The 70,642-nt window shown below is 44.6% G+C and overlaps 4 protein-coding genes, 1 long non-coding RNA gene and 1 pseudogene across 11 annotated transcripts; 3 read left to right on the top strand and 3 right to left on the bottom strand.

Annotated features, from left to right (window-relative positions):
• The first annotated feature begins 20,129 nt into the window (after positions 1-20,129).
• On the top strand, positions 20,130-23,379 carry LOC124654757 (hypersensitive-induced response protein 4-like). The gene is made up of 5 exons (XM_047193745.1): positions 20,130-20,418; positions 21,503-21,623; positions 21,701-21,792; positions 22,385-22,481; positions 22,738-23,379. Exons 1-5 carry the CDS (start codon positions 20,224-20,226, stop codon positions 23,097-23,099), a joined length of 867 nt encoding a protein of 288 aa, XP_047049701.1. The 5' UTR covers positions 20,130-20,223; the 3' UTR covers positions 23,100-23,379.
• Positions 23,380-25,278: 1,899 nt separating this feature from the next.
• On the top strand, positions 25,279-34,439 carry LOC124653073 (probable protein transport Sec1b). The gene is made up of 21 exons (XM_047192124.1): positions 25,279-25,381; positions 25,486-25,544; positions 26,140-26,221; positions 26,417-26,495; positions 26,990-27,040; positions 27,147-27,243; positions 27,320-27,352; positions 27,756-27,884; positions 29,842-30,030; positions 30,145-30,228; positions 30,304-30,399; positions 30,474-30,541; positions 31,227-31,323; positions 31,842-31,967; positions 32,064-32,159; positions 32,929-33,048; positions 33,118-33,198; positions 33,540-33,733; positions 33,859-33,952; positions 34,039-34,128; positions 34,282-34,439. The coding sequence occupies exons 1-21, from the start codon at positions 25,309-25,311 to the stop codon at positions 34,306-34,308; spliced, it is 1,965 nt and encodes a 654-aa protein (XP_047048080.1). The 5' UTR covers positions 25,279-25,308; the 3' UTR covers positions 34,309-34,439.
• Positions 34,440-36,396: 1,957 nt separating this feature from the next.
• LOC124653177 (probable inorganic phosphate transporter 1-8) lies at positions 36,397-39,321 on the top strand. 2 transcript variants are annotated; one of them, XM_047192245.1, is made up of 2 exons: positions 36,397-36,405; positions 37,647-39,321. In XM_047192245.1, the coding sequence occupies exons 1-2, from the start codon at positions 36,397-36,399 to the stop codon at positions 39,237-39,239; spliced, it is 1,602 nt and encodes a 533-aa protein (XP_047048201.1). In that variant the 3' UTR covers positions 39,240-39,321. The 2 variants fall into 2 exon arrangements, with proteins under 2 accessions (XP_047048201.1, XP_047048200.1); XM_047192244.1 differs by lacking the exon at positions 36,397-36,405 and having other exon boundaries at positions 37,629-39,321.
• A 14,428-nt stretch (positions 39,322-53,749) lies between these two features.
• LOC124654920 lies at positions 53,750-55,091 on the bottom strand. The gene is made up of 2 exons (XR_006988512.1): positions 54,988-55,091; positions 53,750-54,039 (listed from the first exon to the last, which is right to left on the bottom strand). It is a non-coding gene; the product is annotated as an uncharacterized LOC124654920 (long non-coding RNA).
• A 654-nt stretch (positions 55,092-55,745) lies between these two features.
• LOC124654918 (probable apyrase 2) lies at positions 55,746-60,674 on the bottom strand. 6 transcript variants are annotated; one of them, XM_047193895.1, is made up of 8 exons: positions 60,241-60,674; positions 60,070-60,126; positions 59,826-59,918; positions 59,230-59,435; positions 58,272-58,385; positions 57,305-57,874; positions 56,024-56,239; positions 55,746-55,874 (listed from the first exon to the last, which is right to left on the bottom strand). In XM_047193895.1, the coding sequence occupies exons 1-6, from the start codon at positions 60,259-60,261 to the stop codon at positions 57,790-57,792; spliced, it is 576 nt and encodes a 191-aa protein (XP_047049851.1). In that variant the 5' UTR covers positions 60,262-60,674; the 3' UTR covers positions 55,746-55,874; positions 56,024-56,239; positions 57,305-57,789. The 6 variants fall into 6 exon arrangements, with proteins under 6 accessions (XP_047049851.1, XP_047049848.1, XP_047049849.1 ...); XM_047193892.1 differs by lacking the exon at positions 60,241-60,674 and having other exon boundaries at positions 56,024-56,258; positions 57,305-57,371; positions 57,757-57,874; positions 60,070-60,201; XM_047193893.1 differs by lacking the exon at positions 60,241-60,674 and having other exon boundaries at positions 57,305-57,371; positions 57,757-57,874; positions 60,070-60,201.
• Positions 60,675-69,578: 8,904 nt separating this feature from the next.
• Positions 69,579-70,642, bottom strand: part of LOC124652595 — a 4,276-nt pseudogene continuing 3,212 nt past the window's right edge.

Below are 70,642 nucleotides of genomic sequence, written 5' to 3'. Positions count from 1 at the left end.
AGATTTTGCAGAGGGGAGAACGGCGTGGGCAGAAGTGCTCGAGGAAGAAGAAGGAGATCTTATATAGGGGTGCGGCGAAACGTTGGACCGTTGGATGGAAAAGAGGTGTGGTAGATCATAACCACGAGGATACAAGGGTAAAAAAGTATTTTAACACTAGAGAAGTTACGGAACGTGCGCCAGAAAAAGTGGAGAACATGTGTCCCCCACTTGCACGACGTGTCAATCAGATGAGGAATTTGGACCCACAGGACAGTGAGCGGAGAGGTTTTCGTATGCTTCCAATATAGAAATCGTGGCTACCATCAGCAATGATGTCATGGTGGTAAAACAAAAATTCGACTAAGAAGCCGGGCCAGAATATCGACAACATAAGATATATTTCGAGAGCCTTTGATCAAATACAAGTTTTTGACCAAACGCTCGGGGGCTACTTTGGAAAAATAGAAAACTTCGAGTATGACAAGATAGAAATGGCGAGAGCCTATGACCAAATGCAAGCATTTGGTCATAGCCTCGGGGGCTACTCCCATCGGGAGCGCTGGTCGCGCACCCGATAGATATGAAAATATCGAGAAGGATTACAAATATAGCAGCAGAGGATATAAATCTGTGGAGCCTACACCCAAGCACAAGTTCTTGGCTGTAGCCTCGGGGGCTACTCCCATCGGGAACGCTGTTCGCGTGCCCGATGAATTTTGATTAAAATAAAGAAACAGAAGTGAGCATATTCCGAGTTACACAGATAACTCTACATATACTCCCATCGGGAAGACAAAATAAGTCATCAAATATGACTCGATAAAATGTGCTATTCCAACAGCCGAAAAGCACTCGACAATATATTCTCAGAGCGCTAAAAGTCGCGAATAAATCTTTGAATGCCGCAAAACTTTGCGAAGGTAAGACCCCAGATCCGTTCGAGCGGCGTGGCACCGTCTCGCGACGGCGGACTGCTACTTTTTTCCGTATCAACGGATACGAAGAAAAATCCTAACGGACGCGTTAGGTACCCGATAAAATATGACTGGGACTCGACGGAATGGTAAGACCTTAAGCGGCACTCGTCGAAGTTTACACCAGTATCCCGAGATCATGTCCAGGGACGTGATCTTGAAGTAGGTTTTTGCGGATTGCCACTAGAGCGGTTAACTAGTACCCGATCCGTCGGATGAACTAGCCCCAACTACCGTTATCCCTGTACAAAATAATATTTGCATATCGAAAGATTATGTAATGAGTAAAGTTGGAGATTTTCCCCGATTCTTCGATTCAAGAAAAATCTCGGGGCTACTGACATAGGCATCCCCAATGGGCCTCGCCAAAGATGGTACCCGGGGTTTACTAAAGGCCCGAGGACTCGAAGAATAAGAAGACTTGGAAGCCCATTTAGTGTTAAGGAAAGATAGTTTGTATTAGGAAAGATAGAGATTTGTAATCTTACGGGTTGGGTACGAAACTCTCCCGAACTCGTAACTTGTGTATTACGAAACCCTCGGCTCCACCCTCTATATAAGGGGAGTCGAGGGACGAAGAAAGGATCGAATCTATCGTTAGCGCAACTCTAGTTTTACAATCGTCGAGTACTTTTCGGCTGAAACCTTCGAGATCTACTTGCCCTCTACTTCTAGCAAAACCCTAGTCTACAATCTGTAGGCATTGACAAATTAATCCTTTGTCACACGGAGACCCTGCATGTCAGGCCGCTACCATCTGTACTGACTATTTTAAATAATAAACAAGAGAAAGGACTAAATTGTAAAATTAACTAAGTGATAGGCCCCCGCCTTCTTCTCCCCATCAACAATACTGAAGCAGGCAACTTCGCCGGCGAGCTCCGGTGGCCAGTGCCCTCCGCTGCCAAGGCCTCCGTATCACCGGATCTCCTTCCCCTCATCACGCTCAGCTGCTCCCCCCCTCTTTCTGCACCGTCGCGGGCGGCCGAGCGAGGGTCATGCTCGTCGTGATTGAAGCCGCTTCCGGCGTGGCGGCGCGAGGCAGCGCACATTGTTCTCGCCCCTCGCCGGTGCGCGGCCCTGCAGATGGCGAAGTAGGTTTGGTCCCGTCCCCCTCCTCGCAATCCGGGCTGCGTCGTGGATGGACGCGCCGTAGCGGACGAGCACCTGCGTGGCGCCGCGGCCTCTGTCTCCCCAATTCCAACCGCCGCACTCAATCTCTGCTATATGCGCGTGCGCGCCCGTCCTGGTGTGGTAGGGGATTCGGGCTTGGGCGCAGGAATCCGAGCTCGCCCGATGGAGGCCGGAGTAGATGCGTGGGTGGAGGAGCTCACCGCGGTTGGGGACGCGGGATGGCCGGGAGATTGAGCTTGTCCGCCGGAGGCTAGAGCAGAGGCGGCCGGCGAGCAAGAGGAAGTCGAGGCCTGCTTCCCGCGGGCCAGACCCCACCACGCACGGCGCGGTGAGTATTGGGTGAATCACTGTTGTCACCCAATCCCCACAAAACCCCATCCCCAATCCACTAGGTAGGGGTAGAGTATTGGGGATTGAAAAAATTACACTAAAAATTTGGAAAAAAGTGGGAAAAAGTGGGGATAAGTGGGGATTAAACTCTCTCATACTCTAGCACCAAACATGCATTGGGGATAAGTGAAGATTTAAAATTTAGAGCGGATTATCCCCGCTAATCCTCACTAAAACTCTAATACCAAACAAGGCCTGCCTGAGGAGGAGGAAGATGAGGTTGTGGATGGTCACGGCTGGAATTCGTGGTGATACACGTGCAGGCAAGCCAGCGTCAGTGGCACACTCCGTCGTCCCCGAATTTGTGGCTGGAGGCGATGAACGCCGGAGCCCGGAGGTTAGCTTGCGACTTTTCCTTTTTGCCGTAGGGAGTTGAGGGAGCAATCAGTGAAGAAAAACAAGATTTGGTCATTTTCTCAAAATGAAACAGAGATGGTGGCTGACATACGGGTTGACCATTAGTCACATCGGCAAATACGTATCAATACCACAACTTAGTGACCTAGATGGGCTTCCGTGCGTATTCGATGACTGTAAATCCCGTATCGCTATGTACATCCAGCGCGTTTCCCACTTCCTAAGATACAAAGAACATGCTGAGGGCAGCGAGTAACAGACTCAAGTTCGGTGACTTTTGATGTATTTTACTCATAAGTAAACTAAGTGAGCTAGTCCATCTCTTTTGAAAATTGGATTTTGAAAAATAAGTAGAAGTCAAATTCATGTTTGTCAGGATCTTACCCAAATGTTAGACGCACAATCACTTCCCCAACCCCCCAACCAAGCGAGCTATGCTCACTCCTTCCCCTAATTCATGTGTCGATAAATTATCTCGGTTGATCAATTGAAGGTATAGTTACACTTGGTAAGCAAGAGAGAGAGGGGCAGGACTAGAGCAATCATTCAATCCATGACGTGGCAGTGATTAAATGAATGCATTGCTGCATGGGCAAGTTGATCTGATCACGATCTTTTTTGATGCTTCCTTTATCACTTTGTACTTGTTTATTGTCCACTTGCTCGATTGCTTGTGCACCATTCGATACAATTGGCTGAGCGGTGAACAATGAGCATGCCATTGTCGGCCGCCCAACGGTCGGAGGGGCGCAACCGCACGTCGTGGAAGCCGATGCTGTGCATGAGGCGACGGGGCGGCATTGTCAGGCGCACCTCAACGGTGATGGATTTGGGAGAGGGGGGGGGGGATGACGCGGCGCAAACTAGCAGGTCGATCCTGATCTACTCGTGGCGGTGGCTGGGGGTGGAGAGTCACGGCGGAATCGTCGGCGCGGGAGGAGAACAGACAGGGCGGGGGGAGAGGGGCAAAGTGGTGGTTGGGGGACGACGCGGCGCAAACCAGTAGGTCGATCCTGATCTACTCGTGGCGGTGGCTGGGGGTGCAGAGTCACGGCGGAATCATCGGCGCGGGAGGAGAACAGACAGGGCGGGGGGAGAGGGGCAAAGTGGTGGTTGGGCGGCCGCAGGTGGCCGTTTGCATCGCGTGCTACAAATTCACATTTTTTTTGTATCTACATCATTTGCTAGAACTTTTTTTTGCTCCAATATAATGTAAACAACGATTATTTTACATCTTCATCATCTCTTGGAGATGCTCTTAACATTGTAGTTTAACTTATCTAAAAAAAATGACAAACATCGGGTCCATATGATGTGATTAACTAAATAATATAATGTACTACATAATTACAAAATTAGAAATTGAATGGTCTAGATAACTTAGAAATTGAATGGTCTAGATAACTTATTGATTTTAACCTTTTTAATATTTAATTCAAAAGGAAATGAGTTTTCGGTGATTGTAGGCACACCTTGGATGGTACCAACAGTCAGACTTGGTTGAAACTGGGATTGGGGTGAACTTCTCTAGCTCCCACTTGAATCTGCATTGAGTAACGCACCGGCTCAATCGTGTAAACATAACTAATCTTGTGAGAGAAAACTAAATTTTATCTATCTTGTCCGTAGAAACTCACGAGTTACCTTTTTAATGAAGGAAGCAATAAAGTTGATGCAACTGCATAGAGTTTATGCCCGGCCTTTGCATAATATAAATGTAATTATTATTTTTGCACCGGATAACATAAATGTACACAAGCCAACAAGTTTCAACATTGAAAATAGAAGTATAACAAGGAATTTTGACGAAGTGATGGCACTAAGATGTTGAAGGACATATCATACGAGCAACTTTAACCAAGCATGTAAACGCGTGAAAACCGTATAATAACCGTTAGTTTTCGGTTTCCGCAAAATAGGTTGCTCTTGTGTAACCTGTAAACACGTGAATATTTTTACCGTCCCCGAGAAACTGCACACCCCCCCCCCAACGGTACATTCTCCATCGTATTGCTCTAGTAGTTCGCGTGCGAGGGACATTTCAGCTTTCCCCCTTCCCGTGTCTGTGCCGGCGCCTTCGATCTCCCGCCCAACTCGCTCTCTGGCGCCGCCGCTCACTGGATACGTCCCCATGGACCTCACCGAGCTTCTGCCCACTGTTGGTGTGGACACGCCGCCTCCACAGCCAAGATCAGTAGCTAGATTTGGATCCGTTTCTGCGGGCATCGGATCCATCACACACATAATTGCGGGCGCCACCAAGCCGAAGAGGAAGTGGTTGGGGAACACTGATGGCCCCTGGTTGCTGGTGCGTCACCGGCAACCAGGCCACAATAGACTTGCCCGTACCTAAGGTGCCCAAGCGTGTGCCCAAGAAGAGCAAGCAGGTCGCCGCTCAGCCTCAACCCGTCGCCGCCCAACCTCCGCCTGTCGCTTGCATCCCCTTTGGACAGTGCAGGCAATCGTGCTCGGCAATCATTCTGCAAGGTATGACCTCAGCCCTCTCCACAATACCTAACATGTAATTAGGTTCTTGCAATACTTAAGCTTAATCCGATGTAGTTACAATGCGCACGCAACCACGACATCGTTCATGACTATGCTTAACGGGAATGCGGTAGAGACTACCGGCAAGCGGATTCAATTCGGGGATGATGATGAAGATGAAGATGCCGAGGTTGAACTGGAAGAGATCGAAGGTGAGGTGTTCGATGCACCCCAAGCGATGACGACAAAGAAGAAATGCGTCGTGTACTGCACCGAGATCGAGGACACTTGCTTGGTAGCGGAAGTGTCTCTCGACGCGGTGACTGGCACGAACCAAACCGGCAAGCACATTGAAGATAAGTTCTTCAAACTTATGCCTCATATTGCACAACAGGTCTATCACTTGTATCGGTCTCTACAAGGCCGATGGAATGTGATCAAACCGGCTTGTAGCAGTTGGTCCGCATGTATGGACCAAGTGCATTAAAATCCTCCAAGTGGTGTCACTACCAATTAATATGTGAGATTATTGTTTTTCTCTTTTTCATTTACCTAGTTGAGCTACGGATAAGAGATCATATGTGAGATCATCTTATTGTGCATGTTAGGAACCCGTATTGTCAAGAATCGGTACAAGGAAATGAAGGGATCCAATTCAAGGGAAAGCCGTTCACCTTCACCATTGTTGAAAATTGCTTGAGCATATTCCAGGAGATTAAAATAGAAAGAAGTGGCACCGAAGAGGGAGGCCATGAAGCAAATGGACAATCCTAGTGATGAAACGGATGGAAGAAGGAACAACAGGAAGCCAGAAGGCAACAAGAAGCAACGTAGAGGATGAAGCTTGAAGCCAAATCATCATCTTTGAGGGATAAGATTGATGATATGGTGAAATCAAAGGAATTGTTGATGACGAAAACGTTGGAGATGAAGATGATGATGCATGACAAAAACATGGTGATGAAGCATGCAAGGTGGGAAGCAATCTGAAGCGATGCCAAGTACAAGACCGAGCTAGAGGAGAGGCGGATCAAGATAAAGGCCAAGGCAATGAAGGAGCTCATGGCCGAGAAGGAGATCATTATGATGGATACCTCGAGGATTAATGAAGCACAATTGAAGTCGCATCAAATGTTGGTTTCGAACATCTTGGAGAGGAGGAGGCTAGCTCGTTCCGGTTTACGGGCTCCGTTCCGCGCGACATGTTTTCAAACCGTAAAAGTTATTTTCAGTGGCATGTAAAGTTCGCATATTTACAGACTCCGTTAGAGTTGCTCTAAGACTAGTCCATCATCCATATTTAAGCACTTCCTTGGCTGGTTGCTCCAACTGGATAAATATCATTGTAAAGAGCTCCATATATGTTTTGGGTGCTGAAGCAAAGACCACATAAAAAAGGCAATGCATGCATGACTGTATAATCTATAGTAGAGAAGAAACCTTCTTTTATCAAGCACTATATCATTCCAGCATAACCAAAAGGGCCCAACACAAAACCGTCTCCCCAAATGATATAGTAGTAAATTCGTAATGAATATCAAGTAGCCGGTTCGTTAACATGGTTGGCACACTACAAGGTTAGAAATTCGAACGATAGGCCACACCTTTCGAGCAAATTTTCACCCAAAAAGAGGTGTTTGATCGACTCATGATGGTAGCAATAGACACATTTTTACTCTGCTTCCCAGTTTAGCAAGATTATAACTTGCAATGCTACTTTCCGGAGATGCCAATTACTTTTAGCTTACATAATTTCTTTCTATTCTTGGATGTGTCATTGTTAATTACTGCATTTTCTGGTAATTTTATTCAAATTCCCCGGTTTTAGTGAAGATGTCATCTAAACTCATTCATACTTCTCCCGAGGTGAACGTAATGTAGTCGGCCACTCGGCCTAGTCATGGCCCCAATAAGGCTACATTCGGAGGAGAAACACCCAAAACCTCAACGCTGAGCATAAATATATGAGACTCTTGGGCATTGTTCTTATATAGGCGTATTTTCTAACCAAGTATACTCCAAAAATATCACTTGAGACCCATCCTTCATGGAAAATGTTCAAAACTCGGAATATAATTTGGAACTTCGTTAAAGTAGCCTAAAATAAGATTTATTTGTTTTCATTGGACCAACGAGACAGATTTGGAGTCCGCATACTGTCCCGTAGAAAGTCTTGCCATACAACGTCCCATATGAATTTTAACTAACCATTTACTGAGAAGGTGTTCCTAAATTCAAGATCATATACTCCTAACCCACCTTGGTCCTCTCCCGAGAACCCTACCTGGACTGTGGAACCACTCTCCCGAACCCCTCTTGCCCCGGCGAGGCGGAGCCGCGCCGTGCCAGGGTGGCCGGCGGCGGTCCTTCTCGACCCTTCCCCGACACTCTCCTCCCCCACCGCCGCCGCTCGAGGCGCTCCCGGGTGAAGCCCTGGTGGCGTGGCAGCGGCCCTTCCTCGGCTGATGACCGGATGGAGCGACGGTCCTGCCGAGCCTTCCCTAGGACGGTGATGTCGGGTGGCGGGATCCGGAATGAGCAGATCTGCTGGGCGGCGGCGACATGGAGGTTGGGCCAGATCTAGGCTTGGATGAGCTTGGGTGGGCTTCAGCTTTTCATGTTGTGGCTCCTGTCGACGTCCCATGGGATTATCCACACCATGAGGAAGCCTAGGGCAGTAGCTCCATGCATGGTTGTGTTGTTTGTCTCCTCCGCCGGAGGCAGTCGGCCTAAGGCTGGGTTGTCAGATCGCCTAATCCGACATCTAGTTCTCGCTGCGAGTCGAGGAGACATAGTTCCCAATGAAACTCGAGCCGACTTGTTTTGGAGGTCGATGGCGGTGTTCTGCGCCGTTACCTTCTTGAAGGCATCGTTGTGCTACGACTGTTGACCCCCTCGTGTTGCTCAGGGGAAAACCCTGGGATCTGGTTTTCCAAATTGGATGATGGGGGCACTAGGGTGTTGTTCTCTCTTGGGAGCATCGTTTGTGAAGCAAGACGGGATGTGAGAGGCTGACGGAGATGTTAAGTCATGTCTGGCTGACAGGTGTTACGCTGAGTGATGCATGTTCAGTGAGTACTACACACGACATATCCTCCATGGTGACATCGACAACAGGTCTAACAAGAGCTATGCGGATCTCTACCGTGAAGATGGGCCAGCAATTTGATAGTGGCGTCGGCTTCTAAAGCGAGGGCATAAGGTGCTCGTTAAGAGCCTGCTACATTGTTTGCTACATTGTTTGTGAGCTCATGTTTTCTCCATAGGGTGACTCAGGGATTCCCCGGTAATTGGTAATTAGCTGGTGGTGTGTTGTTTCTGTTTTTAGGGTCCCTAACAACAATTTACTCTTGACAGATCTTTATTAAATAAAATAAAAATAAAAAACCATAAGCATCACTTTGATGCGGAGATTGGGGCTTCGTCCCCCGGTCAGAAAAAAGAAAACCCGCCTTGGTCTTTGGATTTAAAGCGACTCCCGATTTAGCTCGATGGTCTCAGAATCACTTTGCCGGAAAAATATGGACGTGAAGAAAGCTAGCTTCTGAAGCACACCTCTCGGCACTTGAAAGAACATTATTGGTGTGCACGCAGTTGATAAGGAGTTAAGGACTAGCTGTCCACCATAGGAAAGATCTTTTCTTGTGCATCTCCGGAGTCGGCTTTCCATTGTTTTATCCATGCCTTCTATTCCTGTTCGTAGGTTACGAAATTAGATAGGAATTTCAGCATCAAAAAGAAATCCTCTCTCATAGAAGTTAATCTTTGGGCCACAGCTGCTCAAAATCGTATAGAACCAAAGCACAGACACAAAAAGAGTTTCAGTAAGTTCCTGCTCCAATCTCCGGCATCTGCGTTGGGCCCCTCTCCTTCCGCTTGCCGCTCCAGCGGTAGGAGGGAGGGGGACCCCGTTTTTTGCATGGTACTTAGGGCTAGGAGTTCTCTGGCATGGCGCGCCGTTGGGGTGGTGGGAGCGGCGCCCGGGCAAATAAATCTGCCTCAACTCTTCTCCCACACCAGCGATGTCCTTCATGGCGGCGTCTCGGAGTTGGTGGCACTGTGTGCTTGCCGATCTTTCAGATCGGTGGCTTTAGGGTTCATGGATGGTGTCGGCGAGGCGGCGGCGACGACTCCATCAGATGGTTTTTTCCTCCTGCTCTGTCCCCGTTGCTGCGGCGTTGTCTCCGACGCCAAGGTGGAGCAGAGAGGATTCGTCCAGGAGTACGTGCAGACTACCGCACTGGTGACAGCTGGAAGATGGTGCACCTTGTGGTGGTTTCGTGGTTGAAGGCTGATGGTTCTGGTTCCCTACTCCGACATCGTCGTGCGTGGGTGCCAGTGCTGAAATCGATGGCGTGTCCAGGGACATGCTGCCCTGGTCTGATTCGTTCAACGGCAATGGTTTGTCCTATGGCAAACTACATTGGAGGTCCGAAAAGCTGATGATCAGCGATGGAGCCGCGTCGAGCTCAGGTGAAGAGGTGATCTGTTCATTTTTTCCTTGGTGGCTGCTACGGTGGTGCCAAAAAAGATGGATAGACGTTGGTTTGTCACATAGGTTTATCCTATCTTTCCAGATCTGTAAGATCGGTGTATACGTACTTTGTATCTCGTCTTTTATTTATCAATGAGAATCGTATTACCATGCAAAAAAAAAAACTCTCGGCTTCTGTACCAACCAAAGAAGCCATGGTTTTTTAAGTTGGCACATGAGCACTAGTGGTTCTAGTTTTTGAAAAAATAAATTCCTGGAATTTTAAAAAAAAAAATACGGACATACATATAAATATTTTGAAGCTACGGTAGAAATTTTGGAGGAAAATGTGTTGTATTTTATGCTATACAAAAGACAAACCTCCGGCAAAAATCTTTGTTTTTTGTACCTATGCACAACCACAATTTTTTATTTATTTTAAAACATAGCGTAATTTCTATCGACACTTCTCACAGGTATTTAGGACATGTGAATATATTCATGGAATAACTACCACGATTTTAATCTTGGTTATGCAAGAAGTATTGTTACATGGATAAATACTTTGGATTTTAGTTTCGAAAATTTGGTAGAAAATTTCACTTTCACCATGCCTCTTCACTAACGAGCCGTGCACATGACATTTTAAGTATGAGAATCATCATTTTAATCTAGACTACGAACCAAGTCTAGTTCTCAAGGATAGCAGGAGACAGCAGCGGAGGCAGCAATTTTACTTAGGTATGGCTAACCCAAGCAACAAGTACACAACAACATTTAAGTTAAAGTTTTTGTGAGTGGCAACACATGTATAGGGTGAAGTTGAAAAAAAATTAGGTGTGGCGGAGGCCAAACCATGCCAGATTGCTGCCTCCGCCACTGGCAGGAGAGCTATGTAGGGTTGCACGGGCTTCTTTGATTTATAGGATAGAAAAAACGTAGGAATGGAAAAAACATAGGAATAGGAGAAAACATAAGGTTAGGATGTTATACACATTTAAATCCTATAGGAAGATAAGATGTGTTTGATTATAGCAAAGAAATTTTTCCAAGAGGTATGACCTAATGCTTTTTTCCCTATAAGATTACACTACAAGATTTCTATAGGATTATAGGGTACGTTCATATGAATTAAACAACTTGTGTAGGAAATTTTTCCATAAGATCCAAATCCTACATAATTTCTATACCAATCGTATAAATCAAAGGAGCCCTAACATAATCCTACAAAATGTGCAACGATGATGGCACAATCACTAAATTGGATTATCTCCGGTTTTGAGGGGAAGACAGGTAAGCAAACTCAAAGCCTTGTTTATGCTCGCAGATAAAGAACTGTTGCAACATTTTGGAGCATGGATTTTTAAGAAGACAAACAGGTAGGAATGCAGCTATATATGAATTGTTAGTAGTTAGCTTAAAGATACGAATAAGTCAACATTACGGTACCATCTACCCTCATTAGTCTAATAAAATAAACTAATTTTCCAAATGGCATCAAAGAGTTAGTTCATTTTTTTGAACTAAAGAAGGTAGAGGTACCTTAATGTTGCCCCACTTGCATGTGTAAAAAACCAGTGGGCTCCGGTGTTAACGTAGCAATCGTAAGCACACCTTGATTCTTATACTCAGCAACAACCTTTCCAATAATTTTATTAAATGGGGTGAGAGTTTGTACGCACAATATATGAATGCCCCGCTTTCCTATTGTCACTAGTGTTTGTTATGCAATGTCAGGTGACGTGTTCCCCAATTATTAAAGAAGAACCGAGTGCACTAACCAGCTACCATACGAGGTAGTAGTACAAGGTAACAACATTATTTAATTGCCACACCTAGATAAGATCGCTTGCAACTTTACCTGGGCAGCCGTGATCAATTATTTGGTCGGGTCCAAAATCCAAATGCCTAGCTGCCGTTTGGATTTATATAGAGATCGCGATGTCGAGGCGCTTTCACCGCTAGATTTATTTTTAACTTTTAAGGTTATTCAGAGTAGGCTATGAATCCATGACGACCTCTACCAATAAGTAAGTGATACTTTTATAAAAGTATTATCTTTTGGCTGAAGTGGACAAGGACTCTCCATCACTCGCGGATCTATCTGCGTTGCCATGTGCGGGCCTCAGTATAGTTGTTGATCTGTCTACAACGCATTTCTGATGCAGTTGTTGAAAATTCTAAGCTATGACACCAAATAGTGTTGCATTTTTCACATGCATTGACTTTAGGATTTGGAATTGTGATATTGTAAGTCTGGCAACCTGGCCCTACGACAAAATGTTATACTCCACGAACCAAGGATGAAGAACCCCCAACGAGCTAGGTAAACGTAGTCCATACCAGCAAGAGAAATACACCACAACAAGATAGGTCAGACAAATGCTTATACTGGCCGAGATATATAGCTAAACGTCGAGAAAACAGTATGTGGTGCTTACAGGCGGTCAGAGAAGAAGACTAGTGGAGAGTAAAACAGCAATTTCTCACACGTCCTAGTTTGCGGTTTCTGAGAAGTGGAGATGTGCTCTGGTGTCCCCCTTCCCCTCTCAATCACTAAAGTTAAATAAGTAAGTTAGCCTACGAAACAGTATCAAGAGATTCCTAACCAACATAGGGAGCAAAGGTTTGAAGAGAGGGGACACCGAAGCTAAAGATTTCTGAGATATACATGCTACTCGAGTAACTACACCTATTAGCGTTGTAGTATGTATATACCAAGCACTATATAATAATTAATTCCTCGTATGATCTTTGTTGGAGTGTCCTTTTGTGGCAGGAATTAATTGAGACTTTAGCATAGGCTCATGAACGCGCACATTTAGCTAATTTAATTCGTTGGAGAGATAAGCCCGTGGCTCTTTCCATTGTGCAAGCAAGATTAGTTGGATTAGCCCACTTTTCCGTGGGTTATATATTCACTTATGCAGCTTTCTTGATTGCCTCAACATCAGGCAAATTTGGTTAATTTAGTTTTTTTCGATAAGGGAGAATCGCCCTAGCCTCTGCATCAATTGATGCACACAGTTAATTTAGTTAGTTATTTTTTGTTTTTTGTACTGCCAATCCAGTGGCTGATGAAGTTTTGATTTTTTTTTCTAAGATTTGTTGAAAATTCATGTGTTTCTGCTCGAGCCGTACGAGATGAAATTTTCATATACGGCTCTTAGAGGGGGACATTGGTTAGTTACGTATGTCAATAAAGTATATGATTGGTTTGAGGGACGACTTTCCCCTTAAAAGGAAGGAATTACAAGAATTACATAGTGTGTCTTGTGTCTCCCTCAGTGGTTTCCTTGAACCTTTACCTTGCTCTGTCTTGTCAATTGTCCCGTTTTTCTTAGTTGTTGTTAATTTAGGTTGTCCAATCTGCATTAAAGTACTTCAAATTCTTGTTGATCCATTAAAATTGAAAAAGAAAAAAATTGTTAGCTTCTATTCACCCTCGTCTAGTCGCATATATAAGATCAGGTTGACATAGGATGCATGGTTGGAAGTTTTACATTAGTATATTGCTTTAACTCTTTCCAAAATAGTCGAGCCCAAGTGCGCTTGAATATCGCATGGAATGAAGTTTCTTCCTATGCACCGCACATTTTGCAGTAACCACATGTTCGACGTGTCGATATTTCCAATTTTGTTGATATGGAATTTTTTGATAACCCTCCACTAGAATGCCCGAACCTTTGAAGAAAAAAGCAGCATCCACAACTTCTTCCAACATAATGCCATAGATCCACCGGAGGAAGATGGATTATTGCAATGCCCTTGCTCTGCTGACTGCTGCTAACATTCTATATCTCGATTTCACGTGAAATTTCCAATTTTCTTATGGGTCCACACTAGGGATGTGAATGATACGGATAATTTTCGCTCCATATCCGCATTCGCATCCGTTTTTGAGGATATGGCATGCCTCACTAGTAGAAAAAAAGCCTTCCATCCCAACCCATTAGTCCCCAAACACTTTGACCCGGGACTAATGGGGTCTTTAGTCCCAGTTCTGCTGGTGAACCGAGACTAATGCTCACCAACCGGGACTAAAGGACTATGGTGGGCTGCCGGCCAGCGTAGGCCTATTTAGTCCCGGCTGGTGTCCCCAACCGAGACTAAAAGTTTTTCCTGTTTTTTGACTCCCCACGCACCCTCCACCCCCCTGGATCGTCTCTTTTTGCTCTGTAAAATACAAAAGAAAATGATAGAAAATTCAAAAAATAAAATGTTTTGAGATTCCTACATGTTATGCAACCTACTATTCGAAATTCGAATTTTCGCTTTTTTTGCCAAAAGGTTTGAAAAATGGTAAAACCGCATTAACTTTTGCATACGACGTCGAAAAAAAGTATAATATATCAAAATCATCGTGGGAAAAAGTTACATCCGAATTCACCAGGGTTTACCCAGTTAGCCAAATTTTAGATTCTCAAAATTTCAAATGAAAATACGAAAGCAGGAAGATTTTAGTTTTTGCTATAAATTACGGATTTTATATTTTTTATTTTTTAAAAACGTAAAATTAATAATTGCATCCTTCATAAAGATTACTATCATTTTTACCCATTTTTTAGATTTTCAAATTTGAAGTTTTAGGTTTGGGAAAAAATATTTAATTACTTACAAAAATAAAAAATAATACAAATTAAAAAGTTAATGTTTATTTATTTATTCAAAATTATTATTACATCATTACTTTTGTTTATTAAAAGAATTATTTGAAATTCAAACAATAAAGAAATGTGATATCGACCAACATGTTAATAGGATTGATATGATACTACTATCACATACATGCGTGCGAAGCACTTGGATGCGGAACGGGATGGAACTCGGAAGTTAAGCGTGCTAGTGCTAGAGTAGTGGGAGGATGGGTGACCGAGCGGGAAGTTTGACCATGAGTATGTAATTTGACTAGAGATAAGTGTAGTTAGAGATAGAGACTAAACTATGCAAATAACTGAAATAATAGAAATTCTAAAAAAATAGAAAAAAAAAGTGGAGTGAAAAAAATAAAAGAAAATTCACATGGGGACTTTTTCGTCCGGACGGACGGAACCCATATGGATGGACCTTTAGTCCCGGTTCGTAAACAACCAGAACTAAAGAGGGGGTCTTTAGTCACGCTTGTTTAGTCCCGGTTGCACAACCGAAACTAAAGCCCATTGTGAACCGGGACTAAAAGACCTTTTTCTACTAGTGCCTTTTAGAAATCCGTCGGACAAGTTGTCCCGAGCCTCTCTCTTGGTTTTCAATTTTGTTGTAGTCTCACATCCCCGTCTCGGAATGCTTGGTGTCCCAAGTAGCTCTAAACATCATCATGTGCCAAGCATAGCTTCTATTCTTAATATTGTACTACCTCTATCTATAAATAGTTATCTTAGATTCATAAAGAAAAATTAATGCTTGTAGACACTATTTAGTTTATAGATACATCTAAATTCAGAAAAAAAATGTTTGTAGGCACTATTTAGTGTATAGATACATCTAAATTTAGATAAAAAAATTAACATATGAAGGGATATATTTTTAAAACTCGATGCAGTAAAGTAATGCACTTTTTTTAGCGACTTGGAGTAATGCACTTTTGTACTCAGCGCGCGGAAGATCGTACACACACGCGGCTAGCGCCTGGACACCTTGCTTGTACGGGACTTCCTTCCACGCTGCCGCACTCGTATCCAAGCAGGAGAAGAGAGGAAAGTTTGGAAAACTCGTTTCAGCTCTCGGGTCCAGATGCTCCCGTTTTATGAACCAATCACATTCAACGTTGTCTAAGATTTGTCAGCGTATTCAGATGAGTATTCCCGTGTATCTCTGTTCTTGAACAGCACCTAGGCCCATTTGCGTAGACGTAATCAATGCACGCTGCACCCTGTCAGCATAATAGTACATGACGGAGGGGGCTCTCTTGTACCATCACCGCTAGGCCTGGATGGGCCGCCTGGAGGCTGGATGCACGCATGGAGGACGCCATCGCTCCTGCATCACCAGAGTGTTTCTCCTGCTCTACGCCGCCTCATTCTCATCACTGCTAGCTCTAGTTCCTCGTCCTGACATAGTCCAGATTCAAAAGGGAAGCTAAAATCGACCAGCGAAAATATCGAATCATTAAACTCTACCTAGGTCGCAGTCTCTAACAAAATCAAGTTCGCAAGTTGAGAGCATCTCCACCGGTAGCTTCTAAATAGGCGCCGGCAGGAGCGCCGGCATCTCCGTTTCGAGAACACCGGCACAACATTCTCTATTTGGGGACGCTGCTCCCACACCGGCGGCCCCAAACCGGCGGCCCCGATACATTTTAAAAATCAAATTTAGATGTTGAAAACGATATTCATACGAAGTTCGAACAAAATTTGTACAAATTTAACGCGAAGTCAAACTAAAAAACTAAAAATAAACATCTAGCGGCGCGGGGAGTCGAAGGCGCTGAAGTCCAGTTCGTCGCTGCTGGACGTCCCGAAGGACCAGCTGTCGGCGTCATCAGCCTCCTCGTCGTCGGCCTTCTCCTCCTTTGGCGCCGGCAACTTCGATGGTCCGACAAGGTCGACGTAGTTCGCACCGTGGTCTCTAGCGGACCACACGGCCACCTGCCGCGGGTCGATCGCGATGTGACGATAGTCTTTGTCGACGGAGCGGCCGAGGATGAAGTTGAGGGCGTGGAACTCCGCCTCGTCGCCGTCGCCACGGAGGGCCGCCTGCACCTCGGCCTCCTTCTCCCACCATTTCTTCTTCGCCGGCAGAAGTGGTGGCGAGGAGTCCTCCTCCTTGACGCGGGAGCAGCGGCCCGACCCCGTCGTCCGACGAGCCGGAGCAGAGGAGGCGCGGCTCGCGTCGACGCGGATGACGACGCCTCCAGAAGGAGGCGCGGGCGCGCGACGGCGGACGATCCGGTGCGTGAGGTTCCAGACGCCGCGGTCCGTTCCGGTGCTCTCTGTGTGGTAGGCGGTGGCGCCATGTTCGCTGCCTGCGGGAAGTATACCGGCTCCCGTTGCCCGCAGACGCATGGACGCAAGCTGTACTCGCGGAGCGTGTCGTCGACGGAGCGGCCGTACCACCAGGCACGGCGGCCGACGTTGTTGAAGCGGCCGCCCGAGGGGTTGTCCGTCCGCGCGATCTCGACGGCCCGCTCGTGTTCGAAGCGCCGTACCCAGGTCGGGCTTTCGACGACGTTCTCCGGGAGGCTCCTCTCCTCCGGCGTCATCTCGGCCCGCTGTTGCCTGGCGAGGGCCCGCGTCTGTGGTCCTGGCGGAGGCGGCGGCGGCACGGCGAAGCCACCGTTGGAGACGTGCCAGCCGTGCGGCAACTTGTACTACACTGGCACGGGGATGCGGTGCCAGTACAGCACGTCCGCCTCGTCGAACGTCAGCTGCGTCGAGCGGAGCATGCCACCGCCGCTGCCGCCGGCCTGGTTGTTGTGCGCCATCGCATTTGCGTGCGGGTGGTGGTTCACGCGGAGGTTGAGCACGGCGGCGGCTAGGGATGGACGGCGGGGAAAAGAGAGAAGTGCGCGCCGGTGTGGTTTTAAGGGAGGCGGCGGATGCGCATTGAAATAGCGTGGGTAAGGTAGGTTGATGCCGCGTGGCCAGTCGCCGCCCTCGCCGTTTTGGTTTCCGCGCGGGAGGCCATTAACACCGATGACCAACCTCCCCGCGTCGTTTCCGATGCGAACCGTCGCGTCCCGTCGCTGAGAAGGCGCCCCCACCCGTGAAAACCGTCGTTTCGCGAGGCGCCAGCGCGTCCGATTCGCGCCCTTGGCGAAGGGGCCGGCACGGGGTTGCCGGCGATTCTATTGGGCTCCAAAATTGGCCGGCGCCGTTTGGGGCACGCCGGTGCGAGCCCATTTTTGCTCACGGCCCTCAAATTGCTATCGGGACCGCTGTCGAGGCTGCGGGTGGAGATGCTCTAAGCCAAAATCAACAGCCAATTTCAAATTATCAATCGGCAAAACAACCAGCGCGGTGGTCCCGCAGCGGCACGGGCCTATGGCCTCTGACCGTTGCCGTCCCTAGACACGCCTAGGTATGCACGCACAGGACGCCTCGGCTGGCCGCGCGTCGCGCTTGGCAGAGCAGCAGAGGTTGTATCAACACACTCAACTCGGCCGGCGAGCAGGCGCGCACAGATCTCCACGGTAAGCAGGACGCCATTGCGTAAGAGAGAGCCCCCGCGTCGCTCTGCTTGGGCGGCACGGGGGGGACTTGAGCGCCTCCGGCCAGGTCCTCCTCCTAGGGCCCTCCTCCTCGGGTGCTGGCCTCGCCGCGAACCTCCGAAGGCAGCTTGGGGCGAGCTCACGGTGGACGCGGATGGGTGCTTTCGCCGGCCGCGCCCAAGGGGGTGTCGGCGAAGGACCGGCCTTCCCCAAGCGGGGTGTCCGCGGTTGTGGGTTGGGATGCAGTGGTTCCAGGCGGGGCGGCGGAGGTCGGCAGGTGCGACGCGCTGGTGTGCTGCGCGAGCCCAATTGGGCTAGATCTGGGCAGCGCGGGCTCCGGCCTTTGCGTGGTGGCATGATGCACTCCTCCACCTGCTTCTAGCCATGGTGGGATGGCGTTGTTTCCTTGCTGGCCAGAGCAGAAGGCGGGCTTCAGTTCGAGAGGATGGCCAAGCGTCCCTTGCTCGAGATCCGGGGCCCTGACGACTGCGGCAGTTTGCAGGCTGACTTGTCGACGGCTGGAAGTAGATGGGGTGCTGGTCATGAAGGCGTCTTTTGATGGTGCTCCGGCGAGGTATGTGGAGCAGTCGGGTGTGACTGAGGTGTGTCGGGAACTCAGGTTCCGGCAGGTGCGCGGTTCTCCGAATGAAAATCTTGCTCGGCTTCCGTCGATGCCGGTGATGACGTCAGTATTGGGTATCGTTTTCCTTGTAGAAGGCGTTACCGAGGAGATCGGGCACTTCTCCCACTCTTGGTTCTTGTCTTTTGGTGAAAACCTAAATCTGCTTGTCGGATTGGCGATGGCTGCATCCTCGATGTCCCGACTTCGACGGAAGCATCATTTTGGAGACGTGGTACCGATGGGAGCACCTGGGCTGTTGTTAAGTGGCTGCCCAATCACTATCAATGGTGGGCGTTCTTGGAGTCTGTGGTGCTCGTGGGGTTGCCCCGTGGTGGCGGTAGCAAGAGCACTCTCGACATGCAGGTGGCGTCCGTTTTCCGCCCTCTCAAGACCGGAGCGACACATGCTGCCTCCCGTCAGTTATGTCTTCTCTCCCTGGTGTTGTTGAAGCCGGCGAACAAGCTCGTGGCAAATGTGATCGATGCGACTTGATTGGAATGACCTTGGTGCTATTGCAATGAAGTCGAAGCAGTCCCACCGTAAGCACGATGGATGATTTTCGGTGACGCTGCTTGCCTCGGTGGTCTTCTTCTCCGTTGTGTCGCTCCTAGCCTTCCTGGCGCTCTTTATGTTTAGTTAGCGGTGCTCTTGTTGATGTAAAGGTTTTCACTCGATTTTCCTTCAATAAACTAAGGAGTTCGAGTCTCTACCATTTTCTTCTAATGCAATGAACACAGTTGTTCTCACGTTGTTATTCAGAAGAAAAAAAAAGTAAGCAGGACGTCGCCGAGGGAGCGGGCGGCACGGGACTTCGATGGAGCAGCTCCCTTCGGCCTCGATGATTTCCTGGTCGGCGCGAGTCGGTTACAGTAATCCTCCTCCTCGCTCGCAGCAAAAGAAACCAATATGCAGCAACTCCTTTCAGCCGGTCCACTAATCCAGCTCGGCTCTTTATTGACCCGGCCACGGTACACAATTTGCCTACTATCCTGTACTCCCGGTACATGTTTCAGAGCCGTTACCTCCCGCATACTCCCCCCGTCCACAAATAAGTGGACATCTAGCCTCTAAACTTTGTCCACAAAAGAGTGTACTTCTATCTTTCCAATGCACTTTAATTGCTTCTCTCTCATCGCACAGAAATCAAACCCAATAATATTAATCATATGTTCTCCTTGTTTTCTACAAGCACTTAGCTCATTGGAGGTGAAATAATTAAAGTGGAGAGATGCATCTTTCCAATGCACATTTCACTCCACTTCATAATTTGTCTTGAAAACCCCGCATGTACACTTATTTGTGGACGGAGGGAGTACATCTGGGCGATTTGTACCTCCGTACCAATACAGCTTCTCCCTTTTACATGCATTTTTCTCACATCTTCAAAAGAATGGTATCTCTGACACACGCAGTTCTCCAAGCAGCACGATTGGTCTAGAGAGGCAGGAGCATTTGGACTCGGGAGCCAAAACGCAGTTCCCGGAAAGTTTCGCCTTCAGAAACAAATATAAATATAGAGAAAAAAAAAGGGGTTGGAGAAAAGGAAGAAGTAAACGGCGCGTACCGAAATCCCCCACGCCGCGCCGCCGAATTCGCCGCCGGTTAAAACCGACCGATCGAGCGCCAGCCGGCCGGCCGAGGGACCGAGGATCCGGAGATGGTGAGCGCCTTCTTCCTCTTCTGCGGCTGCGTGGAGCAGGCGAACGTGGCGGTGGTCGAGAAGTGGGGCCGCTTCCTCCGCCTCGCCGAGCCGGGCCTCCACTTCTTCAACCCCTGCGCGGGCGAGTTCGTCGCCGGCACGCTCTCCACCCGGGTCCAGTCCCTCGACGTCCGCGTCGAGACCAAGACCAAGGTTTTCTTTTATCTCTCTCTCTCTCCCTGCCCTGCCTCCTAGGACACGTCACCGACCTAGATTGGTTGATCATCTGCGTCGCGGGCGCAAGATTCGTGATTCAACTGCTGGAACCAGGCGCGATTGCCTCTGCTGGGATGCTAGTATTTAATTGTGGTTGCCTAAACTTCTGTAACGTCTGGAAGGTTATTAGATGAGATATTTTGCAGGGATGAACTGCTTTACATGTAGATGAGATATTTTGTATGGATGAACTGCTTTCCATGGTCTGTGCCCGGTGTCCCCAGTGGCCGAGCCAGGATTTAGCCACGATTTAGAGGGAGAATCAGTGAAGAAACACCCCGTGCCAACCCTGGAAGATTATTAGATGATGTGTCATGTTACTAGTCTCTACTTTAGACACATATAATACATACGTCTCTTTGCGAGTTTGATCCACCACGAGTGTCATTTGTTCAATCATCTTCGGATCGCATGAAACTTTTCAATACCCATCTATTAAGATAGTGGAGGAATTTATGTCATTGTTCCAGCCAGTCTGCCAGTGCTAGATTGTTCTCCGGGAAGTGGTTTCTAGTTAAATTTAAAAATCACTGCTGGGTTACAGTGGGATTGCAGTATGCAAGGATGCTAGCTATGGTCACTCATGTTTCTCCGAATGTATAAAAAATGTGTGCATTCTCTGAGTCTAGCCTATACTTGTATGGGTATTATTGCAGAAAGTAAATGGCTTGTTTTACACGATGCGTGGAGTAGCTTCAGACTATGGGATAATATTAATATTTAGAAATTTTGTGTGATACTGGAAGAATAATTTCTTTAACAACATTGGGTTCTCTCTTCTGCACTTAAATTAAGTCTAGCAAAGTTTCCTTTTATTATTTCCGCTTCTGTTGGGAGCTGCTTGGAAAACTATGCCACAATGACCCAATCATTCTCACATTCCGAGTATTGATCATGTGATGGATCAGCTATAGTACATACAGAATCAAGTGAAATATTTGTGACCGAAGAATCATTTTTCGTACTGTGGTGGCTTGCTTGTTTTGATACTTATTGAAACAAATCTCCTTTTCTCCTGCAGGATAATGTATTTGTTCATCTGATATGCACAATTCAGTACCGGGTTGTTAAGGAGAACGCGGATGATGCATACTACGAGTTGCAGAATCCCCAGCAGCAAATTCAGTCCTACGTCTTTGATGGTAAATATTAGTATGTTGTTGTGTTGTTTATACTGTGTCCTTAAGGCCTAAGCCGGTGTCTTTTCTCTGGAAAATAGTGGTTCGAGCCATAGTTCCAAGAATGGAGCTTGACAATTTGTTTGAGCAAAAGAATGACGTGGCAAAAGCTGTACTTGAGGAGCTTGAAAAGGTAACTCCATTAACCTATTTTTTTTTGTTTCATGTACTGCTTACTACCACGGTGCATCATTACATGTATTTATATCATTCTACCAGATTAGTCACCAATTTGTTTAGTGTTGGATATTGGATTTTAGTCCAGTACTCACATTTTTGGGAATAATTGGATCTATAGTTCAACCCCTAAAAAGACCACTATAGAGAAGTAACATTAGAATATTCAGTTCTATGTAATACCACTGAAATAGTTCAGTTCACCTTGTGTCACTGCTCAGAAAGGCACATTGTATCAAATTATAAACACCATGTTTGTTTCATCCTCAGATGAATTATTTCTATTTCTGACAAAATCAAGATCATGTATGATTTATATAACGCTATCAGTTGCTTAGCGTAAGTTTGATTGCACACAGGCAATGTCTGTTTCTCCCCCTCAAAATACTGTTTGTTCTGCATTATTGGCAGTGTTAGTTTTGTATTATACCATCTCTTGAGAAAGTGATCATATGTTATGTACACATCGTCTTCTTGGATTGGCTGCTGTGTACTGTTATTTTCTGTCTTTTCTGCGGACTTGATGAATCCTATGTCTTCTTGTCCAGGTGATGTCGGATTATGGTTACAGCATTGAGCACATTCTCCTAGTTGATATCATCCCTGATGCTGCTGTCCGCAAAGCAATGAATGACATAAATGCAGGTATAATACCATTTTGAGTATTAGTAGTAGTGTAGACTGTTGTTTTCAGGTTCTACAAGCCTAGAGGATGTTAACTACATGTTGGACTGCGTTGTTGAAGTTAAAACTTGTCACATCATTTACTCAGCTCTTAAACTACTGCGATACTTACATGCTGCCCTTTCTTCTCATGCTTCAACTGTCCGTTTTCTTATAGAATGTTTAGGTGCTACCTTTTGCATGTGAACTCACCTTAACTTGTCGAATCCTGTCACAGCCCAACGGCTCCAGCTGGCAAGTGTCTACAAAGGAGAAGCGGAGAAGATCCATCTGGTGAAGAAAGCTGAAGGTGAATCCGAGGCCAAGTACCTCTCTGGCGTCGGCATCGCGAAACAGCGCCAGGCGATCACGGATGGCCTCAGGGAGAACATCCTCAACTTCTCGCACAGTGTGTCGGGCACCACCGCGAAGGAGGTGATGGACCTCATCATGGTCACCCAGTACTTTGACACTATCAAGGAGCTTGGGGACAACTCGAAGAACACCACGGTGTTCATACCCCATGGCCCAGGCCACGTCAAGGACATTGGCGACCAGATCCGGAACGGCGTGATGGAGGCGTCGTGCAGCAACGTGTAAATTTGACCACTTGTCCTTGCACGGTTGGATAGTTTTTCTCTGAGATTTGATATGTTTATATTAGTTAGTAGTGTTTTTTTTATTAGTATGTGTAATAATGCGGGTGCTGGGACTTGGTTTTGCATCTGAAGTTGTATGCGTTCTTAAGAGACTGTCAAATTTCGATGTATAATCATATGAGCCAAAACATTTTGCGTTAGAATTTATAGTGGGTTTACTATGTCTGAGAATTTACAATGTGTTCAGATTACATAACCAACTCTGATAGAATTCTATTGTATTTTTTTTGGCGGGTAAAATCATATTGTAATTCAGGTCCTATGAATTCAGACCCTTGTGCTAGACTGCTAGCTGAAGCATAGTGAGCATATTTGCACTAGAGTTGTGGTTCTTTTTCTTTTGTTGAAAAAGAAGTGAATCTTCAGGACAAATCCAACTGTGAATAGTGTCAACGAAGAAATATATCACAAGGACAAAGTTTTTCATGCTAAACTTGTCATTAAGTTCGTCTTTCATCTTTTTAAAAAATAGGACATTTTTGCTCTGGGGCCGACCTGAAGCAGTTTTCTTGATTATGAGCTTCTGGAAAACCGTGGAGATGGGCAGGAGCAACAACTTATACTGGCATTTACAATGGTTTTTATGAACCTTTAGACTCCCATTTACACTAAAAAAAAGTATATTTCCGCAAAACTATTGTTACAAAAATAATTGTTGACTCATGTCAACATAGTGTGTCGACATAGAAGCTCCAGTATATAAAAATCCATGTGTTCAAAACGAATGTTCATTTTCAAGGGAAAGTTATTCATATATACTCCCTTCAATCTTTTTTAATTGACTCGAATTTAGTACAAAGTTATACCAAATTCGAGCCAATTAAAAGAGACCGGAGAAAGTATATATTTATTAAAAGTAGTATCCTCTTTATTCTAAAAAGGATGTCTCAACTTTGTCAAAACATACATGTATACACATGTAAATGGTAAGTGTATAGATAGATATAAATTTAGACAATGTTAAGACATCTTTTGTGGACGGAGGGAGTAGAAAAATTTGTTAGTGCAAATTAGAATATGTGTTCATGTAATAAGAAAAGAAGGAGTTAATTGGTCTCGCAGGGTAAGCAAACAGTAAGGAAAAAACATTTTTTGTATAGTTTTTAATCTAAGAAATAATAATTAAAATTGAGAAGAACTAAATAAAAGACAAAGATGAATGCAAAGAAACCTAGAAAAAAACCATATTAACACAAAGAAAAAATAAGAAGAAAATAAAATCAAAAGGAAACCTAGATTGAAGACCAACAACGGAAAAAAGGAAAGGAAAACCACAAAAAATAGAAAAAAAGTAAAAAAATATAATAGAAAATGGAAAATAAAAATGAGGGGTAGCTCACTACATGACAACGCGTAGGAGATATTTTCGTGAAAAAAATACTGCCTATGTTTCATAATTTGAACTAAAACCGCGGCAAAAATTTTAGAACGAAGGGTATGAAATTAGATTGCTTTGTTTCAGTTTTTATCAAAGAAAAACGACACCGTTTGGTCACAAAGACTAAGAAAGTGCTATTCCCTTGATCTAGTACATGTTGTACAATTATTTCGATATTCAGTTTCCCATTTTGCATCAATTAACTTCCAATGATATATTTATATAACATATCTCCTTGTTTGACAGAATTTTATGTAATACTACATCTGTCCATACAAGAATGTATATTAAATTTTGTCTAAATTTCTATGTATCTATATAATATTTATAATTTTGAATAAATTCATGACATGTTTTTATGGACAGATGAAGTAGTACATGTTTTTCTTTATCAGGCATTGGTCTCTTGATGAGTTCAGTGAGCATTTTTATCTGGGTGAAACGGCTGCTTCATGTCTCTGTCAACGAGACATGGGAGACAAGGATTCCCGTCGTGTGACACCCGCCATGGCCTCGCTCTCTCCCTCCTCCATCCATGTCCTCCTCCCCGCGGGAATCTCGTCCCGGTTCATCCTGCGAGCCCCACGCTCCCTTGCTCGCGCCCTCCCCCCTCCCCTCCACCCTCCATCAACATTCCCGACCAGCTAAATCAGGATATAGAGTGTGTGTGGGCGGGAGGAGAGGGAGACGCGCGTGAGAGGGGCGGTGCGGTTGTCGCCGTGGCGGTGGCGGACATCTTTGGTCGGATCGAGTCGGCGGCGGCGGCGGCGAGATGTCGATGTCGGGGGCGGAATTCAGCGGCGTGGGCGAGGACCCCAGGATCTTCCGCAATGTCTGCCGCGACCGTACGTACCCACCGCCTCCACGCCGCTCTTGTTCTACTCTTTGGGGTGGCCACGATCAAGAACGCCTCACTGAATTGTGCATCTCTCTGCTCCTTCCTCCGCAGGGATACTTAAGGATATGCTGAAGCCGGACAAAGACAAGGAGAACAAGACCGCATGGAAGGTACACACGCGTGCGTGCAGCTTGTATTACTCACCGCCTGCATTATCTGCTCAAAATTCACACGCAAATGACATTTTGAACCTAGATTATACTACTCCCTCATTTTGCCGAAATCTGCAATAAGTAATTTGGATAGGAGGGAGTGCCTCCGCTCCGAAATGTAAGCCTTTTTAGAATTCACAGGGTAATCAATCCCTTCCATATGCTTTCACATTTTTGTTTTATATAGAATCAAAGGGGGGTGCCCTTTTTCTAAATGGTAGTACCATTCATAGCCTGTTTTAGCGCTTACACACCACCAACAACAAAAGGGTCCAGTTAAGTAATACATGCAGTTTTCACACCACTGGCAAAATTACCATGCATGCTTTCCATCACTTATCATAAGATAGCGGTTTAGCAGAGTATTTATTCATACAGGATGATTCATTTTTAAAACATGATGTGCGAATCTTACCTGTGGAATGCGGACACTTGTGACTGCGGTTTGAAAACCCCATCATTTTAAGCTCCTCCTCAGCCACGATATTTGTATTACTTATCAGGACCTTCAGGCAAAAAAACAGTAACGGTTTTTAGCTTGACTCCTGTGCAGGTTCTTATCATGGATAAATTTACCGTAAAGATCATTGGTTATGCTTGCAAGATGGCGGAAATTACTGATGCAGGGATTTCGTGTAAGTTGCCCAAACCTGGATATGTGATCGTTTAGAAGTAAGCATATGGTGATACCATGCTATTGTTACTGTTTTTACTACTTCAGGGGCCTTTTCAGAGGTCCCCCAATTCAGCCAATAGTGCTCCCGCGAATCTGGTTGTTTTGTTTGTGCTGAGGTATGGTAGCTCGCTGACCTGAATGTCTTTTCCTGCAGTGGTAGAAGATCTGTTCAAGCGAAGGGAGCCCATGCCTTCAATGGATGCCATCTACTTTCTACAGCCACTGAAAGAAAAGTAAATAACTGATCACGATTGATCTTTCTGGCTTTCCCTTTCCGTAAGCATCACAACATAATTGCAAGTAAATACACTTGGAATTTTGGTCCCGTATGTGATTCTTCTAGTGACTGCTTGATATATCAAGAATTTTATGCATCCCCATCCAAAATCATAGGTCCTAATTTCTTGCTCTCTTTAACTTAAGCTTATGCTGGTTCTTCTTGGTTCTTTCGGGAGCTCTTTTGCTACTTCGCTATATAGATGCAAGTGGTCCATCATTATGGTACCTAACCCTCTACCCTCTTTAGTTCAAAAAATGAACTAACTTGATGATGTCATGGACAAAAATTATATTTCATTTTTTAGACTAAAGAGGGTACCCTAGTGATGGACCACTTGCATCACTAGTTCGTTATTACTTATATAGTCCTCGTTATTACTTATATAGTCCATGACAGATATTACATTCTCTTGAATACTCTCTCATATGTGAGCTTGGTGATCTGCAGTGTCATAATGCTTCTATCCGACATGTCTGGGAGATGTCCGCTGTATAGGAAGTATGTTAAACCAAGATTTCAATTCACAGCTGGAATATCATCTGCAGAAGCTTCATATATAACAAACTTTGACATACATGTTAAAGGTTTCCCTTTCAACTTTTAGGGCATACATCTTCTTCAGTTCACCAATTCCCAAGGACCTGGTGACTTACATTAAGAACGACATGAGTGTGATACCGCGCATTGGTGCACTAAGAGAGGTTACTTTTTGTATACCTTCAGCTCTGATGTTCTTCGGCGGTAAGTTTTCTGATGCCATGATTCTATCAATTGCAGATGAATTTGGAGTTTTTTGCTATCGACATGCAGGTACTCATAATCTCCGTTCTATATTATCTCATTGCTTTCTTGGTTGATTGCTTTCTTTCTTTTGTTATTATTAAGTATATAGTTCGAGTCGATTGTAACATGGGAAGTGGGCATATAAAGGAGCAACTGCAGGTTAAAATAAATTTAATATTTCCTGGAAATTGTTGGCCACTATAGAATGCATTTGCACTATCTAGGAAATTAACTGGTTCATCTTTGAATCGAAAGTTTGCTAGCATCTGGAATACTCATGATTCATTTGGTGGTGAAAGCATTCCAAATGAGGTCTGACTGTATTTGCATGCCATTTTGCCTAAATTTCTAATTTTATGTTTAGGTTTGTCATCCTTTACTTTGATGGTAGGAACCATAGTTTTGATGATGACGGGTGACATATCTGTAGGGGTTTGTAACTGACCATGATATGGCGCTGACTGAACTATATAGTGCAAATGGGCATAATTCAAAAAACTTCAACGACACCATAAGCACTATGGCTATTCGCATAGCTACCACATTTGCATCGTTGAAGGTATGTTAAAAAACTTCATTTGCTATGATCTACTCATGAATACTGTGCTAATTTTTTTTTCGATATGGGAGCATAGCCCCGGCCTCTGCATCAATCGATGCACACAGCCCTTTCATTTATTTAAAAGATATTCAAAGTGCGTACTTATTACAATCATGCCGTATCTAAAGTCGAGACAAGAACCAACCAAACAAAGATGAAAAGTATACAAAAACTATCCATCTTCAATTCTTCTAATATGCCGCCATCCAGTAGCCTGGAAATAACAGTCCCGAGTGACCGTCGCTAGATGGTTGCATCCAGTAGCCATAATATCCCGCTGGTCCTCCGGAAGTAGGTATGCCCATACCTGTATCCAATGCACCGCACGAAGAATAACCTGCAAAAAATTGGTTCCCTTCTGTTTATTAAACACAATATCATTTCTACTAGTCCATATTGACCAACAAATTGCAGAAACACCAATACGAATACGTTCCTTGTCTTTCTTAGGCACTCCATTCAACCAATTACCGAACATATTAGTAATGTTGGATGGAGGAGGTATGTTATAAGAAAAGAAAACCATCCTCCAAATTAGTTTTGCGAACGGGCAGAAAATAAACAGATGGTCAATGTTCTCATTCTCATCACAGAAACAACATTTTTGACAACCTGTCCACTTTCTCTTTAGCAAATTATCCTTAGTTAACAACACCTTATTACTAAGGAACCACATAAATTTTTTAATCTTGAGCGGGATTTTGATCTTCCAAAGGTACTTGCGCAAAAATCTAGTATGTCCATTCATAAGATCCAAGTACATAGATTTAACTGAGAACACACCCGACTCTGTTAAGTTCCAAATAAACTTATCATTTTCATTAGTAAGATGCACAGACATTAAACGCTCACATAGATGCAGCCACTGATTCCACTTGTGTTCATTTAGAGATCTCCTAAAACCAATGTTAATAGGCACTTGCCTCAAAACCGTAGATACCAACACATTTTTTCTTTGGACAATATTATACAGAGACGGATATTGTTGCGCTAATGGCACATCACCCAACCATATATCTTCCCAAAACCGAATCCTCGACCCATCTCCTACCTTGAATTTGCCCCTCTTAAAAAACTCAGTCTTAACCCGCATTAATCCCTTCCAAAATGGTGAATCTGTGGGTTTCTCCTCAACCTGGGCTAAAGTCTTATGCTTGAGAAACTTGTTGTGTAGCAATTGTTGCCACACTCCTTCCTCAGTTAATAATTTGAAAAGCCATTTACTTAGCAAACATTTATTTTTCAGTACAATAACATATATGTCCTTATGATACACTCTTAAGTTATTGTGTCATTTCATAAATGACAACTTGCTCCAAAATCACTAGGAAACTACTTGATTTCAGCATATCATCAATAGATTTTCCTACCTATATATTTTAATTCAGCACCTGTAGTGAATGTTGCTGATGGTATATGGACATGGTCACCAGTGAGATGCTACAACTTTTGATATCTGCTCAATATTTGAAAAATCTCGGTGACACTTAACATTTTTGCTTTCCAACTTTTGCACTCCCATTCCCTGGGCCATAACATGAACACCCCTTCCTTCAACCCACCCAAAATTGATAAGGTGTTTAATTTCAGCAAGATCCGAGGAATATGACATGGTTATTGATGCACGCCTCGAAACAATTTCCTGAAGTGAAATACATAGTCTTGATTTTTGGCAGTCTCTTGAAGCATCTTCCTGTCACTAGCTATACCTTCACCTCGTGGATGTTTAACAACTGACCATTTATTATATAGACTACCACACTATTTTCTGGTAACCTAGTAACCTACAGTTATGAACATCTCCTATGCTAGTTAGGAATACAGTCTTTTCATGGTTTATCCTTGTTTTGTCGTGTGTGATCAATTGAGTATAACATTGTTATTCCAAACAAGAAGCTAATTTTAGCGCTTACAGGAATTTCCATGTGTGCGGTATCGTGCACCCAAAAGTGCAGACCCATCAACAGCACCAAAATTTGACATGGTTCCAAAATGGCTAGCTAACGCTGTTTATGAAATTGTTTCCAAATATAAGTCAACAATTCCTGAATTTCCCCAGAAGGAGACATGTGAACTGCTCATTCTGGACAGGCCTATAGATCAGGTGCTAAAGCATACCTTACATTCTTAATTAGAACTGTTCAATAGTTTGTTTATTTTATAAGTATGGCAAAGAACTGTTTCATACAACTTACGACAATTTCTTATGATTGCAAAGATAGCACCTGTTATTCATGAATGGATCTATGATGCAATGTGCCATGATCTACTCGAGATGGATGGCAACAAATACATATATGAGGTGCCTGTGATATAAAGCAATTTACAATACACATTTTATCTTAGCTTGCATTCTGATTTACTTTTCTGTTCGAAGGTGTCAAAAGCGGGATCAGATCCTGAAAAGAAGGAGGCTTTGTTGGAGGATCAAGATCCTCTCTGGATAGAGCTTCGCCATACTCACATTGCTGATGTGAGTAATGTCGGTATTTGAGATTGTTCAGCTATACTTTAGTCTATGCCTTATAACACTAACTTGAATGACAGGCCAGTGAGAGGTTGTATGAGAAGATGAATACCTTTGTCTCAAAGAATAAAGCAGCACAACTTTCAAGGTGCTTGTTATTTCTTGTTCTGAAAGTAATACAAATGTAAATGTTTCAACACAGAGTGGAGTGCAGTATGGTATGCTGCTAGCAGATGCTTGTGCATTGGTGTTATTTACCATTCTAGCTGATATACAACCTACCTTTTTGTATTCGTTGTGTTTGTTATTTATCTCCAACATAGTTAGCTGTAGGTCTGACATGTTTTGATCTATATCTTACTGTGATATATTGCTCTTTTCTGAACAACTGGTTATATTTTGAATCTGGACTACTAGTAAAGAAATATTTTTTTTCGAGAAAGTGCAAAAGCTTTGCGTCTTGGTGCGTTGATAGAAGAATAAGAGGTTATTTACAAGCCCATGCGTCCTAAACTACAAGTTGCTGAACCCAATACAACACCTACGCCATTACACTAAGATGGGCCCCAGCTACCAAGTCTTGGCATCCTCCTTGATGACTGGTTACTCGCCGTCAAAGATCGCTGTGTTGTAGGTTCTTCCAAACCAATCAAGCCGTCAGCATAGTACAGAAATCCTTTCTGATAAAACTAACCTAGTTTATATTTTAGTATAGAGGTATATCAACTAGTAGATTATTTTCTGGTGAAAGTATGGGCACAGAAATAAAGAATGCATGGTTATCTTTACATTCTGTTTACAATACAAGCTTATGATATTTCCATTTCAATTAGAGATGGTGGTGAAGTCTCAACCACAGATCTCCAGAAGATTGTTCAAGCTTTGCCACAATACAGTGAGCAAGTTGAGAAATTGACCCTCCATATAGAGGTAAATTATTGTTTTCATGATATTTTCTTACATCATATTCTCCTTATTTTGTTTAGCATTGCAGAAGATAAATTACTATTTCCTTGATTTATGAGAATTTTGAAAAAAAATGTGAAAACAAGATGCTATATTATTGATATTCTGGTGAATTCAAGTTAAATGGGGCACACTGGTATTTTTCTTACATCTATTTCCGTAGTGGATTCAATCCATGGGCAGTTATCTAATGCATACATTAACTATGCAGTCTCTGCCGGTACCTATATTTAATATGTATGACTACAGTGCATATAAAGCAACATGATTACTCATAGCACAATTTTCAAAGTTTACTGAACTAAGTTTAGCATCCAGGTTAAAGCAAGCAGAAGTTTTTTAAAAGCATTGATGACCTTTATATGTGCCATATTTAGTTCACGGCATATGCCTTAATAAACCTATTATGGTAAGCTTCATGTCTAATTTCAAAGTGATAGAAATCCTGATACTTTTGTTTGATCTCTTCTGCTTGTGCTCAGATTGCTGGAAAAATTAATAAGTTCATCAGGGAGTACGGGCTCCGTGACATTGGGCAGGTGGAGCAGGATCTAGTTTTTGGAGATGCAGGAGCCAAGGAGGTGATCAATCTCCTCAGGTCAAAGCAGGTCTGTATAGAAAGAGAAAATTTTAAAAAGGCTCACTGCTAAGTCTTTATCGGCATAGTGTTATGCTTAACTTGACATGTTTGTTCTGTTGCTCAGAATATGAGTCAAGAAAACAAATTGAGATTGCTGATTATATATGCAATTGTATGTCCTGACAAGTTTGAAGGTGACAAAGGGGACAAGTTGATGCAGGTACTTCATATCAAGTTTTGCATTGCTTGAGTTATGGCTTATGAACTGTGTAATGCTTGCAGCAATTATGCATAGGTTAGGAACTAAACCTCTTTTTTCGCTAGTTAGGACCGTGGAAGCAGACTACTATGGGACTAAGTAACTAACCTCATTGCTTCATATGTTGTTTGATCATATGAGACTGCATATGCCTTTATAGAATTTATTCTGCTTAAATCTGATAAAACAGACGAGCAGTTGTTGCATGCGCTTATGAGAAATAATTAAACCACATCGCACACTTTTTTTTCCTTTTTTAAAGCTGGGCTAGGTGGTGTAAGAGTAGATGGATAAATGGAGACCTAAATATTCCGATCACATGGTTAGCAGGATCATGATGATGTGTTACGCTTCTCCTCTTTTAGAGGCATATATGCCTATGGCCATGGATCTCTTTGGATCCACTGATTGATGGGGTTTGTAAGATTGAGATTTGTGCAAACAAACAGCTTAGTGGGCCTATATTTAAATTTTATTTACTTCTGGAAGAAAATCAAGATAGTGAGAAGTCGCTTACAAGCTGACTCCACCTAGCCCAGCTTATAAACCATCTCATATTGCTACCTACCACAGAAAGCAATTACCCAGCTTGAGATCTGTATATGTCATCTATGCTTAATGGTTATACTGTCCTTAGGGTAACTCAAAAGTACATCACAAAAAAATTGGATTAACAATTTTGATTATTCATGTCTATCTGATATGGTGAGCCAATTTATTGACTCTGCAGCTAGCAAAACTGCCATCCGATGATATGAAGGTAATAAAAAGCTTACAATACTTGGTTGGTTCAGATGCAAAAAAGACAGGACGGGCTGGCGGTTTCTCTCTCAAATTTGACGCACAAAAGGTTAAGTCATTTGAACTAAAACCTGTACTTTATTGCCTTGAACTAACATGTTTGTAATTTTCACACCAGAAGAAAAATACTGGCGTTAGGACAGAACGACAGGATGGTGAGGAAGGCTGGGCATTATCACGTTTTTTCCCACTTATAGAGGCACGTGATAGTAATATTTCATCATTTCTACTAAGTTCCCTATTATTCATGAAATATCTGCTTATCTGCTTTGTTCCCTGTGTCACACAATCAATACCTATCTCATGCAATACTGCAATTAACATTTGCTGGAACCAAAATAAACACGTTCCAAAATTTACGTGGCACTTAAGAATGCGGCATTCATTCTCTTGATCAAATATTCAAATATGTTTCAGAACAAACTGAACTAGACAAATGCAGTACAAGTGTTTTTAGATAGAATTAACTTTTATCCGTTGGTGATTAAAAATAGTAGTCATACCTAAAGTAATGACTGAAGTTCCATGGGTTTTCAACAGGAGCTGATCGAGAAGCTGAGCAAAGGTGAATTACCGCTAAACGAATACCCATCTTTAAGTGAACCTACTGCTCAAGGGACCGCACAAAGTGGGTCGGCGGCAAAACCAGCACAAAATCCACAACCCATGTCTAGGAGATCACGGCGCACACCACAATATGCTAAGTCTCGTAACTCTGACGATGGTCAATCAAGGTATTCACTGAAGATAGTTTTTCATCTTAACCCCTCCTCGCCATACAAATTTTCCAAGAATAAATTGCTCTGATCGGCTTCACACTTTCTTGCTGCTTTCCTGTAACCATATATTTGATTGGCAGTGACTCTGCGGTCTTGAGACACGCATCAGGTGACTTCAAGAGGCTAGGCAACCGAATTTTTGTCTTCATGGTTGGCGGAGCAACTCGGTCAGAAGTATGTTGTTTACTACGATTGTTAGCTCTCATCCGTACTATGCAACTACTATATGTTCTTACCGATTTGGTATTTCAATGGATCAGCTACGGACAGCGCACACGCTAACTATGAAGTTGAAGAGAGAAATCGTCTTGGGGTCTTCTAGCATTGATGATCCTCCACAGTTTATCTCGGTAAACCTTTCTTTTGTGTACTTTCAGAATATCTCAAAGTTCCCCAACCTTTTCATCAGATAGCGCTGCTGAATACAAGAGAGATATACCATAATCATATCTTGAGAATGTTAATTGACAGATTGTACTCTCTTGTTGAATCCACAAATGCAGAAGCTGAAGTCGCTTGGACCATCTTAGGAATGATGGTGCCGTATCTCTCGCAAAAGCTGATTGATTATGGAGTGCACATAATAGAAGCTTAATTACACATTTTTCTGTTTTTTGTTCATCACCCTATCAACGATGTGAGCCACACTGTATGTTGTAAAATGAGATTGTCTAGGTAAAATGCAATTTTGTTTCTCCTAATAGGAGAAAAGTCTTCTATTCCTACGTCGCTAGGCGAACGCCCTTGCACACTGACACAAGCAGGCATGAAGGAGGCCATCTTGGTTTTCTCAGGCCCATTAGCTAGAAAGTCTTTAATAGGTAGAAGTAATGTTAGCGTTGTTTTCAACAGTTAATGTTTACAAGCTCTAATTGAGACACTACTTAAAAGTAAAATAGAGAAAAATGCATCTATCGTTGGATTGAATCAGTCTGAAGCATCGGACGAGGATTAGAAAAAGGAGCGGCTATAATTAGATGGTTTGAATTTGCACCAATCATGTGAGAATATACAATGTGTATATGTATATATTTTATCCCAATGCAGTGATGCTGGTCAACTGCATAACGGATATACCTGGGATCATTCCATATCCGTTCCGTTCTCTTATCTAATCCTACTTGGACGCCGTTAGTCAACGGCTTAAGGGATATACCCAAGCACATTTGAAGTATCCATTCTTTGTTCTCGCTGGAATAATTGTAAATATTAATATTGACAGTGCATATTTTGCCACTTATTTTTCTCGTGGAAACGTCCCGAGCTCGTCGTCTCGACTGCGACGGGAACGAGACATACACCGGGTACTTTCTCCTGCATTGCCGTGTGCCGACCACAAAGGTATCCGGTTGGATTGACGCCACACGACAGGGAGGACAGACGATCAAACAAGGATTTTGTGTTTGTTATTATCGAGCACGGCTTGCCTGGGCACGCTTTTTTTAGTTGATAGACAGGCAATTTGGTATGGACCTACCGAACTGGACAAATTAGTCATCAAACTTATGTTAAAGGAAGATTGTTTAAGTTTCCTTAATGTGCGTCACACACAGCATATTCTCGTGGATCCCAGCAACGCGTTATGAACTCCACGAAGGTGTAGAGACGGCACCAGTTATTACCGAGAAGGAAGACCATTTTTTAGTTGGAGGTGGCGTCGGTAGTGAGATATCTGTGGTCATTTCGTCAATCTTAAGATATTTTTTTAGAATTCGAGATGTTCATAAAGATATGCCGTGTTAGTGTTAGCGTTTATAGAGAGGTACTCCATATACAAAGATAGGCATAGTATCTATGAACGCTGCGTTTTGCAAAAAAAAAAAAAAAACTGCTGGTTCCACCTGTTATGTTAGCTATAGTGCTAGTATCTTAGGTAGTATCATGCACCCTAGGCTCACAAGAATGCTGATGTAGCATCTAATTAAGGAGGAGAGATGACATTAGAGTAACACAGGTGTATCATAGCACATATTATGAGAAAAAATAAAAGCAAATAGATCTTATACACATATTTGCATTAGGATTCTACAAACAATAAATTTATGAGATTATGATACTCAAGGAAAAAAAATAGCACGCTAAACAAAACAGCGTGGCCTTCCAAAATATGCTATGAAGATTATAACGTGCTAATAGCATGCTATTTTACAAAATAGCGTTTCACAAAAAGTTAAAAAATAACAAATGTAGTATGTATATTAAGAATTTCAAGAGCTCAAAAATTATCCACATCACAACGATCAATAAATCAAATTGACAAAGTCATGATCGCACTGAAGGACAAAGATTTATCAGTCCAACAAGTAGACAAGTAGATAACTAATTAACTTGCCAACATGCAAACAATTAAAGAGCCAACTACATAGCAGAAGTAGTAATTAATCAAAATGAGATTAACTAGATGGATAATGCATGCGGTCATCATCTGATTCAGAAGAAAAATTGCATATTGCAGCTCATCACAATGAAAAACTAGATGCAACTTCTTCTTCTTAGGAAGATTGCATCAGCAGCTTTTACTCGTTGTGATGTTGATTCTTCTTGTTCTTAAGCATGTACATGTTGTGTGAGGAGGAGTGAGAATTGTCAATGTGCTTCTATGATTTCCAACAGGTTGAATGGCTACGGTTATAGTGAGGCTTTCGGAAGCTCATGGGCCAAAATATCCAAAATAGCTAGTCGAATGCTCGATTTCCCTATAAAAATAGCACCTCTACAATGCTATAAATATAGCGCCGCTATAACGCTACGAAAAATAGCGCGCATAGCGCCACTAATAGCGTGATTAGCGCCATAGCGAGCCAAATGTGCATAGCGTAGCGTTCACTCTCCAAATACGCTATAGCGCCGCTATAACGCCGAAATAGCGCGCTATTTTTTCGTTGATGATACTACTTTATAATAATATCTTATAAAAATAGTATCATAGACAAGTATTAAATACATGATATTACTATATGATACTATGTATTATGGTCAGCCTACTCACCGACCTCGGCCGGGCGGCTCTAGGCCGATCGTTGATAACATGAGATTGACTAGCCGGAGTCCATGATCTCGCCAGTGCAAATTCGGTTATCTCGGTGTGACGTGATCTGGTTCATCTATTTGAATCTGAGCGGCCTAACCTTTTTCCAGAAAAAGAAAAAAATTGAAATTGTTGGGCCTCACACGAGAAAAACCCTAGCAACACGGGATCCGCGTCCCGTCAGCGCTAGGCCACTCCCGCTCGAACGTTCTGCCGGCATATTGTTCGTTTTCGAAATCATGGTAATAAGTATCTTTTGTCTGCAAAAGATCTTCTCGCAAACCAAGAAACATATTCCATTCCAAATCATTTATAAACCATTTAAATGGGCTCGTCAATGAAACCTTTCCTAGTCGACTGTCCTCAGGCTCAAAAAATAAACTGTAAGTTCGCGTGAAAGACGCGATTCTACGACAGGAAGAGATCACAAGTACTATTGTCAATGTCGCCACCGGTTGACGAGCAGTAGAAGTGGAGTATAAGGATAGGAACGGATCCGAGAAATTAGACACCGTGAAAACCGTGGACTTTGGGGCTCATCTGAATGGAAATATCAATACTTAATTTATAGCATCGTTTTGATGGCTGGAGCTCCATGATGAAGAAGCAAGTTCAAGGAACACTGCGATCCCGAAAGTCCACCATCATGTCCTTGTCCGCCGCAAACCCGATCAGCAATGGTTGGAAGGAGTGGAACAGCTGGAACCTGAGCCGTCAGTTCAGAGAGGACATAGCTAGTATTTATACCCGCGGCAGCCGCGCCATTTGAGCACAGACAGCAGATTCCCCAACAGGCAGGTCTCCGTCCTCAGTGCGGCAAGCATGGCGCGGTCGGAGCAGCAAGGGCTGCAGGTGCTCAGCGCGCTTGACGCGGCCAAGACACAGTGGTACCATTTCACGGCCATCGTCGTCGCCGGCATGGGCTTCTTCACCGACGCCTACGACCTCTTCTGCATCTCCCTCGTCACCAAGCTGCTCGGCCGGATATACTACACCGACTCGACCCTGCCGAACCCCGGCACCCTGCCTCCCGGCGTGGCGGCGGCGGTCAACGGCGTGGCCTTCTGTGGCACGCTCTCCGGCCAGCTCTTCTTCGGGTGGCTCGGCGACAAGCTCGGCCGCAAGAGCGTCTACGGGATGACGCTGATACTCATGGTCATCTGCTCCCTCGGGTCCGGCCTCTCCTTGGCCCACACCCCCAAGAGCGTCATGGCCACGCTCTGCTTCTTCCGCTTCTGGCTCGGCTTCGGCATCGGCGGCGACTATCCGCTGTCCGCCACCATCATGTCCGAGTACGCCAACAAGAAGACCCGCGGCGCCTTCATCGCCGCCGTGTTCGCCATGCAGGGCTTCGGCATCCTCGCCGGCGGTATCGTGACGCTCATAATCTCCGCTGCCTTCCGGGCCGCATACCCGAAACCGGCCTACCAGGACAACGCCGCCGGGTCCATCGGGTCGGAGGCCGACTTCGTCTGGCGCATCATCCTCATGCTCGGCGCCGTGCCGGCCCTGCTCACCTACTACTGGCGCATGAAGATGCCGGAGACGGCGCGCTACACCGCCCTCGTCGCCAAGGACGCCAAGCTAGCGGCGGCCGATATGTCCAAGGTGCTGAACGTGCAGCTCGAGGATGAATCCAAGAAGATGGAGGAGATGGTCAGCCGTGGCAACAACGAGTTCGGCCTCTTCTCCCCGCAGTTCGCGCGACGCCACGGCCTCCACCTCGTCGGCACGGCCACCACGTGGTTCCTCCTCGACATCGCCTTCTACAGCCAGAACCTGTTCCAGAAGGACATCTTCACCGCCATCAACTGGATCCCCAAAGCGAAAACCATGAGCGCGCTCGACGAGGTGTTCCGCATCTCCCGCGCGCAGACGCTCCTCGCGCTCTGCGGCACCGTGCCTGGCTACTGGTTCACCGTCTTCCTCATCGACGTCGTTGGCCGCTTCGCCATCCAGCTCATGGGCTTCTTCATGATGACCGCCTTCATGCTCGGCCTCGCCATCCCCTACCACCACTGGACGACGCCCGGCAACCAGGTCGGCTTCGTGATCATGTACGGCTTCACCTTCTTCTTCGCCAACTTCGGACCCAACGCAACCACATTCGTCGTGCCGGCGGAGATCTTCCCGGCGAGGCTTCGGTCGACGTGCCACGGGATATCAGCCGCTGCCGGTAAGGCCGGAGCCATGATCGGGGCCTTCGGGTTCCTGTACGCCGCGCAGGACAAACACAAGCCTGACGCCGGGTACAAGCCCGGGATCGGCATCCGGAACTCTCTCTTCGTCCTCGCCGGGATCAACCTACTCGGGTTCGCCTTCACATTCCTCGTGCCCGAGGCCAACGGAAAGTCGCTCGAGGAGATGTCCGGCGAGGCCGAGGACAACGAGGACGAGGCACGCGAGCCCAAAGTGCAGCCGTCGATGGCGTAGACCGGCCGTATGTGAGAACTGAGAAGTCCATAGTCTTTTGGAATTTGGATATGCTATTACTTCTTTGTGCATGTAAGTCAAGCTTCTGCTCAGTTTCGTCCAATGTACAATTTGATTTTTTTTGTTGGATTCTGTAATATGAACACTAAATGTTGTGTTGGTTTTTTTTTGGGGGAGAGAAAAATGTTTGTTTTGCTAATTATTGGGTTGGGCTGATTTTTAACATTTTGCGTGACGATGGCCTGAATACGTGTGGGAGTTCGTTCGTGCCAATTTGTACTTGAAATTGAGCAGATGTGACCGGGAGTAGGAGATTGGTGACGCCCGTGTAGCTGTCAATGGCGTAGGCCGTCAGGACATGTAATTTGTATATGTCATGATCATGATTTATTTTGTACTAGTTAGATGCCCATACGTTACTACGAAAATTACTTGTATAAAAAAAAAACAGCCACGGGATATTCTACAAACATTATGGAAGTAGCTTACACATGAAAAGTCATGCAGTCCGTCAATATGATTCAGCACGAACTATTAATGTGCCACTCTGGTAATGAACGATAATCCTATACCTACGTACGGTTTGGTTTAGACTACTTATAATGGGAGTAACTTCACTAGTAACTAAGTGTCTAACTCAGCAAATTTGCTTACAGTGAGTTAATGAGGAGAATGGAGTAACATAGCTAGTTACTATAACATCACACTTCCCAAGATACAATGAGTCTATAAGCTAATTAATGAAGACATCTTTGATACTACTTTGATGTTACTAACCACTATGAAGGTAGTAACATAGAGTAGTAACATGTGCATGTTACTACTCTATGTTACTTCCCAGTATGACTAGTCTTACGGAAACTTGTACGGGCTGACGTGCCGTGAATTTGTTGGCTTAGTTTTGATTCTCCCCTTGAAACACGGGCCACGTTCTGGTTTTGTGCTCGCCTTTCTGCTGTCCGTAAGAAATTTCCGTAACCAAATTTTGTAGGTGTAGCATTACTCGGTAATGAAAGGTACATCTCACTGTATTTCATTTGTTAACTGCAAGTTTCTCATGATTCAATCCTATATTGTTTTTATCTCCTACCTCAGATGACGATGTAAATGAATCACAGTCTTTTGTTTATTCATATTTTCTTCAAGGTTAATGCCTTACTTTTCATTTTGATTCAGTTGCAGGGGAGGACACCATAGTATAAGCATCTCCGTCCTTCCTAAAATGATTTTTTTCTTACAATTGCCATCATAAATTTGGCAATTTGTTATCCGTTCTAGTTACTACTACTTGCTTAGTGGATACTCTTTTTATTTTCTATTTTGATTTAGTTGCAGGGAGAATAGTATCAAAGAAGAGGTGTCTCTTCAATTTCTCTCTCGAGCAGTCACTACAGATTGTGATGTCTAAGTATTTGGACGCCACATATATTTGGATCCATCTTAGAGTATAGGTGACGATCGATTTTGTCTTCACAGAGAAGTGTGAGTGCAACAATTTATGGCATAATTTCTTCTACGTACTAGTCGCCCATCCATATATATATTCAGTAAAGGACGTAAGTATAAATATTAACAAATCCATTTTTGTGTTCACATTTATCATTGGCGTCCAAACGTAGCAAATACAAATGATATTTATCAAAGTGTGGCTTAGCTAGGTATTACATATTTTATTTCATCTCTAAACATGTATATTAAAAGTTTGCTTACACTAATTTTGGCTATGTTTTGTATTTTATATTGTCCTTCTGAACATGCATATTAGTTGCTTATTATAACTCTTTCGGATACCTTATAACCGTCAATCATATGATAAGTGTTATTTCTTGAACAAATACATTTTTAAACATAACTAGTTGAATGCCCGTGCGTTGCCACGGCCCTCGAGTTTTTCATCACCATGTGCAATTTTTTTTGAATAAACCGTCTTAATGAACATTATAATTTTTTTTTTAAACATGCATCATTCGGCTAGACAAGGTTCCTGCAAACTTAAAAACGACAAAAAAAAACAAGTATGAATAGAAAATGCATTAACAACATTCTCTCTCCTAGGTGGTCCTTCAAGGAAGTACTATGCCTCCTAGTCACATTTTTTATCATCTCTAGAAACGTGGGTTTCACTATCCATCTCTAGAGAAGTCTATGAACAAATATTTGTCAAAAAGAGGAGACGTATAGATATCTGACAAAAACAAAGTATAACAACAATAATGTGTTCTTCAAACCAACAAAAAGACTAACATCATAGTGCATAATTTAATTTTTTAGTCAGTCATTAAGCATAATTAACAATAAACAGATTAACAAATTGCTCCTAGAAATCTCTCATAATTAAAAGTTTCTCTTTTTCCTAAATGCTTCACCCGTGGAGAATCAGATTCTATTAGCCAGACTACCAGATGACAATAGAACAAGTTGTTCTCATACAAGAATATAGATCGTTCACATATACCCACACTGGTACACAAAATATATTGAGATGATGCATTGCAAACTGTCGGACTATAGATTCAGTAAAGCTACTCTTAACATGATAATTCATATATTTGCCAGTGCAAGCCTCCTAATGGTTTCCTCGCTTTTTATGCAAAGAAACCATGATATATACAAGAAGTCTATTGATCCCTTCACACCGAATCACTAAGAATATTGTTGAAGAAAACCATCAAATTGCTATTCCGGAACGATATATGGCCCATAAACTATACATTTGCTTCATTGTGCAGTGTCGGCAATCCAAAATTCAAGTGCACCATCGTGCGCATACACATAATCTCCATCCGTAGAACACCATCCATATCATATATCCCCCAGTTAGTTCATATGACATAGTATATTCATAAGTCCATTCTTGCTTGGGGAAAAGGCTTCGATGATGTTGTTGTCGTAATGCAACTCATAGTTAACACAAGGACATCCTCAATTACTCTTGTCGTGTTACTCTCTTCTAAAGCCTCTCATAACAGCACGAGTTAGACCAATTTATCTTTTCTGCAATGTTTTTACATCAGACAAATAGACTTGGGCATGTGCCTCCAAATTTGGCTCAGCATTCCATATTGATTATCAGGTCCCACGATTATTTTGAATGATTTTTGCTGCTAAATATTTCACAGTTCAGTCAACCAATAAATGTCATTTCCTGCAAATATTATGGATTTAATAGTTTTCACTTCTCTTTATATGAGGAAAATGTGAAAATAGGATGAAATTACTTCATGCAATTATGTCTTTATATATACCAAACGCAACCATGTAAACCAACTCAATACAAGATAAACTGATCCCACATCTGAATGAAAATCTGCCACCATGCTGATATATATAAAATGTAAATGTTTCGCATTATATCAACCTAGATGTTCACCACTAAAAGGCTATCTGGGCTGATATAAAATCACAGGAATTTGCATGGTTTGAGACACAGGTGAAAGCTAAAATCACTAAATTTGTGACCCTTTAGTTAGGAGAGGCAATCCCAAGGTAAACATGTGATATAATTGTGGCCCATTCGGCAAAAAGTAGATTGGTTCCATGTGTTAGAAAAACAAAGACCAATTGCCTTGTGCAGAATAAGTCAATTCAACAACAAAAAAATACTGGAGTAACTTGTTCCTTCATCGCCACATGTTCAAAATGTTTGGGCATCTACTTGCACCAAGACGTCATTCACTCTGTTTGTAAAACAAACAGTTCCAACTGGACCTTGTTATTTGAGAAAATGATTCTGATAAAACAAACATTCTTTAGTAATTAATCCACTCGATCAATCAAATTTTCCTGCATGTATTCCACATTTTGTAATTCACCGTGACTAACTTCTACAGTTAAACAAATTCAACAAGCCAAATATACACTTTCACTTAAGAAGAGGGATACAAAGCGCATAGTAAGTGTTAGTCGGGAAAGGGGAGCAGCGATTTGGCTCTCGGGCGCACGTGCTCCCGCGTGGTGATTGGTCCACTAGCGCATAGGGTGGTGTGCCACTTGATTTTGGTGAAGGAATACATATGGGTAGAAAATTGGTTACACGTACGTGAATCGTATGAGATTTAATGGACCAGGGGTCGAGAGATGAACGTGGCGTGGGCAGGCCATTCCTGTACGGTCGGTACATAATGACTCGTGAAATTGCATCCTGGTAATTAACAACAGCAAAAAAAAGGGGAGTGAATGGTACAGATTTGTATCCAACGAGAATTCCCTTTTTGCAGCCTCGTGGTTTGTGGACTCTTACGACGAAAAAACATGAGCAGCCTCTCTCCCGTATAAAGCAATGAAATTTCTTCTCGGCTAGGGGATAATTAAAATCATCCTTAGAGCATCTTTACTTGTGATTCCCAAATAAGCGTCAGCAGCAGTGCCTATATAACATTGTTCATACATTAAAATTTAAGTTTTCTTTGAAAACTTCATAAATTTAAGAATAAATAGGGCCGGCCGTTTCACATTGGGGAGTCCCATAATATCAGCCGCCAAAAATTTAAGTTTTCTTTGAAGACTTCATAAATTTAAATAGACACAGAAGTTCATTAATTTTTTTTGCAAAAGATTGTGCAATTTAAATTAAAACATTAAAAATCTTAAACAAATAGAAGGCCCGGTAGGTCGTGCTCTCCACGCCATCGTCGTAGTTGGAGGAGGCTAATGCATCGTCGAGTCTGTCGTAGTTCTACTCATTTGGAGCCGGACCTGGCACAGCCGCCGACATTTCGTCCAAGAAGACGACTACATTTCCACTATCCGTCTCCGACCACCACTCCATAAAATGTCGCCGGCTTCCGGTACCGTGTCGTACAAGTGGTTCATCAGTGTCGTCTAGCCCGACGCGTCTTTTGGGTCATCTGGCACGTGGTGCGTCGCTTAGATCTCGAGCTCGATGTCCCACCACTTCTTCTCCCTTGATGGTGGCAGCACCGGGATGACGACCTTCTCCTTTTTCATGGACACCTCCTTCTTCGGGAGCCGAAGGTACATGCACTCGTGTGGCGGCGAATGCTCCTCTTTCTTCGAGCGAAGGACACTGCCGTCAGGGCAGAAGAAAGCCCGTGCGGTGCCTCAAGGATGACCATTCCACTAGAGGTTTGTGGTGGTGGGTACGGCAAGGAACGATGGCACGACACCGATATGTACGAGCTTGAACCTGATCGGGACTACGCGGGAAAGGACGCTCTCTGGAAAATGTGGTCGTGTCGGGGGTGGTGACCATGCATGGCGAACGCTTGGTTGACATCTTGCTCGTGCCAACACGCTCGCCGGACGATGCGGTTGAAACGCTCGGAGTCTGCGATGGCGAAGCAGGCTCTTTTCACTTCTCCCTTGCCCTGGAACACGCCCAACCACTCTTGGATGTTCGGCCCCCATGCTGGGTCGTTCAGCTGCTACTGGGGCAGCTACGCTCGCTCCATGATCAGGGCGCGGAGCTATGCCCCCTCCAGCAACGGTGAAACCACATACCCACCGTTATACATGTGACAACCGTGTGGCAGCCGATAATACCGCATCACAAGAAGGCCACTTTTTGATGCACCGCCGCCTCCTCAAAGATTGAGGTTTACAGGCGGTGCTGGGCGGTGCTCGTCGTCCCAGCCCGCCGGCACCGTTGCCCCCGACTTCGTGGTTGTGTGCCATCGCCGAGAATAAGGTGGGTGGCGGTGATGGTTTTTGGAGGAACGACAAGAATGAATGGAGAAGGGCACACAAAGAAGGGTGGGGTTATAATTGAGGATGGTGTGCGCATTGAAGACGGCGACAGCTCTGTCGTTGCCGTGTGGAGCAAACTGGCGTTCTCCCGCCATATTGCCGCCTCGGGAAACCAACACGTTCATTGAAGACGAGAATCGGCCTCCTCTACGCGGTCATTTAAAATGTAACGCGGAGTTTGTGTCGCTGCCAGGACAACACTACTATCAAAAACCTACGTGGCACAAGGCGTAGGCGCGCCCGTTCACACCCTATCTGTAGGATGGGCAAGGGTTACCGACGGTTTTATTGGACTCAAAAACCCACCGGCGAATCATGGAACGCCTCGTGTGAGCCGAAAAACACGCGTCGACCCTAATTTAGCTATGAGGGTTGCTATTGGGCAACCGTTGGAGATGCTCTTAAATTACACTTTTTTGTGTTTGATTTTGGAGATCAAATCTTCAAACCCTGCCCTCGATTTTGTATTGCAGGTTCTGATCTATGAGGACTTGCGAGGTAGACTCAAGCATATCCTGGTGAAGAAACTGTGGGACAAGTGGCCGGTGCGAACAAAGAAGCCAAGAAGCAGTGATCGACAACCAACCCCGCAAAAAAAGCATCAACCAATGGGCGCCCTAGTGAAGAGCAGCTCGCCGCGGAAGAAGGTCCAGCTGGTTCGCATAAATCGACGGCCGCTTGCCATCAGAGGAACACTTGCTCAAGGTACTGGTTTCATGTATTGAGTCGATGTTTACCAAGAGTTAGAGCATCTCCACCGGTAGTCTTCAAATAGGCGCCGGCAGGAGTGCTGGTACTGCCGTATGGGAGGCGCCGACACAAAATCCTCTATTTAGAAACGCTGCTCCCATATCGGTGCCTGCAAACTGGTGGCCCCGATAGATTTAAAAAATCAAATTAAAATGTTGAAAACGATATTCATACAAAGTTCGAACGAAATTTATACAAATTTAACGTGAATTTAAACTAAAAAACTAAAAAAACATTTAGCGGCGCTGGGAGTTGAAGGCGCTGAAGTCCAGATCGTCGCCGCTGGATGACATGAAGGACCAGCTGTCGACGTCGTCGGCCTCCTCCTCGTCAGCCTTCTCCTTCTTTGGCGCTGGCAGCTCGGATGATCTGGCGAGGTCGACGTAGTTGGCGCCATGGTCCTTGGCGGATCACACCGCCGCCTGCCGCGGGTCGATCGTGATGTGACGGTAGTCTTCGTCGACGGAGCGGCCGACAATGTACTGTAGGGCGGGGAACTCCTCCTCGTCGCCGTCGCCACGAAGGGCCGCCTGCGCCTCGGCCTCCTTCTCCCTCCATTGCTTCTTCGCCAGCGGAAGTGGTGGCGAGGCGTCCTCCTCCTTGACGCGGGAGCGGCGGCCCGACCCCGTCGTCCGACGAGCCGGAGCAGAGGACGCGCGCCTCGCCTCATCACGGATAACGACGCCTCCGGAAGGAGGCGCGGGCGCGGCAGAGCGCGTGCGCGCGACGACAGACGACGATCCGATGCGCGAGCTTCTAGACGCCGCGGTCCTTTCAGGTGCCCTGTGCAGGGTAGGCGCCGACGCCATGGTCGCCGCCTGCGGGAAGTACATCGGCTCCCGTTGCCCGCGGACGCGCGGACGGAAGCCCTACTGGCGAAGCTTGTCGTCGATGGAGCGGCCGTACCACCAGGCACGGTGACCAACATTGTTGAAGCGACTGCCCGAGAGGTTGTCCGTCCGCGCGAGCTCGACGGCGTGCTCGTGTTCGAAGCGGCGTGCCCAGGACGGGCTTTCGAGGGCATTCTTCGGCAGGTTCCTCTCCTCCGGCGTCATCTCGGCCCGCCGTTTCCTGGCGAGGGCCCGCGTCTGTGGTCCTTGCGGTGGCGGCGGCACGGAGAAGCCGCCATTGTAGACGTGCCAGCCGTGCGGCAACTTGTACTGTACTGGCACGGGGATGCGGTGCCAGTACACTACGTCGGCCTCGTCGAAGGTTAGCTGCGTTGAGCGGAGCATGCCGCCGCCGCTGCCGCCGGCCTGGTCGTTGTACGCTATCGTGTCGACGGGGTGCGTGGGTGGTTCGCGCGGAGGTTGAGGACGGAGGCGGCTAGGGTTGAACGGCGGGGAAAAGCGAGAAGTGTGCGCCGGTGGGGTTTCAAGGGAAGCGGCGGACGCGCATTGAAGGCGCGTCGGTAAGGTAGGTGGACGTCGCGTGGCCAGTCACCGCCCTCGCCGTTTGGGTTTCCATGTGGGAGGCCATTAACGCCGATGACTAACCTCCCCGCGTCGTTTCCGATGCGAACCGCCGCGTCTTCTCGCTGACAAGGCACCCCATCCGGGAAAACCGTCGTTCCGCGAGATGCCAGCGCGCCTGATTCGCGCCCTTGACGAAGGAGCCGGCACGGGGTTGCCGGCGATTTTATTGGGCTCGAAATTTGACCAGCGCCGTTAGAGACGTGCTGGTGCGAGTCCATTTTATCTCCCGGCCCCCAAAAGGCTATCGGGAGCGCTATCAAGGCCGCCGGTGAAGATGCTTCTTAAGTAAGCTTCAGGTAAAAGGTTCCATCATTTCTGAACTCGTGTAATTTAATGCTCCAGCTTTTTTGTTTTTGTTTTCGGATATGCTCAAGCGAAACCGGTACCAGACGTTTACGTTGGTCCAACACGTTCGTCCGTAGTGTGTACTTGCACCTGTGGCTAGCGGCTGGTAATAAATGTGCTGGACTCTGAGCCTAATACTACGGTTCAATAATCTGGATACCAAGTCCAATACATGAGCATATACACAGCCGGGGGACCAACTGTCGTCTGCTGGTTGGTTCAAGTAGGGAGAGCAAATAGACCCGGGAGCCAGTTTGGATTTCCGTCGGGAAAGACAATAAGAATGTGCCTGCACACTTCACAACATCCTTACGTTGATTTCACTCTTTGACTTACATGTTTCATCCATTTGAAAGTGCATGTTATGCATGTAGGACCCTCATATCCTTATTCCCCAAGTCCACCAACAATCACTTAGCTGCAGGCACAAAGTCACAATGGATGGCAGTTTAAAATCCATAGCCAAGCACGCATAGTAATGATGTTGCAGCTCCTAGCATACATAAATAGTAGTAAGCCTTTCACTCAATCTCACATGTAACCTGCTAATAAAAATGTAAAACAGCGCATGAATGTTCTTGGACACATCAGATGATCTGACCAACGTGTAGCTCCTTTCACTGCGTCACATACCCAGATTGCCGGCACAAAAAAGTGCCGGCAAAGGCATCAAAAGTGCCGGCAAAGATTTTTCAAGGCACAAAAAAAAGTGCTACGTTTATTCCAGTCGAGGTAGGTCTTTGCCGGCATTTTTAGAAAAGTGCCGTTAATTGTATTTTAAGGCACTTCCAAAAATGCCGCTAGTTAGTATTGCTGGCACTTTTGAAAGATGCCATGGAATCTTTTTGCTGGCACTTTCCGAAAATGCCATAGAATCTTTTTGCCGGCACTTTTCAGAAAAATGCCATCAGTTGTATTTTCAGGCACTTCTAGAAATGCCGTTATTTACTAGGGATTTCTATTTTCGTGCCCTCGGTTCCTTAGTTGTACTCAGTTTTCCCCAGCTCCTTAGTTTTTCCTCAGTTTTACCCAAACTTTTGTCTGAAACCATCACACGTGATGTAACGGCCGATTGCTCGACGGTTGACCGTTATCTTCGACTAGTGGGGCCACGTAGAGCCCGCAAAGACACGTCAGACCATCCATCTTTGTTTGACCGTAAGCATCGCTGTATCCACGACCAAAACGCGAGCGAGTGGGGCTTCGGTATATCGAATGACAAGTGGGGCCATGACGCCGATACAAGGGGCAATACACGGGTAGGATTAGATTTTTAAATGGAGCTCTACGGCGATGGCACGGAGGAGGTGGCATGCGGGGTGCCGAGATGAGATCGACGTCCACAATGAGCTGCATGAGGCGAGACCGGACGCATTAGATAGATATGAACTAGACGCGTTTAACCATGCAAAGAAGAGAAGAAATGGTCGACGACATCGAAGACTACGTCAAAACTTTGGCTGACCGTGTCGGACACGAACACGAGCAATGTAGAGAAAACTAGTGTCTCTCCTTTCGGCGTGTATAGGTGGGTGCTAGGAGAGTGTGGTGGCGAAGGGAAAGACCTCGCGGCGGTACGTGGCGTCCGGCATAGCGGGTCGGCGTGGCCGTGCCCACGGCGGCGTGCATGCATGTTCGGCATTGGCATCGGCATGTACGTTCGGCATTGGCCTCGGCGGTATCTCCGGTGTGTCGGTGATCGAATGAGGGGACGGGATTGAGGGTGCATCCCGACGTTGACCTAGCGGTGGCGGCGAGCATAGCCGTTCGACCATGCCGATATCGGCATCGGCATCGTTTGGAGTCCGTGGTGCTCGAATCAAGTTGGGATTTGTTTCTCGTAGGCCAAAATGAATTTGAAACAAGTTTCATGTTGAAGGTTAGGTAACGAAAGTTTGTAACTATCCCAAAATTATACTAGCGCCATGGTGAGGTTCTTTTTGATAGAGCTATACGGTTTGGCAAACTTTGACACTTTTTAGATAGGGTTCCTTGTTGTTACACGTATGGCATCATGTATGGAAAATTCGGGGTCATTTGGAGATGTTCGAAAAAATCACTTTGCTTAAGCGCATGCCGTTTCGTCTCGGCTGAAACCGGCTTTTCTAACAAGGTGATTTTTTCTACCTTCTCTAAATAACCTCAAATTTCATACAGCTGATCTTCTATACATAGATAGATAGATTGTTTCGTTTTTACATTTTTCGAACTTTTTATTTCCCTTTATAATACCCAATTGATTTTCAGGTCAAAACCTCGAAAAACAGCATCATGTATGGCATCATTTCACCCTAAATTTCAAATTTTCTGAAACTTTCCCTTTTAGATATTCCTTGTTGTTATAGGTATGCCATCATGTATGCCAAACTTGGTTAGGTCTCACTGAAACCAGCTTTTGTAACAAATTAGGTGATGGTTTATCATTTTTTTTGCGTGAAAAGTAATGGCAACAACAAATCGGTGATGGTTTATCATTTTTTTTGCGTGAAAAGTAATGGCTACAACAAATTGTTGATGGTTTATCATTTTTTTGCGTGAAAAGTAATGGCAACAACAAATCGGTGATGGTTTATCATTTTTTTTGCGTGAAAAGTAATGGCTACAACAAATTGTTGATGGTTTATCATTTTTTTGCGTGAAAAGTAATGGCAACAACAAATCGGTGATGGTTTATCATTTTTTTTGCGTGAAAAGTAATGGCAACAACAAATCGGTGATGGTTTATCATTTTTTTTGCGTGAAAAGTAATGGCTACAACAAATTGTTGATGGTTTATCATTTTTTTGCGTGAAAAGTAATGGCAACAACAAATCGGTGATGGTTTATCATTTTTTTTGCGTGAAAAGTAATGGCTACAACAAATTGTTGATGGTTTATCATTTTTTTGCGTGAAAAGTAACGCCTAAAATAGTTTATAATTTTTAGCGCGTGAAAAATAATAGAGAAAACCGCCCGTCGGCATACTTAGAGGGTGGAAGCTAATTAACCGCCAACGAGAGAGAGAGGGGGTTATCCTGCCCGTTCCCTATATCATACGATCAACGGTCGGCGGGCACGATCCGCGTGACATGGGCTAGACCAATCAGGGCGATGATGCACGTCCGCGAGAATTTGTGAAGAGAGAGGGCAAAGCTGAGTACTATCAAGAAACCAAGGGCACCTGAGTAGTAAACGGACTAAGGGATTCAAATTTGAGATTTGAAAAATGGAAAATGTGTGTTTTGTACAATGAAACCCATCTTGGCCTACCTCAAACTATTTGCAATACCAATATACATCGGTGTGAGAATTGTGGCCTCATTTAGACAAAGTATGATTTGGGGGAAGCTTGTTTTGGGAAGGGCTTGTTGTGGAAAACCATGCACCTTCATAGCTACTAGGTGATTTGAGAAGTGGCAATTTGTGGTAAAACTTGATTTATCTATGATTTATCTATGATTTGAGAAGTGGCAATTTGTGGTAAAGACTCCATGAGTAAGTGCCACTCTTTTTAGGATTTTTTTGCACATTAAATGACTCATTTAACTAGTTAATCCCATTTGTTGACTCTCTGTTGACCAGCCACTTGAGGGTAAAGCTGAGTATATTGCACTAGCCGGTATTAGCACTCGAGGGGAAAATTGAGCACACAAAAAATGCTAGTATAAGACTCGAGGGTATAACTGAGTATATCTAAATTTCCAGGGTTAGACTCGAGGACACGTGCAATTGTTGACGCGTAGACGCGGGTCGCGGTGGAGAAGTCGAGACGTGCAATCGTGGACGCGTGTCGCGTTGCAGAAGTCCAAGACGTGCAGACGTGCACCGGTGCACGCGTAGGGACGCGGGTCGCATTAACCACCCCTCGCCTTTATAGACGCCTCCTCGCACTCTCTCGTCACTCTCACTCGCTCACGCATCGCCAACTCTCTCACGTCCCATCATCTTCTCCAAAGCAAAAAACCCTCTCCCTCTCCCTCTTCCTCTTCCTCCGCCGTAGAGATGGACAAGGAGAATGCCAATCCCATCGTCGAGGTGGGCGCAAAGCGCGACGCCTCCATCTTCGGCGCCGTCCCCTATACGGACGACGACGCCTCCGCCGCCGCCGCCGCCGCCGGTGCATCGGACGGCTGCTGCCGCCGGTGGCGGTCGGATCCCGGCGGGATGGGTCGACCCCTACGACCCCGTGCCGTACGTCCCGCCCCCGAACCCCTACGACACCTCCCTGGAGGACCCATGGAACGAGGTAACTACGGTTTGCTTCCTTTTTTGTTCCCCATTCCTTTTTGAACCCTATTTTTGCTGGTGTAGATGGATCTGTAGATGGATGAGTATTGGGCTAATATTTGCGCCGATTTTATTCCATTTTGTTTTGATCACTTCTTGATTTCGTTTAAGATTTGGGGTTCGGCTGTTCGGTTAATTTATGCAAGTAATATTGGATCTCAATCGGTTAATTTATGCAAGTAATCATGGGATCTCAATCAGTTATTTTATGCACTAATCAAAAGATATCAACCGTTTAATTTTGCAAATAATCTCGAATGTGTTCAAGTTTAGATCTAGTTCAGATCTAGAATCTGTTTCTTTGCCTATGATGAATGGTTGGGCACAAATTTTTACGGGGAGGGTTCGGCGAACCATTGCTTGTGTACAAATCTGTTGTGCATGAGCTTTAGTTCGCTAACACCTTCCTCTGTAGATATATAATCATGTCCACTCTAGCGAGGCTGACTGCTGTTTTTCTTAACTTTGTTATCATGTACGTTAGTCATCGTTGCAACTCATTCACTAGTTTACTGTTTGATATGGATCAGATGTACGGCAGCGACGTCGGCGGCGACGAAGAGGAGGAGGACGTCAAGACTCGCCAGAGTCTGCGGAGGCTGCAGGTCGGCCGATACATCTCCTACTTCGCCAAGGAGGTGTACGGGTGCCCCTTACGCACCGGGAGACTCGGCGCCACGGACTTCAACTGCCTCGTCACGCATGCTGAGAACATCAGCAACACCTTCCCCAACGTCGGCACGACGGTGAACGTCCACTCCTTCCGCGCCAAGCACGGGGCGCTCGGCATGCACCTCCGCGGCTTGCGGCGGGTGGAGATCTCCGCCGGCCGCATGCCTCCGCTCAAGCCCAAGGCTCCCAAGGGGAGCAAGAGCAACAAGTGGAGGCGGAGCCGGATGGGGTAGGCGGAGTCCACGGACGTGTCTGCTGCTGCTCTGCTGCTGCCTCCTAGTTTGTTGTTGGGATCCCTTTGTTGTTAGCTAGGGATCCCTTGTTGTTATGTTAATATGATGGTCTTGTGAAGAACTCTGTTACTATGTTGGCTGCTGTGTATGCAGCCTATTATCTATCCATATTATCTAGGGATTATCTATCCCTAGTCTACTATATTTTGTTGGCCGTACTTAGTTTTCTTGATTTACTATGACTTGTGAATTTATCGTACATTATCCTGGAGATTTGCTTCTAGATTTAACTACATACATATGGACCGGAGGGAGTACTAGATTTGCTGCCATATTGGGCAAACAACGAGGGCCAAAAGGCACAAATAATTGAAGAAAGTCAGAAATGCAAGCTTCTCTAGATTTTATACTAATTTGGTGAAAAGGACGAGAGAGAAAGAGGGGAAAAAGGTGCACTAAATAATGCCAATTTGGGGCCGAGAGAGACAGAACCCAGCTCCTGCTCACGTGCAACCAAACGCTTCTCGTCTGTCCCACGCGGTCCCTTTCTACCAGCCCCACGCGACGCGGGCCCACACGACGCGGCCCCACACGACGCGGCCCCACACGTGACAGAACGGTCAACTAAACGGGAATCCTGCCGTCTGAGTTGCTTCTGCGGGTTTCAGACAAATGTTTGGGGGTAAAACTGAGGAAAAACTAAGGAGCTGGGGAAAACTGAGTACAACTAAGGAACTGAGGGCACGAAAATAGAAATCCCTATTTACTATTTTAGGCACTTTTGAAGATGCCGCGAAATCTTTTTACCGGCACTTTTTGAAGATGCCGCAGAATCTTTTTGCCGGCACTTTTCTAAAAATGCCACAAAATCTCTTTGCTGGCACTTTTCCGAAAATGCCATCTAAATTTTTTGTCGGTGCTTTTAGAGGATGCCTCCAATCACTTTTTCAGGCTTTTAATTTTGGTGCCGCTGAAATATTTTCTTAGGCATTTTTTGAAGTTGTTATACTGCCTGCAAACATTCTAGCAATCTAGTAGTCAAGCATACATCAAACTCAAGAAGTCAAACAATGTTTAAAACCAATATTTCCAAGCAGTCTAGGTCTCAAACCAACATTCTGAAACATTCAAGGGTTCACAATCAGGACATCTAACTTACATGACCAATAGGATTCATCTCCACATCATGAACAACATGGTTTGAAACCATTAGATAAAATACACAACAAGGTTCATCTACAAGGTTCATCTAACTGGCTTCCATCTTACTTCTCTAACCAAAGGTTCTCAATTTTCCTCATTTGTTCCCGATTCGCTGCTTGTTCCTCCAATGTCAGCACAGTACCATCATATCTAGAATAAACAGACCAAACATGACAAAAGTAGCAATGTTTCTTATACCAGTGAAGTAGACATATTACCCATTGCAAAAATAAAATCAAATTGCAGCAACTAGTAAGTAGTAACACATTAAATTTATCAAGTACATAGGTATCTTGTATACAGAATAGGAAGTATACACATTTATAGTAAAAACCAGTGAGCTCAGGCATTGGTTGGTACTCGATGACCTGTTTATTGGGCCTCAGGTTTTAGCTTGTGGTGCTTCCAGTCCTCCGGAAGCACCAACTCAACAAACATCAAGTGATTTTGAGGCATAAGCATTTCATTACAGGAAAGATATTACAGTACACAAAAAAATCATTTGCAGCAACTAAATATCAGTTGGTTCTACACAGGTAATAGTCCAAAACTGAACATAATGGCTTAAAGAATTATTTTTTTCCTCGAACAATACCTTGTATCGAAATATACATAGAGAGCGAAACCTCAAGAGAGATGTGTTATTAGACAGTTAAGGCTCCCTTTATCCTTTCAATGTATTATAACATAACTGAGTAGATGAATAAGAATTAGGGAGGTTTGCTTAACCATGCTATGTTGGTTCTCACCAATGGGGTGGTATAAATTGAAGACATTAACCATGCTTAAAGTGGCTAAAAAGTAGGTTGTGCATTACAGAAAACTGGGGTCTATAGGAAAAAGTAAATAGTAGTAGACTTTAAGCAACGAAGAATCATTTATACCTTGCCTCGAATCTTGTCAATGACAATGCAATTTCGACATAACACATGTGAAAAAACCAAGCATTCATGCATAGGTGGGAAGAACGAGAACAATCAATTAATATTCATTGTGCAAAATAACATGGTACAGCTCTATATCTTTTAAATCCCCGGTTTGCAAATATGTGATAGATGTATTATTCCAAACAGCTGAAAACATAAAGAAGCGACATACCATCCTTTTTCAGCATTACTGAACCACCTGAAGCCTTCATAGGTTAGAATAGACATATCTGTGTTAGCCGATGCATAGTAAAATCCATCAGCTGTACTTGTCTTTCGCCATTGTTTGAGGGTGTGGCCGATCGGGAACATCGAGCGAGCGAAGCCGGTAAGTGGAAGCTTCTGGTAGAATCTGCAAGCAAAATGAAAACCCATTATACTTATTTCTAAAACAGTAAACTATAGTTACGAATTGTGAACTGCTATAGACCGGAACAGCCTTTGGACGTCAGTAAAATATTCAAATAAAATGCCTATTTTCTGTTCGAAAAATATTGCAGGAAGCTACGATACATGAAATATGGGATCAAGTAGGACAAGTTAACAATCTAGCTAACAATCGGGAGTAAGTTTTCTGCAACTACACCAATAACACGGTCTCGCTCGCTCACTGCTGCAAGGATAGACAAACAAAAACAGGGGAAAACACAATAGCCCGAACCACTGTATTGTCATCAAAATTAGAAACCCATATGCTTTCCCTGGTTATTGTTAGCCACTTAGCCTTACACCTTTTTCGGGGAAAAGGAGCTGCCAAGTCTAAGATAAAACTACATTGCCTCAATTAAATTGAACCCACCAATATCTAAGATAAAATTACTGTACTGTCAATTCAGGTTTCAAACATACACTACTTCCATATTCTTTCCCTGGTTATTTTCTTGCAAAGATATCCTTTCGCTAACTGTATCAAGCTAATAAATTAACTCATGAAAGCAATTTAAAGCGGGAATTTGCCTGCTCTTAAGTGCTTGCAGTGTTTCTTCATCAGATGATATTGGATGACTAGAGCTGTTGTCATGATTACTGCTTAACCCATGTAACCTTTTCCTTCAGCGCCTGAAAATGCATGCTAGACTTGATAAAAAGACACTAAAAATTATTGTATGCATTTCATCTTGATAATAATTGTTCATAACTCACTGTTGAGCATGTAACAGAGGTTCAGGACCAGTGGCCTGGCCACTGAGGTCGTTTATAATACTCACCGGGTGCTCTCTGGCTTAGGATCATCTAGCGCCTGGTTTTGTGGTTGTGTAGCTAGGTCTTCAGCTGAGAGATGTGCCTCTGGAACTTTTGTCATCTTCTTGGAATTCCTGAGGCCTAGCTGTGTAAGCTTTCGAGAAATTTGAGCCGAAGATATCTTTCCACTAGGATCTAAAGCTTCAGCAATTAGATGGCTGCATTTATGGTCATCCTTATATCTGCAATATGAAAGGCAGCCTGTGATTGATTAAAGAGGAGCCAAATAAATTAATCAATACTAAAATGAAGCTTCTGCTGACAAGATGGCAACTTATCCAACTACTGTATGCAAAACATCCATGCAACAAAGCAAGCGATATGGCTCTTATCTGCAACTGTATGCAAGTGCAGCTCGAATGAATGGATAATGTGACACATCAAATGATAATGCCGATAATGTAACACATCAAGTGATAATGAGTCATCGGCTCATCGCCACTCACCTTAGGGAAAAACATCGGAAAGTTTGCAAGTTGTGACAAAAAAAGATGTGAACACTAACCATATTTTAAAAGCAGGGTGTTTTTAAAGCCATATATCTCCTTCGAAGCGTGAGAATTTAGTGGACTGGACTCCACAAATCTCAGTCACTGCTCTCTTTTGTCACTCTGCACCGCACTCGAAACTTAAATCACTGAGCTAATAAAAATACACAAGTACCCTTTGTACCCAAGATATATGACTGCCATATAATTCAAGATGCGATATTCGAATTCAAGTGAACAACCTATACACAAATTGCTCTAGCCTCTTTGAAAAAGAAACCGAGAATAAGGCTGTTGGCAAACGCCTCAGCGCTTTCTTTGTCTACTGTCTTCCTAGCTAGCTCTAGGTTGTTTGTAGTCTGTATATCATGATGCTTTTTTCTCCTGACTATATGAATTCAAGTGAATATCCTAATATTGGCACATGCACAGACGGCAGGTGCATATGTCAATTGCATATTAATGAACTTGGAACTGTCTATGATGCACTTTTACTGATCGAAAGCTGAAGGGCTCTTTCGGAACTAAAAACTACAGACGTGGATTGCATAACTAGCACGTTATGGTAAGGCTAGATATTACTATTATTAGTTAAGTGATCACAAGTGTTGCATACAACCATTAGGCCAGTTGCTAGTTTGTATCTGTACAACTAGTGAAAAAACCAGCACCTCTGATATACACGCAAGGTTCTAAAACATGAACAGAAATCAACTGGCCGAACCCACTATCTGAAGATGCAGGGATGAGAGGTCTCACCGTGGGCGGCGTCGGAGGGCAGGCAGGAGCTAAGCCAGCCTGCTTCAACGGAGGAGGATGGATAAACCTGAACATTAAGATTTCCCAGTTATCACACAGATTGTCATGAGTGTGCAAAGCTTCTTTATTAGTTCGCGCATGCAATGAAGTACACAATAGAAATGACACTCTCATTTTATAATTTTAACAAGACTAAAATTGTGCAGAAAACAAATGAAAAATCACTAGTATCAACTATGGACAGCAAGATGATTGAAACGCCATGAGTAAAAAAGCAAGATTTAGGACAGTAGTAACAAGTTGTATTGTATTTTGCCTTCACTTTCAGTAACATTGTATTTTATATGCAATTCATGAGGATAAAATAGAAGGAGATACAGAGTAAAGTACTCAAAGACTTTAGCATTTGAATGAAGAGGATAGTCCAGTAGTTGTCATTCCAATGCAGTGACCTGCAATTGCATCTCTCGGTCTCTGGTCAGTCTTCATTCCTGGCTCACAAAGAAAAACTGACTACTAGTAGCAGTGGCTATATGTTTGGTGAGGGACAACGAGCCCCATTGAATTGACCTACGAAACAACAATGAAAACATCAAGAATAAGTATGAACGTCAATAGAACATCTGTATTTTCAGAATACAAATAAGCTAGAATACAGAGGATTTTATAAGGTATATCCAATGTGACTACTTGAAGGAGACCAATGTTGTAAGCTATTTCTCTAGAGATTAGTTATACAGAATGTCCCTGTATTCCATAAATAAAGTTGTAACAAGAAAAACTTGAAAAATGAGCACCAATATATCAGTAAAACCTTATAAAATCTTATGTATACAAAATCTCAAAGCTAGTGCAGTTCCCTAGATTCTCTGGAAAATGCTACGATAATTTAAAAATCCTTGTAATATATGTATACTGCAAGACACGAGAATAGGTGAAAAAAAAGGAACACAGTTACACAGCCCACCAAGTTTGTCGAAGAATCCCAAAATGAGTTATGTAGGCCTGTAGGCCATCGTATAATCTTCTTTTCGCTCTGTAGAAGACCTTGTGCATCAAGTCCTCAAGGATTCTCCCGCATCTGTAAAAACTTGCTTCAGTTCCTTTGAATAAACAGTCATTTTGCACCAGAAGCAGACACTCCGTCAGCAATGCAATAGTTTACATATGAAAGTGAGAACCAACAGATTTTTAATGTTACTGGAAACAGAATATGTAGTTATGGAAACATAATAAATGATCCTCTGTCTATCTTGAGTGCATTTTCACAAGACACACACATAAACTTCGAAAAATAAATCCATGAAATGCAACATATCTCATATATGCATGTGTTTTTATAGTGTATTTTCAGAGCATTGCTATTATACTATCAGCCATACCTTGCATCTAGTAAGATATTGAGATGTTATAGTGTGAAATGTAAAGCACAATAACACATCATTTGTTCCAGCAGTTAGCTGACTAAAGCATTTCTCCACATCTTAAATCCATGGATAAAGGTTGCTAAGAAGTTTACAGTTCAATTACTTGTTCCATTCAGGCAACCAGACTTCACATTTATGGAGGACGTTTACACGTCTAATTGCATTTTAACTTGAGTTGTCCTGAAGTTTCTCACACATCCAATACAATAGGAATTGTGTTACATACTTTTAGCAGTACATGGTAGCTTCATCCAGAATAACAAACTTTTCCTTTAAGTAGTTTATATGAATCATGAATCCGACTAGACATAAACAAGAGATTGCACCACCAACAGGTTCTTAAAATAGGTTCTGAAAATTGTTACTTTGATCTATGCTTAACATCGACGAGAGGGTTCCCATTCAAATAAAAAAAGTAGATGGTTCAGAATTTACCATGACAATATTTTGGCCAGACAATAGAAACAGCGAAAAGCTATTAAAAGTTACAGTACTAACCTGTGGACATAAAGATAATATGTCGTTCCCTTAAGGAAGAGCTTCTTCACATATGCATCTTCACCATCTGCTGGTTTAGGAGCCTTTGCGGCATCCTTCTCTGCGATAGCGTATGCCATTTGGACGGATCCACCACCAAGATCAACCACACCAACAGTGTCTGCGTAGGTCTTTCCCAAATTTCCCAACAGATAATTAATGGTAACCTACAAGGACAGGGAAGAGAAAATGAGTGATACATGTTATGTATCCCTGCACTATAAACTAAACAAAGCAGCACAGCTTATGAAATATTCCTAAATACTGTAAAGGTGTCTAAGTGTTGTATATCAGGACATGACGACCTCATACTATGCCTCGTTAGTGGTCACCTTGAGCTCTGGTTACATAAAATTTGAGATCTAAACTGGCGTATATCAGTTCATAAAAAAAAAAACCTGGAATGTAGTCTTCTAAAAAAATTGAAAATACACACTGATCCTATTTTTTTCATATTGAACCTTAGATAGACAGGGAATATTGACAGGAATTTCTAAGAGTCAGGGGACGAAGTAATAGTTGAAAGAATTTATGGATAAATATGGCCAGCATCTTACCCATTCATATGCACCTTCCTGAGATCCATCAAGAACTGTAACCCAGTCCGGTTGGTTTTTAAATGAACTCTTTTCACGAAGAAGATCCCTAACCTGCAGATTTGTGAATTCAGTAGCATCCAGTATTAAATGATCAATCATGGTACTAAATAAAACCCTCACTGAAACAAAAAAATAAATACTATATTCTAGTAGCATGCAATGCAGACAATAATGCCATCCGGAGTGGTGGAAGAGCACTTACCGCTTGCAAAATCTGCTCAGACTTTTCTGTTCCCAATGCTCTCAGACCTGCGGTGGCCTGTGCATGGATGATGAAGCTTAAGAACACCATGGTAGAGTACAAATTACAGAATCTATACTAGTGTTGACGTGCTACCAGCCGTACGAAATAGAACAGGAAGTCAGGACTAACCAAACTAATCGGGAACACCATGATCTACAACGGCAGCCACTCGGCCTAGCAGCGGCCAAGTTCCGTGACGACCTTGAGGATGGGGATTGAGGACATGGTCGACGGGGGAACCTGGAGGTGGTCGTAGGCGTCGGGCTGGAGCAGCCATGGTACTAGAGGTCGAAGCGGGGTCGTAGACGACGTGAGGATCCGTAGTTGTCGGAGGTAAGCAACTGGAGGCTTGAGGACGCGCCCACGCCGGCGAAGACGAGCCGCACGGCTAGGGTTTGCCGTGGGGGAGCGCACGGGAGGAGAGCAGCGTCGTGGCGGCGAGGAATCAAGGTAAAATACCCGGGCGGAGCTGTGCCGGCGAGCCGCAACGGAGGAGGAGGCCGGCGACGGTCGGAGCCGTGGGTGGCGGCGGCGGCATAGCACGGGCGTGAAAGGGGCTCGAGCGAGGTCGCGCGCGTGCGGGAGAGATGAACGAATGCGAGAGGGGGTCGGGCTCAGGACTACATGCGCATAATCTAATATCTCGAGGGCTTCTATGCAAACGCCCATCAAAAAATATTGCCGGCACTTTTGCTAAACTGCCGCTAATTAGCACTACATTAGCGGCACTTTTCCACGTTGCCGTTAATTACCGAAACATTAGGGGCGCCTCATTAATCTGCCGTTAATTAGGTAGTAATTAGTGGCACTACTATAAAACTGCCGGTAAATCTAACATTTAGAGGCAGAATTGCAAAGTGCCTGGCACCAAAGTGCCGGCAATCCTAACACGTGAGGTAGTGTTTGGCATCGTGAGATTACCTGTCGACTGTCGTGACGCACTACTTAGCTGCAACTCGGGAGCTTATAATATGTCCGCGTCTGCTTCACCTCAATGCACTCCCGCATCCCTTCAGTCAAACGGCTCGACGGCCCTGTCAAATTATGACTTAGCATCTAGAGAATTCTCTTAATATAGGATTTCAATTTCTCTGAGCATTTTAGAAGAAAAATCCTAGACATATTCAGACTTATAAATATTTTATCACAATCTGCATGTATAACAAAATTCACATAAAAATAAACTGATTGAGGATATCATTAATTGATGCTATGACAGATCTCAGATCCAAATTATAATTCCTGAACAGAAGAATAGGTACAACCAAACGGTTGACTTATGGAAGAATTCTCATTTCAATATAGAATTAACTTATTTACCATTGTGAAATTCATGTTGCCAATATGAAGAAGAATAGGTAAATCAAACCCGAAATTGGCATCATGTACTCACGTCGTGAGGTCTTCCTGGCGCCTGTGAGGCTTGGGTCCTGGACGGGCTACAACGGCCGGTGGCGCTTGCGTCCTCCACGGCGTACGGAGGAGAGTGACGGCGGGCTGGGCGTTTGGTGCGCCTGGAGAAGAAGGTGCGAAGGCGCGGGACGGAAGCGGCGAACGCGTGCTGGACTCGTGGATGCTGGGTCGCGATGACGCCGTCGGAGAGGTCATGAGTATGGTGTACTGTGGAGGCGGCAATGCGCCGTTTTTATTTTACGCCAGCGGAGAGGTCGTGGGTAACTGGGTATGCAAGTGCTAGACACTGACAAAATATGTGGGGAGTTAAAGGTGACGTTAATTGCTTTCCTTTTTTAAAAAAATCTGTGATTGTGCCAATCTCTTTATGGCAGTACACGATATACTTCCTTAACTGTTGCAGATCGGATGTTGCTGTGTTTGGACGGTGATTTTGAACGTATGGTGATGTTTGACATCAACAATTTTTTATGATGTACATATACTCACATATAATACTAATTATTACTTTCCTAGTTAGATTGGAGTGAGGTGCATAATACAACCATGATTGATGTGTGTTGACAAGGAACGATGATTTTGGTGATTGGATTTGATACACAATAAATAAGTTTCCTATTTTCAGAGCGATGCAGGAATTATGTTTGAGAGCCGTTTTTTGGTGATCTACGGCTGTGATTTCTCCAATGTTTGATGTCAAAGTGACACCATCCCCAACTCCAATACAATAGTAAAGATGTGAATGTGCATGTTGTTGTTTATTAATAATCAAGCATGTTACAACAGCGATGCAAACAGAATGATTTAAAGTACAAACCATTTCAAAAAAAAAATTGCATTCAATGACATAAGCAAGTTTTCCCTTATTCTCTCAATGAACACATACTGATCAAGAGGGGCGCTTTGTACATAGTCGGGCCCTAAAGTCTTTTTGTGTTTATTTAATTGGTTGTTCATTCATATTAATATCTATATTTTAAGTTAGTTTGCGCTACATCCGCTGATACCAATTCGATTGCAACGTGATTCGAGCATATCAGCTGCAAGTTAAGTTGCAACTGAATTTTTTTCAGTTGTAAGCGAAGTTGCAACTGAGATTTTTTCAGTTGCAAGTGGAATGCAACTAGAAAAAATAATACGAACCGTTAGATTTACTTCGTAATCCATGCTAGTCATGAGCTGAAATTAAAATTTAATGACATCATGTGATGGAGAACGAAGTTAGTTATCGGTCGACTGCACCCTTTGACAAAACATGATTGATTTCGGTATAAAGCTCTCTATTGTATATTGCTCAGTTCTTATTTAGTATACATCTTTGTGGAATATGTTGTTTCACTTTAATCTACATTTTAGCTTTGTAATCAATAATAATATAGAATTCGAAGCCATCCTACTCGCAGCTGGATGTTATTAGTTTTAATGTAGTTTAGATTGGTTATTTACATATTAAAGTAGAACTATTAAATAACTTACTAGTGCATGGACTGTACATTAACAGAGAACGGAGGGAGTACTTTGTGTTGAGTTATTGGCAAATGTCTTGTATATGGCAATGAATGTATCAAGACATTACTCCCTCCTTTTTTTACCCTACGTTTTAATTCGGTTTTTGTTAGAGTCAAACTCTATAAAGCGTGATATACATTTTCAACATCCATAATACCAACTTTATAAAGCGTGATATGCATTTTCTATGATATTTGTAATAACACTTACATTATACTCCCCCCATTTTCTTTTATAATATGGTTTACCTCTTTTGTTGATTCACTCACTTTAGTGTCCATCTAGTCTATTTTTAATGTGCAGATTCACTTATTTTGATTTGTATCTCGTCCACTTTAAAATATCTAAAGTGTCTTATATTAGCGAACAGAGGGAGTGTTTTATTTTATATGTTGATATTTTTCCTATATATTTAATCAAATGTTATAATTTGATTTTGACAAACCTAGAAACAGGGTAATTGTAAGGAAAAGTCCGAGGATCACCCGGACGATCACTGCGTCCTGATCCTCCGTCTCGTACGCACGCCACATGCCCTGTATATATGGTCTCACCCACGTGCCTTCTTCTCCTTCGCTTGTAATGGTTTCAATCTTATCCCCAAATCGATCAATTGCACTACCGCGCTGCCGTCGCCCCCCATGCTGATGCGCCGCCGATGCACCGACCCTCTCCATGGTCCCCATCGCTCTCACCTTACAAGCACCGACATAATGCACTCCTGGCCGCGATAACTAGGGACCACCAACGCAATCGCCACGCTGCTGAGATCCAGTGGAGGTCACCGACAGGTGCCCATCGCGACGATTGGTAGGCACCCCTTCATTGCGAGCGCCGTCGGTGCGCCGCCTCCATCCCTAGCGCCACCGGGGCCTCACCACCTTCTGGTGCTCCCGCCGGTGGTTGCCTCCCTTGCCCTACGCTCACCCGATCCATCGTCGGGACGGCTCCTCCAAGCCACTGAAGCAGGAGGGCGAACCCCAGTCGATCTCCGACGCAGGATCTCAACGTCCGCCGCCCCGCGCATGCGCACCACTATTGTACCACATGATTTCCCACGGCCGCCTTGCTTGCTCGCAATTATTCTGCTACACATATGTGGGCCGCCATTGCTATATACGTTGCCCGCCACTCCTAAAATTGATTGACATCTATGTTGCAAGCCGTCCGCCTATGCTACGCCAAGATTAGATCGCTGATGTTGCATATATGAAGAGCAATGGCGCTACTGTAGGTCCACGACGGTGGTACCGCAGGTCGACGATGTTACCATCTCTGGCGGAGTTGCTACCTCTCGTTGGGGGTTTTCTGTGGGTGGTGGTGATTTGCTACGCAGATGTACTTTTTTGTTACAATTATTCCATGTTTTTGCTACAGTAGTACAAGACTATTGCTACGTTGTTTCCGGCGAAATCCGTTTTTTGATACAATTCTTATTTAGTTTTGCTATAGTGGTATAAAATTGTTGCTACGATGTCTACGACTAGAGGCTCCGGCGAAGTCAGTTTTGCTAGAATAGCATATTTTTTTTTCCCGGGGAGTTCTCCGGTGATGTTTCCGACGGGATTTTTTTTCGCTACAATAGCACAATTCTTTTTTTGCCGCCAGGTCTCCGGCGATGTCTTCGACAATATCTGTGTGTTCTGTGGGTGAACCCTTTTTGCTCCAACAAGGGTTGTTTTTGCTACACGGGTGCATTTATGGAAGCAAAAGTGGGATTTTGTGAGATTTTTGTGGGAATAAATTTTGCTACAAACAAACCATTTATTACTGCATTGGTACATTATGGAAGCAAAAATGGAAGAAGGTGTTGACAACTTGATCAAACGGCTGAAAATCGCTGATAGGACGGCTGGGGACCTGCGGATCTAGGATTTGATCCCCCGGGGGCACCCAACACTCCCCTAGTTGTAAACGGTGTGTTCCTCCATTCAAAACCACGAAAAGTTGAAATAATCTCGTGCTTCGCATCTTCCACTCATTCCCACCCCAGGATGTATATCGTTTCACTACTCCCTCTGATCCATATTAATTGCCACTAATATAGATATATCTAGACATTTTTTTGACGATTATCTAGACATATTTCAGTTCTAGGTACTAGCGGCAAGTAACATGAATCATATGGAGTAGTTTTTTTATAAAAAAAATCTGTGAGCCTTACCGGTACATAAACTCATGTTTGAATCCAAATCTTTATACTCGGTGAATTAGTCTGCAGGTCGCATAACTTTGTTTTCTACAAGAGAGAGGGAGAACCGAGCCCGAGACGGTCCGGGAGAATTGAATTTGAATCAGACAACGAAAACGGGGCCGACTCTGCTCTGCGTCGACCGACGTATATATACCCGCCACACGAGCCAATATAAACAGTCCAGGCGGATCCGGTGACGCGCGCGCGAAACTAAGAAATATAAACTGGGATTTACGCATACAGTACATCCATGTCGACGACGTGTTCGATGCCGTGTCTTGTGTTGGACTGCGGCGACAAGAAGCACACAATGCTGCAGACATCGACGACAATGAGGACTGCCAAACGAGTGCGGAGCAGCGCCAGCGACAGCCATGGCGCCTCCACGAATATGCTACCGGAGGAGATGCTCATCGAGATCTTCTCCCGGCTGCCAGCTAAGTCGGTCCGCCGCTTACGCTGCCTGTCGCGCTCCTGGGCAGCCACGCTCACGTCCGCCCCCTTCGTCGACCTCCACCTCCGCCAGGCCAATCATCGGCCGACGCCGAAACTCTTCGCCACAACGGCACACCTCTCGGCGAACAATTGGTCTACCGAGGTCCTCACAAAGCCCTGCCACGGCCTCGTCCTGCTCCACCGCCAGCCACACGACGGCCACTGCGTCTACAACCCAAGCACCGGCGAGCTCCTGCCTCTCCCCGACAGCGACGAGCGCGAGAAGCGCACGGCCGTGTCCTACGGCCTCGGATACTGCCCGGCCACCATGGAATACAAGGTGGTGCGGCTCTTCATCTACGGCAACTCCACCCCCCGCTGCGAGGTCTTCACGCTCGACGTGTCGGCGCACTGGAGCGCGGTCGCTCAAAAGCCTCCATGGTCCGCGTCCGCCGCGCGATCACCTGCCGTGTTCTGCGATGGATACCTGCACTTTCTCATCAGGAAAGGAGGCGGCACTGGCACCAGCATCGCCACCTTGGACGTCGGCGACGAGACCTTCGGTTCGCTGACGGTGCCCCCGGCTGTCGCACAGGACACGGTCGGTCAGGCAGAGCTGACGGTACTGGACGGATGCTTGTGCCTATGCGTTTTCCGTGACTGCTGCCGATCTCGTAGCGACGTCGACCCTTACTGCATCTGGCGGCTAGCGTGCCGCGAGGCCGGACGTTGGGAGAAGTTCTACCGCGTCCTGGAGCCGCGAGTTGCCTGGCCCAAAGCTGACTTGCTGCGGCTACATTGGGTCTCTCCACTTGAAGTTTATCGCGCGGGCAACGGGCGGAAGAAGATCGTCTTCGCCACGGAAGAGGGTGTGCTGGCGTTCGACCTTGAGGATGCTGGTGGCGGTGCTCCGGAGATGCTGGTCTCACCGGCGGAAGTCACGGGCAATACCTCCGACGGAGCTACAATTCCCTGCCGTGCCGTGGGCTTGCTTGAGGAGAGCCTCGTGCCGGTAGGCCGCACGAGCGAGGAGATCGTCTACTCTTCTCCGTCGAGGAAGGCATGGTCAGACGTCCTCAAGTGGATGCCGACGAGGTCGGTCGTTGCTTCGATTCGCGTGTGCAAAGAATGGCGCGCGGTGATCAACAGCGCCCGATTCGCGGAGACGCACGCGCTCCACGCAAACCTGGGCAAGAGACATAGGATCGAGCTAGTCGATGCCTATCCCTCGTTCGACGTGTCCTACTACCCTCTGGAATTTTGCGAGAGGGTGGAGGACGAGATGATGCCATTCTTGTTTGACCGCGCGATTTCTAGCGTAGTTTGTTCCAAACCTTGCAACGGTCTCATCCTCGTCAGCTACACCTACGACACGGAGGGCTCTTTCCACTTCCTTTGCAACCCTAGCAGGGAGTATTCTAGCCGTATATACCCAGGCGATTCTTCCCTGTCCATTGCCAGGGTAGGGCTGGGGTATGATCCACGGACGAACAAGCACGTACTGGTGCGTCTTGTCTGCTACGACAAGGGGTCTAGAGATTTCCAGCTGGAATGTTACATCAAGCTCACTGACACCACCACATCATGGATCCCAATCAGCCCTCCACCAAGGCCAGTGAATGACATGCGGCCGGCCTACGCCGAAGGAAAACTCTACTGGATGGTAGATTCTGAACTTGGGACGAAGTCATCGGAGCTACTGGCACTTGATGTTTGCACGCGAGAATTCGAGATACTTCGAGGTCCTCCATGCCGCCGCGACCGGATCACGTCGATCATCGAGTTACAAGGTAACATCTGCATCTTGTGCTCCGACAGGGGCGCAAATGCGATCGATGTTTGGATGTTGGAAGGTGGCTTGTGGACAATGGGGTACAGCATCGACCTCCGAGAGTCTCAACAGATGTACTCTTCGGACGAGACTACACTCTTGGATGTTGATCCGGAGGACGGGAGGATACTTCTCAGCACAGGAAAAGCGTTAGGATACTATGACCCTGAGACAAGGGCATTGGAGACCATTTACCATCTTGGACAACACCTACAAGATAAGGAGTTCGCTCCGGCGCTTTGCCAGGAAAGCTTGCTCCGTCCACGACCTGAGTAAACTGAGTACGGACCGGTTCTTCTGATGCGCATACACTCTTTTCAGAAATTGTAACAAAAGAATTCCTCAAAAGAGCATGCATGCAGATTTGAATGTCCTTTGCCATCAAAAGAGGTTCCAAAAAAAATGTTGATATTGGCATGATGTAAAAAAGTAACAAGGAGAAGGCATTAAAAAGAAAATTCAAATTTGTGGAGAAGTATGTGATGTTTGTTCCACATATAGATCGACATCACGTGATTTTAAAACAGAAAAACAAAGTAAAGAATGTTGTGTAGTTTCTCCTTGTACGTATCTTCGTATTCATGCAGAAAAGATATTTCCTTGCTATGCAAAAAAAGGGGAAATTACCAAACTCATCTAGTTCGAATATTTCTCGACTATCACATGGCACAACGTCATAGTGCATGATACTACCTCCATCCCAAAGTTTAAGACTTATATTATTTTTAAAAATTCAAACTATGTTAAATTTGACTAAGTTTACCAAAAATCGTTAACATGCAAAATACAAAATTAATACCATTAAATATACAATGAAATATATTTTACTACTGTATCTACAAAATATTATATTTGTTGATAGATTGTTTTAAAAGTTTGGTCAAACATTACTTGGTTTGACTTTTCAAAAAAATAATATAAGCCTTAAGCTTTGGAATGGAGGTGGTAATAATTTAATTACCTACCTTCACATTGCAAAGTATCATTGTAGAGGCGTATTGTCCTTATTGATAGTTTTCTTAAAATGACAATAAATTAGGGGACTAGTGTTACCTTCAAGTGTATACTCGGGTTTAGTGCCGATTGAAGAAGTAGAATTGTGGGTGAACTCTTTCTCGCGGTTGATGTCAACCGAATGTTACAAATACCCATTAACAACCAAGGTTTTGAAGATTTTATCGCCTGACAGCACACAAAACATGGCCGGTACACAGTTAGGTGAGATTACCATATGCAATGGAAACACCAATTTGGAGCTAATGCTTCTCAACTTGCCATACCTAGGGGCTCTGCGATTAACCCTGTGTGGAAGATAGTGTGGGGATTGAAGATTCCGAGCAAGGTTTTCCTGTGGCGTGCTCTACATGGGATTATCCCTCTAAAATGCATTCTTGCGAATAGACATATACGAACTTCAGCTGAGTATCCTATTTGTCGTCAAGGAGTTGAGGATATTCTACACCTCCTGTTTACTTGTACAATGGCCCAAAACCTCTGGACTGAACTGGGAATCAGTGATTGTATGAGGAGGCTTTAGTTATTGACCGATCAGGTCCTGCAATAATCCTAGAACTTTTGCGTCCCATGATAATAACTAGAAAAAATAGGCGCGGCGGCACGCCGCGCTTACTGTGTGACATGGTATAATATTGATATTTTCAAAAAAAATCGAACAGTGTTGTTAGGTGACGCCACAGTTAATAGAATACATTATCAACACTACTACTGTCGAAGAAAAATTAGAAAGTCCAGCTATAAGTACGAAATTTCAATTCACCGTATAGTTATCAGCATTATTAACAAATACTCCACATTAGACTTAGCAGAAAACATGTAGCGCCCATCTGATATAGAACCAATCTGATGTGCAGAAACTACATATAGCCAATCGTGTTTCAGTTATGAAAGAAAAATAGTCACGGAAGCATACAATTTTGGTTGATATAATAATATATTACACCCACCATGTTACATGGTATTTTATATAGCAGAAATACAACAGAATTAAGGAAACACCTAAAGCTCAAATTTCAAAGAATCATTACTCTGGACTGATGTACTGTGAACTGAATTAGGAATTTAGGATACATGTTTCAATGATCGCGTAGAGAAAGAGCAAAGATTCGCAGCAGGCAATCTGAGCTGATAGATCAAAAGTGAGGGTAATCATAAATCACACAACCATACACACAGCAGTTTAGTAATCAGATTTGTGCAATTTTCTGGTTACCGTCTGAGCATTCAGTCTCCTCAAGCTTCAGCTGAAGTTTCAGTAGGCTGGTGCTTTCTTTGTCTTCCTTCAGTTCATTCTCTTGTCTCACTATAACCCTAAGCTTCCTTAGGCTAAGGCAACCCAAATGCCCTAGATTCGTCGCATTCTAAGCATACATTAAGAGAAAACATTAGGAAGATACATACAAAAACATAAAGAGAATACATTAAAAGCTGAACAAAACATCAATTTCCCGCTGTGCAGATTAGTACTATTGATGTATTTACCATACAATCCAACCATAGTGCACCAACAAAGCTACAGGTAAGACAGAATAGCACAAAACATTGAAAGCTCGCCAGAAACAGAGCTTGCCTTGTAGTCATAAGGCTGGTGCCAATGGGGGCGGTAGCAGGGGCGGTATCGCCCGACGCGGGGCGAGAGAGAGGCGAGAGAGGGCGAGAGGCCGGGGCGGTGGCGCGGGCGCCCGGCGGTACCGCCCGCTAGCGCCCGGCTGCCGCCCGCGCTGGGGGCGAGAGGCGGGGCGAGAGCGGGGCGGCAGCGATGGCAGGTCGGGGCGAGAGGCGGGGCGAGAGGGAGGGGCTGAGGTGGCGCGATCTGATTGGTCCACCTCAGCTAGCCGTTGGGGTAGCCGTTGCTGGTTCAAAAAATCCGAAAAAATGCCAAAAAAACCCCCAAAAATTCATCCCCACCCCCTATAAATACCCCCATATGGTTTCACTCATTCCACACCTCACTTCATCTCCTCCACTCTCCATTTCCACTCCTCTCAACGGCATATCTTCGTCTAGCAGCAGTTCGAGCGACGGAATGGAGGGTGATCTGATCGATGCATTCCGGCGGAGTATGAGGAGGAGATGCTCAACGAGGAGGAGGAGGAGCCAAGATGGCCGCGACGCCGCCGAGAGTTCATCAG

The sequence above is a fragment of the Lolium rigidum genome, chromosome 5 (genome assembly GCF_022539505.1).
Source record: "Lolium rigidum isolate FL_2022 chromosome 5, APGP_CSIRO_Lrig_0.1, whole genome shotgun sequence".
Lineage (NCBI taxonomy): Eukaryota > Viridiplantae > Streptophyta > Magnoliopsida > Poales > Poaceae > Lolium > Lolium rigidum.
This window is presented reverse-complemented; position numbering and strand designations above follow the sequence as displayed.

What these genes read in the sequence shown, in the direction of transcription:
- LOC124654918 (XM_047193891.1), bottom strand. Translation starts at nt 60,159, where the DNA reads ATGGTGTTCTTAAGCTTCATCATCCATGCACAGGCCACCGCAGGTCTG. An exon ending in AGGAAGGTGCATATGAATGG is followed by an intron (nt 59,436 to 59,825) that starts GTAAGATGCTGG and finishes CTGTCCTTGTAG; the next exon opens with GTTACCATTAATTATCTGTT. An exon ending in GGGATTCTTCGACAAACTTG is followed by an intron (nt 57,875 to 58,271) that starts GTGGGCTGTGTA and finishes GTTGTTTCGTAG; the next exon opens with GTCAATTCAATGGGGCTCGT.
- LOC124654757 (XM_047193745.1), top strand. Translation starts at nt 20,224, where the DNA reads ATGGTGAGCGCCTTCTTCCTCTTCTGCGGCTGCGTGGAGCAGGCGAAC. An exon ending in TACTTGAGGAGCTTGAAAAG is followed by an intron (nt 21,793 to 22,384) that starts GTAACTCCATTA and finishes CTTCTTGTCCAG; the next exon opens with GTGATGTCGGATTATGGTTA. An exon ending in AATGAATGACATAAATGCAG is followed by an intron (nt 22,482 to 22,737) that starts GTATAATACCAT and finishes ATCCTGTCACAG; the next exon opens with CCCAACGGCTCCAGCTGGCA.
- LOC124653073 (XM_047192124.1), top strand. Translation starts at nt 25,309, where the DNA reads ATGTCGATGTCGGGGGCGGAATTCAGCGGCGTGGGCGAGGACCCCAGG. An exon ending in TGGACAGGCCTATAGATCAG is followed by an intron (nt 30,031 to 30,144) that starts GTGCTAAAGCAT and finishes ATGATTGCAAAG; the next exon opens with ATAGCACCTGTTATTCATGA. An exon ending in GCGGAGCAACTCGGTCAGAA is followed by an intron (nt 33,953 to 34,038) that starts GTATGTTGTTTA and finishes TCAATGGATCAG; the next exon opens with CTACGGACAGCGCACACGCT.
- LOC124653177 (XM_047192244.1), top strand. Translation starts at nt 37,629, where the DNA reads ATGGCGCGGTCGGAGCAGCAAGGGCTGCAGGTGCTCAGCGCGCTTGAC.